This window comes from Neofelis nebulosa, chromosome 17, assembly GCF_028018385.1.
Source record: "Neofelis nebulosa isolate mNeoNeb1 chromosome 17, mNeoNeb1.pri, whole genome shotgun sequence".
NCBI classification, from domain to species: domain Eukaryota; kingdom Metazoa; phylum Chordata; class Mammalia; order Carnivora; family Felidae; genus Neofelis; species Neofelis nebulosa.
Window position 1 is genome coordinate 7,477,423 of NC_080798.1, and position 67,192 is coordinate 7,544,614.

Below are 67,192 nucleotides of genomic sequence, written 5' to 3' on the forward strand. Positions count from 1 at the left end.
TGTTTTTCATGATACCATCACTGTGTGGTTGCAATCTGCATTTGGCTGATATTAGATTTTGACCATCTTTTCATGCATTTAGTGGTCATTTGTATACTTTGTGAAAAAAATCTATTCAAATCCTTTGTCAATTTGTAAACAGGGTTGTTTCATTTCTCTCTATTTTTTACACAGTTAGGTTTCGTTTGTTTACTCATTGTTTGGTTTTGAGGGTCCTTGGTATATACTGCATACAACTCATTCATCAGATATATGTTTATAGGTATTTTCTCTCTGTCACTTCTCTTTTAGCTCTGTTAAGAGTGGTTTTTACAGAACAGCAGGTGCCTGGTCCCCAAGATGTGTGCCATGCCTGTGGTGACCCACTAGTGTATCAGGTCATGGAGGAACAAAGTAAAGGAAGTCGGGGGACCAATGGAGGCATTTAGGGGTGCAAAAATCACTTGATCAGTGCTGTGGACTGAACAATGTCCCCAAAGTAACCTCTGTCTTAATCCCTGAAACCTGTAGATGTTACCTTACAAGGAAACAGGGTCTTTGCAGATGTGATGAAGTTAGAGATATGGACTTGGAGATCGTCCTAGATTATCTGGGTTGGGCCCTAAACCTATCACAGTGTCCTTCTAAAGGGAAAGCAGAGGGTGACCTGCTACACACAGAGTAGCATGAGGCGACATGACCAGAGAAACCCTGAGTGGAACAGTGACACTACAGATTAAGGAAGCCAGCAGCCACCATCACCCAGAAGAAGAAGGAGGAGTCTCTCCTTGAGCCTCAGGAGGGTGTGGAGCCCAACCAGTCCTGATTTCTGTTCAGCAAAACTGAATTGGGATTCTGGGGTTCAGAATACAGTACCCCAAGTTGTGTCCCTTGGGCATAATGACCCTTTCAGACTGAAAGAATTTTAAAAATGGCAGTTGAGGAAGGACTTTGTGACCTTCCCCTGCAGTGGGTCTCACTGAGAGGTGCCCTCCCTCTACCCGGAGGAAAGGAGCATCACATCTCTGAAGACAGATGGACAAAAGCCAGACGAAAAGATGGCCTTGCCAAGCCCTCTGTTACTACCCACAGCTCAAACTCTGTTCTTCTGGGTGTGGCCCTGAGTTTCCACTCTTCATCAGATCTATCTTTTAAAAACCACTGAGATTTAACCATTTATTTGGGTCTTCATTTCCTTATGAGGGCTCCTGTGCCACATAAATCTCATATTAAATACACTTTCATGCTTTTCTGTTCTTCACCTGTCCTGTGTTACAGGTCCCAGGGGAGAACTTAGCAGGGCAGAGGGAAGAAATGTGCTTCATTCCTCACACAGCTTTCTGGCCTCCTTGTGAGGGATTGATTACATTTCCTTTGTTTTAAGACACTGAGAGTGTGTCCTTTGTGACAACGGCCCTCAGAAGCTGATACAGGAGGGAAGTCGGAGATGCCCTCTCCAGGAGCAATGCAGAGAAACACAGAGAGCAACCCTCCCTCTCCAGACCCTTCTTGGCTCTCTCTTTTTCCCCCACACACCACACCCATTATCTCGGAGAAAAATCCTGTTTGTTTTATCCTCATAATGTGTCCAAAATAAATGCCCACTCTCTTTGGTTCGAGCGAACATCACTTCCTGTCTGCAGTAGGCATCATTTCCCTTCCCCATCTCTGCTGTGCTGTCATGGACCCATTCAGGCCAGTCCTGAGCAGAGCAGCCACAGGGATCCTATTAAAAGGAAAGTTCTATCATATCTCTGCTCTCCTCAAAGGCTTCAGATTGTTGCATTTTCAGCAAGGCTCACATGGTCTGCACCCCCACTGGGTGTCCACCCCCTCTGGGTCTCTTCCCCTATGAGGTCTGCACACCCACGGGGTCTGCACCATCCACCCAGCATCCCCACCTGACGCTCCTGTGCTCTCAATCTTGGCCACTTGTTTCCAGTGAAACACCAAGCCAGCTCCCACGTCAGAGCTCTTACACTCACTGTGCCTTCTTTTCCATTTTCTTGGAGTAATTTTCTCTTAAGCAAACACAGAACCTGCCTTGTCACTGCCTCAAGTCTTTGCTCAAATGTCACCTCCTCCTACTCTTGGTTGTAGAACATGCTCCCCAATATGTCACGTGCCTCTCAGTCTACATGGTTTCTCTCCAAAAACATTTTCTACCCAGTGTGCTCTGTATTATTTCCTCTTTGTTTCTTTTGATTTCTATCCTTCTTGTCTACAGAATGACATCTTCTTGATTATAATGATTTTTTTTTTGCTATGTTCACGGATGCACCCTGACACCTACAAGGTGGTGTGTCAATAGTACTTGTTGAAGGAGTCTGTAAATAGCTGAATATTACTTCACTCAAAACCATATGAGACTCTCACTCTCAGACACACACTTGTGCATACACACAGCTGGGTGGCATTTACTACTGAGCCTGAAGGTGACCAGGACTTGGAGATGCAGGAATGGGGAAAGTCTCATGCAAAGTCTTATAGTCAAAAGATCTCTAACATGGCTGGGTGTGGAGAAGTTGCAAGATGCAGGGAGAGCTAGGGATCTGGGTGGGGAGCCCAGAAGGGAACAGACCATGCCAGGTCTTCGAATCTAGCCTGTTCGCACCTCGGTCTTGGCCATGGAGAGGAATTGTAGCTCTTCATACTGTGGAGGAAGTGGACAATAATGGCGTCCTGAGGGGCGCCTGGGTGGCTCAGTCGGTTAAGCGGCCGACTTCGGCTCAGGTCATGATCTCGCGGTCTGTGAGTTCGAGCCCCGCGTCGGGCTCTGTGCTGACAGCTCAGAGCCTGGAGCCTGTTTCAGATTCTGTGTCTCCCTCTCTCTGACCCTCCCCTGTTCATGCTCTGTCTCTCTCTGTCTCAATAAATAAACATTAAAAATAATAATAATAATGGCGTCCTGAGACTCCTTCTGGAGGCCTGTGTTGAGGAGGCAGGTGGGTTAGAAGCCTAGAGAAGAGACCACAGGAACAAGCAGGGTCAGGATGGGGAGGAGACGAGCATGAGGATGAGCAGGAGGAAGGATGGACAAGACTGAGTGATGTGTTGGATCAGGCAGAAGGGAGGGAGGTCACGGTGGAGAACCACACCCCAGTTCTGGCCTTAAAGATGAGGCCATGCCAGCCATGTGAGGGAATTCCAGTGAAGATGAATGTTCAAGAGGAATGTGGCAGCTCAACCTCGGCCATGCTAAGTGAAGCAATCCTGGGGCCATCCTGGAGGAGGTGATGGTGGGATGTTGGGTGGTGGGCTGCCCACATCACTCACCTGAGGGATTAACTGGGGGTGGTGTTGGCCTCCTCCATGCCCCCTGCAGGCCTGGCTGTCTCCTTCCTGAGGAATCTCAGTCTAAGAGAAGACACCAGGGCCTTTAGGTCTGGTCCTGGGAATGCAGGGCCAACTGATTCACTCCGGTTCCCAGTTAAGGGGCTGGAGGGCAGACTAGGTGGGAGAGTGCAGGTCTGGCCCCATAGACGGCCGTGAGCACAGCAGGCGCAGCCCGTCCTGTTCTGGACACTGTGGAATCCTCGCACCTGGTTGCCCTCCCCCCTGCCCTGCCCTCTGACCTGTTCAGTCCCTCCTGCACTGGGTCCGAGACCCAGCCACATGTCCCCACCCTCCCCATGCTTCCCCTCCCCCTGGGGCAGTGCTTACATGAGGATGATGAAGCAGAGGAGGAAGAGCAGGGTCTTGACAGTCACTTCCCCAGTGGCTACTAGAGCCACCATGTCAGGGACCCTGACTGTCCTGCAGGAACATGGGATGAGGACAAATTCATGTGCTTGATTGCAACCCTGAGTCCTCTGCTCCCTGCAGTATTCTTGACATTGGTTCTCAAGTCCTTCCTGCACCATTGGATGGGGGACCACCTGTGCCTGGGCCTCACCCAACCCTGTGCCCTGGCTTTCCAGCAGTAGGATGGGAAAAATATGCATAAGTGGGACTTCATCGAAATGAATCCTTTTATTCATCTATTAGCTCTATTGAGAAAGTAAAAAGCCAACCTATTGAGTAGGAGAAAAAAATTACCAATGATAGATCTGATAAGGGAGTGGTATCCAGCACATAAAAAGAACACTTACAACTCAACAACAAAAAGACAAACAACCGAATTTAAAACCGGACGTTTGCAACAACGTGGGTGGAAATAGAGTGTATTATGCCAAGCAAAATAATCAGAGAAAGAGAGATATCATATTATTTCACTCATATGTGGAATTTAAGAAACACAACAGATGAACGTAGGGGAAGGAAAGGAAAAAGAAAACAAAAACAGAGAGGGAGGAAAACCATAAGACACTCTTAAAAACAGAGAATATACTGAGGGTGCTGGAGGGGAGGTGGTTGGGGGACGGACTAGATGGGTGATGGGCATTAAGAAGGGCACTTGTTAGGATGAGCACTGGTTGTTATATGCAAGTGATGAACCTCAAAATATACTCCTGACACCATTATTACACCATATGTTAACTAACTTGGATTTAAATTTAAATAATAAATAAATAAATAAATAAATAAATAAATAAATAAATAAATAAATATCTGGAATGGGGTCCAGCAACCTACATTTTACAGATTTGCCAGGAGATTTTCCTCCACAACAGTGTTGGATAATCACTCTCTTAAATAACATGTAACATTTTACAGTAGCAAACTCAAAAATACACTGAAAAATAATAACATAAAATAAAAATAGGAACAGGACTTAAATAAGTTATGCAGAGAATATATACATATGACAAATATGTCCAAAAACAAAACAAAAAAAAGAACGACATCATTAGTCATTACGTAAATGCAAATCAGACTGCACTGACGTACTCCTTCACACCCACTGGTAGGCTATCATTATTTTTTAAAGGAAAATAACAATACTGGTGAAAATATTTAGAAACTGGAAGCCTCACACACTGCTGGTGGGAATGTAAAATGGTGTTGTCACTGTGGCAAACAGTCTGGTATTATCCTCAGAAAGTTAAGACATAGAAACCACCTTTTGACCTAGCATTTACACTCCTGAACATATGCATTTGACCTAGCATTTACACTCCTGAAATGGAAAACAGTGTTCAACAACAACATGTCCTCTGATGTTCACAGTAGCATTCTAACAGCCCCAAGAAGAAGCCACCCAAATGTCCATCTGCTCATAAATGGAAGAACAGAATGTAATACATCCATACAATAGAACGACAAAAGAGAATTAGTACTCATACATGTTCTACGTGTGATCCTTGGAAAGGTTTTGTAAAATGAAAGAAACCAGACACCGAAGGCCACACTTTGGGGGATTTCATTTAGTTGACATATTCCACAGTAGGCAAATCACCAGAGACAGAAGTCAGATTAGTGGTTTCCCAGGGTCAGGAGGAGGGGGAATGCGGGGGTCATTGCCTAACAGGTATGGGTGTCCCTTTGGGGTGATGACAATGCAGGGTGGATGGAATCAGGCAGTGGTGATAGTCGCACAACATTGGGACATCCTAAAAGCCATCTATTGTGCACTTAAAAATGGCTGCAATGGAGACTTACCTTTTAGGTGAATTTTTCCTCAAAAAAAAAAAATAATGCATATCCATAAAAATACCATGTGGAGAGATTGGTTCCCACCTGGTTCTGGCAAAGATCAAAAAGTTTCACCCCATTCAGAGTTGGTGGAAACACATACTTTTCACCCCGGCTGTTGGGAATATAACCTTGTCCACCCTCTGTGGAGAAAACTTGGCCATGTCTCTCAAAAGTAGAAAGAATGTAAGGGGCACCTGGGTGGCTCGGTCAGTTGGGCATCCGACTTCAGCTCAGGTCATGATCTTGCAGTCCGTGAGCTCAAGCCCCACGTTGGGCTCTGTGCTGACAGCTCAGAGCCTGGAGCCTGCTTCGGATTCTGTGTCTCCTTCTCTCTCTGCCCCTCCCCTGCTCGCACTTTGTCTCTCTCTCTCTCTCTCTCTCAAAAAAAAAAAAAAGAAAAAAAAAGAACGTAAGATCCTGCTCTTCTGGTTCTAGGAATTTATCCCATAGACCTAGACACACACACATGGAATGAGATACAAGATTATCAACTGCAGTTCTTCTTTTGGTGGAATAAAATGGACACCGTGATTTTCCATTAGTAGAAAATGCATGCAGCAGAACCCATCCATGTGAAGGAATACTGCACAGTCATGGATAAGAAGGAGGACAGTCTGTGCCACTGATAGCAAAGGGCCCCTATATCCTTAGTGCAAACACTGCAATGCTCAGAGCAGCCCACGGACCCTGGTCATTTGCCAGGAGGGGACTGGGTATCTGAGGACAGATTCTGCTGTGCATTCTGAATACTTGTCCATGTGAACATATTACCTGTACAGAAGTATTAAATAAGTACTTGTTAGGGAAAATAAAAGAGCAGGAAGAGTCATCAGGAGACGCATGATAAGGTGCCTGGAGAGGCAGATGGCCAGGTGGCCCTGTTCTACTGGTTCTCCTGGTAACAGGGGGGAGAGCAGAAATGGGGGACGGAGGGGCCATTGGGGACAGCTGCTCACAGGGCATGGGAGCTGGAGAGGAGGAGGGACCACTGGGTTCACCCACAGGGGTTCCTGGTCCCCAGAGTCCGTCAAAATGAGGCAGGGACCCAGCTTTTTCCTGAGCTTGGAAGAGGCCCAAGTCCCTACAGCCTGGGAGAAGGCTGCTTCCTACCTGTGCTGTGTCCCAGGCAGACCCTGAATGATGGGTTCTGTGTGGCACCTAGGATGGAAGGACGGGATTTCCCTCTTCAATGGGGTGGGGTGATGTGAGATACATGTAGACATCCCCCCACCGCCAGAAGCCGCAGAAACACGGGAGAGACAGGGCTTGAATCCTTCTAGGTCCCCTACTCAGCCAGAGCTCCAGGACTAAAGCATCAGCATCAGCACCCAGACCTGGACCTCCTGCCCCTCATCCCCTCAGGCACCCAGGTGGTCCTGGCCCCACACTCACAGGTGACATTGAGCTGGACGGTCCTTTCCACCACACCAATTGTAGGGAACTTCACCTGACAGGTGACGTTGGTGCTGTGGTCCTGGAGCCGTGGGGGTGAGAGTGAGCACTGAGGAGAGGTGAGTCCTGGAGTCCAGGCAGGTGAGGGAGGCTGACGTCCAAGAGAAGATGGGGGGTGTGCCCCGCTCACAGGCTCAGGGCACAGAGCGGGTCAGGTTACTGGGGGGTGTCCAGACTCCAGGGTCTTAGGGATGAGGATGTCAGGTGTGTGGGTCAGGGCTGGGGGGAAATGGGGAGACACGGGGATCAGAAGGTGGGTCCACAGTGTGGCCCTGAGAGAAGCCTCAGGATTTGGTCCAGCTCCTGACTCTGAGGCCTGACATATGTTACCCCCCAACCCGTCCCAGGTTGTCCTGGGACCTCACCCATCACTTGCACAGAGCGCTGGGTCTGTGTATAACTATATCTCAAATAAGGCCCTCTTTCCACCCTAAAGACATATGTCCCCAAGTCACTTCTCCGTGCATCTCTGATATCCAGGAAGCAATTGTAGTCCTGGGGGTTTCCAAGGAGGTGGAATCGGCCCTGGGTCTTCCGCTGCAATTGTTGACGACGGGGGTTGTTTGTGGCCACTGGAGCATCCCGGTGTATACTGACCCCTTCCCGAAACCAGTATCCGTGAGCTGGGGCACTGTCACTGTATTGGACCAGGGGGTAAGAGAAACTGGAGTGCACAAAACACACACAGGCCCTTCTGCACCGTCACGGACTCTCGCACTCGCAGCTGGAAGCTGGGATCCTGAGCCCGGGACCCTGCAGGGAATCGAGGGTCAGTAGCGGCCCCCGCCCGCCTGGCCCTCTCCCCTCCGCCCACTCACCTGCCCACAACAGGGGCAGCAGCAGAGGCAACAACATCTTAGAGACAGATGTCTGGGCTTCCTGTGGGTGAAGAAGGGAAGGCAGAGGGAGGCTGAGGGGGGCCCACGGGAAGCTGGGGAGGAGCACCAGGCCTCACGATTTCGCAAAAGGGGAACTGCCGCTGCGGAGCTCACGCCCTCTCTGCGCAGAGCCTGTGACACCCTGAAAGAGCAGACCCAGGCCGGCCGACTAGTGACTATGTCCCCGACATGGCCGCAGAAAGAAGTTCCCGCTCTAACCTCAGACCACGCATCCTCCCCTTGAGTAAATTATGTTTTCTAAGATGAAACATAGGGGTTTCATCAGGCTACTGATTGACGCATTCTTCCGAAGTCTGAGGTGGGAGGAAGGGGAGTGTGAGAGGCATGGAAAGTGTGAGTTGAAGAGGGAGGGCTTCTCTCAGGGGCCAGAGGCAGGAGCCCTCAACCTTGTCCAGGCTTAGAATGACCTGGGAGCATTTTAATAACTGACCCCTCCCCAAACTAGTTAAATCAGAGTCTCTGGGGATGGTATTTGGTGCTAGGTATTTATATAGCACAGCAAGGCTGACAGCCAATGGTTAATAGGTGACCAATGAGAAACGTTCTGTATACACTGAGGCCAAACATGTTAAACAACCTCAGACACAGTGGTTCTTAAACTTCAGGTGCATCAGAATCTCCTGGAAGACTTGTTCAAACACAGATTGCTGAGCCCCACCCCCAGAGTTTCTGATTCAGTAGGTCTGTGACCACCAGGCCCAACATTTGCATTTTTAACAAGTTCCAGGTGACTCTGATAATTGCTGATCTGAGACCACACTTTGGCAGCCAATCGGCTGAGGCCACGACCCTTCCCCAGCCAATCGGCTAAGGCCATGATCCCTATAAAACCTTTGTGCTTTTGAAACTCTCCCTCTCTCCCCCTCTCTCTCCCCCTCTCTCTCCCTCCCCCTCCCTCCTCCTCTCTCTCCCTCCCTCTCTCCCTCCCTCTCTCCCTCTCTCCCTCCGGTATCTCACCACTGCCTCAGGTGCAGGTAGGGGGTTTAGCTCGAGCTAGCTAGACTAAAGGCTCTTTGCTTTTGCATCAGACTTGCCTCCCTGGTGGTCTTTGGGGATCACGAATTCTGGGCATGACAACCCCTCGGCCTGAGACCCGGGAGACCCACCCAGGGAGGACAGACCAGGAGCAGACCTCCAGGCACTTCCCTCTGTCACCGGAGCCTGGTTCACAGGGATGTGGGTCCTGCCTGTGGGGGCGGCCTCGACTTTGCTGGAGGCTTATCCTGATGGGGAAAAGTGCAGCAGTGATGTCTGAGATCTCCTCAGCACAAGTGCTGGAGAGTGGGTGTCCTAAGTCTTGCTGCTCAGGCTGTGGGCCCATTTGCTCTGCGGAAGCAGTCACTTCTTGGCCTGGCTCGATTTATAGCCTCTATGGTGTCTACACCTGTTATTCTTTTTTTGTTTTCTTTCCAAAATAGGAAAGGCTTTTTTCTCTTTCTTTCTTTCTTTCTTTCTTTCTTTCTTTCTTTCTTTCTTTCTTTCTTTCTTTCTAATTTAATTTACATCCAAGTTAGTTAGCATACAGTGCAACAATGACCTCAGGAGTAGATTCCTTAGTGCCCCTTACCCATTTAGCCCATCCCTCCTCCCACAAGCCCTCCAGTAACCCTCAGTTTGTTCTCCATATTTATGAGTCTCTTCTGTTTTGTCCCCCTCCCTGTTTTTACATTATTTTTGTTTCCCTTCCCTTATGTTCATCTGTTTTGTCTCTTAAAGTCCTCCTATGAGTGAAGTCTTATGATATTTGTCTTTCTCTAATTTCGCTTAGCATGATACCCTCCAGTTCCATCCACGTAGTTGCAAATGGCAAGATTTCATTCTTTTTGATTGCCAAGTAATACTCCATTGTGTGTGTGTGTGTGTGTGTGTGTGTGTGTGTGTGTGTATATATATATATATATATATATATATATATATATACCACATCTTTATCCATTCATCCATCGATGGACATTTGGGGTCTTTCCATACTTTGGCTATTGTTGATAGTGCTGCTATAAGCATTGGGGTGCATGTTTCCCAGGAAGGCTGTATTTTTAAGACTAAACAAATAGCACAAACGTAGACCTGTCATTCTTAAGCAGGGGCATTGCCTGCACCCCACCCCACCCCCCAGCCAGGGGACCATTAACAGTGTCTTGACACATTTGATTTTCATAGCTTAGGACGAGGGTGTGTCTGGCAATTAGTGGGTTGAGACTAGGGATCCATTTAAATATATCCTCTGATGTGCAGGATGGCTCCCACTGCAAAAAATCCTTCGGCTCCAAGGTTCAGTAGTCCTGAGGTTCAGAAAGCCTGGTCTAGAGGCGCCTGGGTGGCTCTGTCAGTTAAGCATCCGACTTCAGCTCAGGTCATGATCTCACGGTTCGTGAGTTTGAGACCTGAGTTTGGCTCTGTTGCTGACAGCTGGGAGCCTGGAGCTTGGTTCAGATTCTGTTTTCTTCTCTCTGCCCTTCCCCTGCCAGCACTCTATCTCTTAAAACATTTCTAAAATGTAAAAAAAAAAATTCCTGGTCTAGACTTGAGAGACCTCTTCCAGGAGTGGGGTCTTGGAGGTTCTGCATGAGTCTCCAGCCTATGAAAGATGAGTAAGGGTCTTGGGTGAAGTGAAGAAGACAGCTGCTCATTCACTCACTCAACAGGTCCAGGGTGAACATCTGCTCTGTGTTAGGGCTGGAGGCAACGGGGAGGCACAGCAAACCCAGTTCCTGCCCTTGAGATGCGCCCCATTGGGGGCAGAGACACACGGTCCACAGGCACCTGCCTGGTAGAGGCCATGAGGGCCACGGGGCTGGAGACTCTGTCGGCAGGTGCTTCGGGGGCACGAATGACCAGAGTGGACATGGCCTGGACTCTCAAGGGACAGGAAGGAAGGTTCCCTGCTATAGGAGCCTGCTGTGGACCCGAGGTCGATGCAGAGGCAAAATTGGGCCGAGCAGGGCAAGAGCTGTTTGCACCTCACGCTGTGGTCTCCCTCCTCACATGGCCCTCCAGGGCCTCCAGGTCTCATGTGGGCCTTGTTTCCCACCCCCTTGCTCCTGCCCTGCCACATAGTCATCCTGCCAGCCCAGCTGGAGGCCAGGCCTGCACCCACCGAAGGTGTTAGCTTCAGGCAGTGCAGGTGTCTAAGTGCCTTCCAGACGCTGCTGGCTCCTTGCCATCAGCTCTCTGACCTCCTCTGTGGGCAGACTGGCTTGTCCATTCCACCCCATTCATTGGACATCTGTGAGTCCAATGTCGTGCTCGCCGCATCGGTGAGGGAGGGCTTCCTACCCGAGGGTGATGGGGACACTGAACGTGTGACACCCACTGTTGGACAAATGACATCAATAGCAGTTTATCAGTCACATGTATCCATTGCCTTGGGGACGAGGACGCACACAACGCCAACCCCATGGGGGCTGCACCCAGGAACACAGTGGACAACCAGGGCACGTGGGAGGCTGGCTCTGTAGCGACAAGAGTAAGTGGTGACTCATGGTTCCTGCTGGCGGATTCGAAGGGCTTGTTTGAATAATTCCACGGGCTGAAAAGGAACTCATCTTAGTCCGCTCAGGCTTCCGTAATAAAACACCATAGGGGCGCCAGGGTGGCTCGGTTGGTTAAGCGTCCGATTTCGGCTCAGGTCATATCTCATGGTTTGTGGGTTCCAGCCCCACGTCAGTCTCCACACTGTCAGCACAGAGCCTGCTTGGGATTCTCCCTCTCTCTGCCTCCCCTCCACTCTCTCTCTCTCTCTCTCTCTCTCTCTCTGCCCCTCCTCCTCTCTCCCTCTCCCTCTCTCTCTTTCTATCTCAAAGTAAATAAATAAACATTCTAAAATAAAATAGAACAAAATAAATACCATAGACTGGAGGTGCTTGAACAACAGAAATTTATTCCTCACAGCTCTGGACGGTGGGAAGTCTGAGATTACAGAGTCAGCAGATTGGGTTCCTGGTGAGTACATACTTTCTGGCCTATAGGCAGCCACCTTCTCACAGTGTCCTCACATGACCTTTCCTCTTTACAAGGATGTGGTGACAGGAAAGAAAGGGGGGAGGGAGGGAGGAAGAGGGATCACTCTCTCTTCCTCTTTTTACAAGGTCACCAATCTTAGGACTCCCCTCCTACGATCTCATTTAATCTTAATTATCTCTGAAAATACAATCACATTGGAGGTTGGGGCTCCATCGTATGAAATGGGGGGGGGGCACAATTCAGTCTATGTCATTCAGGTTCCATGGGGACCCCACATTCCATCCTTGTACTCTCTGTAGGCAGTTTCATATCTGTCACATGCAAGGAAAGCAAGCCATATAAGTAATTATATTCTGCATTTCCTCTTTTCACTCGAAAGACTTCTGTCGCATCCTCCATCATCCTGTGGTCCATGATGCTCAAGGCACAGTTATATTTCCTAGGGTCTCCAAGGAGGCAGAAGCATCCTGGAATCACGACCTGTCATAGGTGGTCCAAGTGGGTCGTGGCCACTGGAGCATCCTGACCGGGCTTGTCCCTGCTCTGGACCCAGAAGCCATCCTGAGGGTAGGAGATGTTTCAAGACGTGGGGGCGCATGGCTTTCTTGTATCATCACAAACTTGCTGGTCCACTTCCAGCTTGAAATCCTGATGCTCAGCCTGCGGCCCCGGTGGGGTGGGGAGGAGTGAGGGTCTCTGCCTCAGCCCCCCTGCCATACCTGCTCACCCCTGGATGGCAGGGACAGCTGCAGCTCTGGGAAGCGATGGGCCAAACGCTTTGCTGGGATTTTCTCTCTCAAGGAATCATGAGCCGTAGGACCAAGAGGAAGTTCTGACAGGAAGGTGAAGTGACATTGATGTATGTGTGCAGAAACGGAGCCTCAAACCCGTTCTCTATCAGAGCTAGACTGTCTTAGGAGATTGTGCTCTCTCCCCATTTTTCAGAGGGGGCTGCTGAAATTCAGAGAGGACAACAGACATGCCCTAAGGCACCTGGTAAGGCAAGACTGGCTCCCCGTCTCCAGGCTGCCTGCCCATGTCCTGACCTTTGGTACCTGCTCTAATGGGCAGGTATCAGTGAGTCATGTGATTTTTGCTGAGGATTAGTTCTGGAGTGGCCCAAGGTGGAGTTAAAGGCAGAAGGCTAGGAAGAACCCCGAGTGAGCTGACGGGAGATTTCCATGCATTCATTTATTTAACAAACAGAGTGAACACATTCACTGTGTCAGGGACTGCAGCTAAGACCGGGCCTCACTTCTCCCTGCTTAGTGGGGTGGTCCCTAGGCGATTCTGGAATCTCATGACCTGAGCAAGAACCAGGAAGACCGGGTGAGGTGGGGCTTTCCTTCCAGGTTTTCGCCTGGTTCACCAGGCACTGGATCCCAACATCTGTGTTTTGAGAAGACAGGACCCGCCCGTCTCCTTGGTCAGGTTGCTGGCCGTGCTCCATGACCGCATAAGGGCAGGGCTCACAGGCCTCAGTGAGCGAATCCTTGAATGAATGAATGAATGAATGAATGAAGGCTGTTCCAAACGCTCCTCCCGATGCACAGCGCCAGACTGCTCCTGATCCAGCTTCCCAAGGCAGTCTTTTCCTTACGGATGTTTTCGCTTCAGACAGTACCTCCTCTTGTCACGGTTCACACGTGGGGCTGTTTGTCTTGTTTTTCGCACACTTTGAGCAGCCTGTATGCGTCTGAGCCCCAGAGCTGCCTGACATCACCCAGCTATGTGTATTCTGTGGTTGGAAGAACAATTTGTGTCCTAGAAAATGGACTTGTACCAGTGTGCAATGGGGTTTTGTTACAAAATATCCTATGCAGCCCAGGATAAAAAGCCATCCTCTCTCTTTGGGGAGGTGCCTAGAAAGTTACTTTTAAACAACCTCCCCTGTAATGCTGAGCAAGTCAAAACAGAGGGTGAAACCTCAGCACAGCCAACAGAGGACAAATGAGTGTGTCTTTGACTGTTGAGACCTTCTTCCTGAGGGAATCTGCAGAGGCAGAAACACAAGTTGTGGCCACCAGAGGATAGTCGTGATCCCTCAAATTCTTGAGGTAGTAATGATCCCTCTCCATTTTAACAGCAATGATGAGGTTCACAGCTGTCATATTCTTTTTTTTTAATTTTTTAAATGTTTATTTATTTTTGACACAGAGAGAGACAGAGCATGAGTGGTGGAGGGGAAGAGAGAGAGGGAGACACAGAATTTGAGGCAGATTCCAGGCTCTGAGCTGTCAGCACAGGGCCTGACACGGGGCTCAAACTCACGGACCGTGAGATCATGACCTGAGCCAAAGTCGGACGCTCAACCGACCGAGCCACCCAGATGCCCCAAGAGCCACAGTTTTAGGTTGCAAAAATAAACATAAAACAAGAAGAAATCGTGGATGACTATGAACTTAAAGACTATTGTAGAAATTACAACTTCTTTTTTTTAAAAATGTTTTAATGTTTATTTATTTTTGAGACAGAGCATGAACGGGGGAGGGGCAGAGAGAGAGGGAGACCCAGAATCCGAAGCTGGCTCCAGGCTCCAAGCCGTCAGCACAGAGACCGATGCGGGGCTCAAACCTACGAGGTATGAGATCATGACCCAAGCTGAAGTCAGACCCAAGCTGAAGTCAGACTCTTAACCTACTGAGCCACCCTGGTGCCCCTCTTTTTTTTTTTTTTTTTTTAAAGACAGTACGTAGTATACCTATTGAGGTACGATTGCTATATGAAAAAATGGCACATATTTAACGTGCTATTTGAACTTCTGCATACACCCGTAAAATCATGACCATGATCCTGACGATCCTGGTTACAAACATGCCTACCACCTCTCAAATTTCCCCTGTGCCTGTATGCTTTTTTTTTTTTTTGGTTTTGGTTTTGTCTGGTTGTTGTTGTTGTTGTTGTAAAAAAACAAAAACAACAACAACAGAATAAAACTTAACATGAGCATCTGACTCTTGATTTTGGCCCAGGTCATGATTAGTTTGTGAGTTCAAGCCTCTCATTGGGCTCCATGCTGACAACGTGGAACCTGCTCGGGATTCTCTCTCTCTCCCTCTTTCCCTGCTCCTCTCTTGTTCACTCTGTCTTTCAAAAATAAATAAAACTTTAAAAAGTATTTTAAAAAAAGAATAACTATGACTAAAACAATTTGTTAATGGATACTTAATACGAAAGGATGTAAATTGTGACATCAAAAATATAAAGTGTTGGGCCACCTGGGTAGCTCAGTTGGTTGTCCGACTTGGGCTCAGGTCATGATCTCATGGTTCGTGAGTTCCAATCCCGAGTTGGGCTCTGTGCTGACAGCTCAGAGCCTGGGACCTGCTTCCGAGTCTGTGTCTCCCTAGCTCTCTGCCCCTCCCCCACTCATACCTGGTGTCTCTCTCTCAAAATTGAAACATCAAACAAATTTTTAAAAAATATAGTGTTGGAGGGGTTGACGTGTAGTTTTGTATGTGATTAAGTTAAGTTGCTATCAGGTTACAACAGACTGTTACAACACTGAGATATTTCGTGATCTCCTTTTCTGGAGAGCAGATTGAGCTCCTGCTGGAGCCAGGATTTGAACCCCATCTTCCTGTCTCTGGAGCATCTGTTTTGTTTTGTTTTTTTTTTAATGTTTATTTATTTTTGAGAGAGTGAGCTCGCTCCTCCCAGTGGGGGAGGGGTAGAGAGAGACACAGAATCCAAAGCAGGCCCCAGGCTCTGAGTTGTCAGCACAGAGTCTGACGTGGGGCTCGAACTCACCAACTGTGAGATCATGACCTGAGCCGAAGTCAGAGGCTTAACTGATTGAGCCACCCAGTCGCCCCAAGGAGCATCTGTTTTTAACTGTACTCTCCAAATCCCCAAACTCCAGAAGTTTAGAAAATATATAGTAAGGGACACAATGTGGTTATTTAATGGGGAGTAATTATTGACTTGGCCACCAGGTCTGGGGCACCTATCTTTATATGTCTCTGCCTTTGAGTCCCCTTTGGAATTCAGGACATAATTTGACCTGGCTGTAGATGAGGAGGGTTCCAGGGTTCATATGATGGGGGCCCTATTACCCTCCTTGCTTTGGTTTGTTGTTGTTGCTGTTGTTTGGTGGTGTTGCTTGATTTTACTCCGCCTGGCTTTTGTTCTCAAATCCGTAAAGGTAGTAGCTGTAATGTCCACGCTGCAGTTTCCTGCAGAAACGGGGGTCTGTGCACTTCCCCCGCAGCCTCACGGCGCCCCCTGGCGGCGGCGCATCTCATCCAACGTTCCCTGCCCAGTTAGGGCGCCCTCTGCTGCTCACCCAGAGAGTTACCCGGATCGCTCACCAGCCACCTCCTCCTTCCATCCCTCTCTTTCAAGCCGTCTGCTTTCCCACCAGCTCCTCCCTGGCACCTGGCTCCCACCCTGCCACTCAGAGACCAATCTCTCTGACAGTCTCGCTACACAGGAATGATAAAAGGGAAATAATTATTACTGTGATCAATGTTGTTATTATCCGTGTTACTGTTATTTTCCCATTCCTCTTCCTTCTCTGGGAGCTGATTGGGGACTTCTGCCTCCCAACCTCTCTAACCCTAACCCCATGAGGATGTAGACCAAGATCAAGGTTGCTGTGATTCACAACTCTGTGGCTCCCCCTGGTTGTCTGATGCACTTGGGGTAATGAGTTTGCCCAGACAGGGCCACGGGGACAGGGCTGGGGATGTCAGGGCTCCACATGGTTTGCAGTTCCACAAAGATCCACGGTAGCATTCCTTGTGACCTCCAGGCCTGGTGAGCAGGGAGGGGTGGATGTTTCCTAGTGTCCAGTCTGGCTGTACCAGGCAGAACCTTGCCCTGGGAGGGGCAGTCATGTTTTGCCATCTTGATAAGAAGGTAACAAAGATGGGCTCCAGAAAGAGATTAAGGGCTCCTTGGGACTGCTTCCCAGGCTGCCACCTGCCCCCAGGTGAGCACTGGAGCTCACTAAGGGGAGCTACACCCGGTATTGGTACGCCTTTCTGGAGGGAGTCAATGCCCCAACATCTGTCAGACTTCACACTTTAGGAATGTTCAGGGGCTGACAATGTCAGAAGCCCCCAATTCCTGAATAAAGAGACAGGGTTTCAGATGAGATACTTAAAGTTGTAGGGGATCCAGGGTGGAGTGAGCAAGGTCCAAGTCTGGGGTCACCTTGAGGGAATGAGAGTGAGTCTCTGAAGCCTGAGGTGTAGCCAAGCCTACAGTCTCCTCTTGAAGGTAGGGGCCACCTGAGGGTCTCACTGCATTAAATGCTTGGAATCTCACTGTGGGCTCTGAAGGAAAGCAGTTCTGCCATATTGGTCCCAATTGACTGGACCAAGCATCACTTGCTACGTATAGTCTGGATACAAGGAAGGGACATTCTCCTGCAATGACTTCGCACAAATCTCTGTTGGATAAGGACGCTTCGTGCGGAGTGATATCAAATAGATACAATCAGAAGGTCTCTGTGGGCAGAGATTGCTGGTCTCGTACTATTAACCATCCCCCCCTTTTCCTTCATAAGGACAAAGGAGGTAATAAGGGCACAAGCCCTTAAGTAATGGGTAATTTAAGTACCTGTGAAGATTTTTGTTGTTAGGCCATACAGTTGAAGTGTTTTTTAAAAATCTGGGGTGCCTGCATGGCACCAGCTTCAGCTCAGGTCATGATCTCGTGGTTTGTGAGTTCGAGCCCTGCGTTGGGCTCTGTGCTGACAGCTCAGAGCCTGGAGCCTGCTTTGGATTCTGTGTCTCCCTCTCTCTCTCTGCCCCTCCTCTGCTCATGCTCTCTCTCTCTCTCTCTCTCAAAAATAAATAAACATTAAAAATTTTTTTTAATCTATAAATGCAGTTAAAATTTTTTTCCCCAAAAAGTTGTAAAACATAAAAAGGCTTACGTATGCTCATAGGGATTAACATTTCCTGAAACTGTGTGGGAGGCATTGGTCGCAGACATTTTCACATATTACCTCGTTTAAAGCTCAAAACAGCCCTATGGAGAGGAAACATTGCATATCCCCGCTTTACAAGTGGAGATAGTGAGGCTTAGTGAAGAAAGTCACATTCCTGAGATGACGTGGCAGGAGTACTAGACTTGGATTTGAGCCCGGGCAGTGTAGTCTGGGTCTCTCTCTCTCTCTCTCTCTCTCTCTCTTTTTAATTGTTTTTTTTTTATTATTTATTTTGAGAGAGACAGAGAGAGCATGAGCGAGAGAGGGGCAGAGAGGGAGGGAGAGTGAGAATCCCAAGCAGGCTCTACAAGGTCAGCACAGAGCCCAATGTGGGGCTCGAACCTATGAAACCATGAGATCATGACCTGATCCGAAATCAGGAGTCGGATGCTTAGCCGACTGAGCCACCCAGGAGCCTCTGGGATTCTCTCTTTTAACCACAGGGTCTCTGTCCCAGAGGGCATCCATATGACCCCCTTCACTTGTGACACCATTGCAAGTTCAGGGTAACCAAGAGAAACCTCAGTTTCTATCACTCACTGGAAGGACTCACATAACACCCTGAAAGCTGTTACCCTTGTGGTTAGGGATCATTACAGCATGAGGATACAGATTGGTGTCACTGAAGGGGGGAAGGGCATGGGTCGGGGTCCAGGGGAATCCCAAGTGTGGGGTTTCCACTTGTCTCCAGTGGAGGCATGGACAGCATTAGCTCCTCTCACCATGACTTTGTGACAGTGTGCTGATTAGGGAAGATTGCCTAAGCCTTGACGTCGGAGTTTTTATTAGGGCTCTGTCACGTAGATATGTTCCACTGCTCACATAGCTGAACTTAGTCTCCAGCCCCTCCAAGGGCAGAGTTGATGCCATGTGACTCAAAGCCTTCATCATAATTTCCACTGTAGACTATCCAGTGTGTCCCAAAGCCCCCAGGTAAATAGACACTCTTATCAGGCAGGACATTCTGAAGACTTAGAGATGCCTTCTAGGAGTTGAGGACAAAACCAGATTTGTCTTTGACTAAGGCTAAATTCATTATTACAGAAGTCTGTTTCTGGAACTCATCTAGCTCCACAAATGGGACTGGCCAAAAGTTGTTATACTGCTGTTTGTATAGAGAGAAAATATTTGGGTTGCTGGGGTGGCTCAGTCAGCTAAGCATCTGACTTCAGCTCAGGTCATGATCTCAAGGTTTGTGGGTTCGAGCCCTGCGCTGACAGCTCAGAACCTGGAGTCAGCTTCGGATTCTGTGTCTCCCTCTTTCTCTGCCCCTCGCCTGCTTGTGTGCTCTCTCTCTCTCTCTCAAAAATAATAAATAAACATAAAAATAAAGTATTACTTCTCTGAGGGAGAATATAATGTACATAATATAAACACCTACTATATATATATATATATATATATATATATATATATATATACAGAGAGAGAGAGAGAGAAAATGTTGAAAGAAGCGAAATACTCACAAATGGGGTATGGGTTGAACAAACCAATTCATGGCCAATTCAGTGGAATAGTACATGGTCATGAACAATGAACAATGAAGATACAGAAGGAAGGGTTTCATGAGCTAAGGGCAGAAAAACAACTTCATGTGTTTTCTGGGGGCATCACTTACAATCAAATACCAAGAGGGACCAATTGAAGAATTTCAATGGTAAGTAATATATTATTTTCATATTAAAACAAACCCAGATGTGTTTTGCAGTAGGCTGCAAATATTCATATGGGTTTTTAGAAAACAGTAGGAGACTTCAGAGATATTGAATGGACCACTAGATACCCTAAGGTGTATATTCACCTGTCTCTGACTAAAGTTGGGTTTAACATTGGAGAAGCCCAAACAAAGGATATTTAATGGTGTGATACCACCTAGGTAAAAATATACATGTGTGCATGAGTATGTATGACATATCATATAACATGTAACATATCAAAACTGAAAAGTTTCAGACAAAAAACGCTGGATATCTCTCCAGGTGGTCAAACCATTACAGGTGATCTTTTTTTCAATATATGAAATTTATTGTCAAATTGGTTTCCATACAACACCCAGTGCTCATCCCAAAAGGTGCCCTCCTCAATACCCATCCCCCACCCTCCCCTCCCTCCCACCCCCCATCAACCCTCAGTTTGTTCTCAGTTTTTAAGAGTCTCTTATGCTTTGGCTCTCTCCCACTCTAACCTCTTTTTTTTTTTTTTCCTTCCCCTCCTCCATGGGTTTCTGTTAAGTTTCTCAGGATCCACATAAGAGTGAAAACATATGGTATCTGTCTTTCCCTGTATGGCTTATTTCACTTAGCATCACACTCTCCAGTTCCATCCACGTTGCTACAAAAGGCCATATTTCGTTCTTTCTCATTGCCATGTAGTACTCCATTGTGCATATAAACCACAATTTCTTTATCCATTCATCGGTTGATGGACATTTAGGCTCTTTCCATCATTTGGGCATTGTTGAGAGTGCTGCTATAAACATTGGGGCACAAGTGCCCCTATGCATCAGTACTCCTGTATCCCTTGGGTAAATTCCTAGCAGTGCTACTGCTGGGTCATAGGGTAGGTCTATTTTTAATTTTCTGAGGAACCTCCACACTGTTTTCCAGAGCGGCTGCACCAGTTTGCATTCCCACCAACAGTGCAAGAGGGTTCCCATCTCTCCACATCCTCGCCAGCATCTGTAGTCTCCTGATTTGTTCATTTTGGCCACTCTGACTGGTGTGAGGTGATATCTGAGTGTGGTTTACAGGTGATTTTTTAATAGTATTAATCCAATTAGGCTAAATAGTTATGTATTTTATTTATAAAGATTTTTTATTTACTTATATTTTTCTTTATATTTATTTACAAATGTAAACATGTATGCTTGCATAAATATTTATATGTATATTTAGATAAATAATTATCTGTTTATTTATCATAAATATGAATATATTTACAAAGGTATATTTAGAGGGGCTCCTGGGTAGCTCAGTCAGTTAAGCATCTGACTTCGGCTCAGGTCATGATCTCGCGGTTTTGGAGTTCAAGCCCCGCCCCCCCCACCCCGCCCCGTCAGGCTCTGTGCTGACAGATCAGAGCCAGGAGTCTGCTTCAGATTCTGTGTCTCCCTCTCTGTCTGCACCTCCCCCAGTCATGCTCTGTGTCTCACTGTCTCTCAAAAGTGAATAAACATTGAAAAAAAATTACAAAAGAAAGTCTGATGTCTTCTATTTATTGTGCTTTTTGGTATTTTCCAGTTTTCCTAAAAGTAGCATAAGGTGTTTTTGTTGTTGTTGTTGTTGTAACCAGGGTAGAATAGTATTAAAAAATTTTTTTAAACTAAGGTGGATAAATAATAAGCTACAGCCACCATAAAGTCATTCAGATAACATCCAACTCCCCAGCCCCGCCTGTGCTGTGGTTCAGAGTCCATCCTGGGACGCAGAGGGGGATGGGGACCAGCAGCCCAGGGCTGGAGAAACAGGTCCGTGAAGGGGCAGAGGAGGCTGCCCGATCCCTGGAGAGACACCTAGCCCAGGAGAACCTGAGCAACCCATGGACCTTTCCAGACCCCGATGCAGACATTGGAGGGAGCTGGTTCTCCTAGGTAAGAAAGCTGAACCCACAGGACAGGGGAGGGGTAGAGGAGAGGTGGGCAGGAGTGACACCAGGACTTTCATGAGCTCACACACCTGGGCATATCGCGCCCATAGACACTCTCTCTGTCTCTCTTTCTCTCTCACACACACACAGTGTTCATCCCCATCTGTACCCAGGAGTGATGAACTTGGACCCCCACACGCACTTGCTAGAAATGACCTCCTCTGTGTGTCAACCTGTCCCGACCCCTTTCCCCACCTCTCCAGCTGGACCTCTTCCCAACCACTCTTTCCCCCCAGGACCCTCTGAGCCCCCCTGACAGGGACAACTATCATGCCTCACTGGCCACCCTGGGTCCTGTCCTCAAACACCATCAGTGTCCTCACCTGGAGGCCTGAAGCTGGGGGTCTCAGGTGTCTTTGCCCCCTCCATGGATTCAAGGTTTAGGGTACACAGAGAGTGGATCTCCGTGTCTTAGGTGATGACAGATCCCCACCCACATGAATGCACTCCACTGAACTTAGATGCTAAGTCAAAGACGTGTGTAGACAGTCTTGGGGAACTTAATGTACCCAGATATCACCCGAGCTCATACACTGGGTTCTGCCTCATGATAAGGGATGCTGCGATGTGGCGGTGGCTGAGACAGCCCCCCTGGAGCCCAGAGTCCAGTGTGAGATGTAGATCTATCTCCAGATTCTGATGACCCAGAGTGATGGGGACAGGGATGAGGGGATCCAGGAGGCTGGGGGAGCCCCAAGGGGCTGCCTGACCCAGACCGACAAGGAGGGGACATCAAAGCTGAGAACAGAGGGATGAGTAGAAGTGAGTAGAGAGACAAGGGGGGGGGCGGACATGAAGAGGAGGGAGCAGGGATCAGTGTGCCAGAAATGGGGAACAGCAGGTGTGAAAGCCTGAAGTCAGGAAAGAAGGTGGTGTATCAAGAAAGCTCTCTATGTCTGGGGCACACAGTGTAGATACTGCGTCCTTCTGATAAATGAATGCACGAATGCATGCATGAAGGAATGACTGACTGAATAAGGGGGTTCATGGGGGAAGTGGGGTAGGGTGGGTGTGATCCGAAAAGAAGCTAGATGAATCATACAGACCAGGTCTCTCAAAGGGTGTCTCATAAACCATGCTGAGTGTGAAATTTATCTATAGAGTGCTGGGGAGTCATGGAAGGTACCTGAGCATGGAGAGAGCAGGGTCACATCTGAGACTTTATAAAGATCCACGTAACTGTCATTTGAGGATGGGTTGGAGACTGAGTATCCAAGGAGGAAGCCAGGCTGGAAGAGGGTGAGGAAGAAAGGGGCTGAGGGGATGGGAAAGAGGAGACAGGCTGGGGAGTTAGAAACCCTTGGTGTGCTCACCAGCGTCCCTGGTGATCATTGCCTGGACAGTGTAAATCAATCTTCTCTCTCTCTTTCTCTCTCTCTCTCTCTCTCTCTCTCTCTCTCTCATTCTCTCTCTCTCATTCTCTCTCTCTCCTCTCCCTGTCTTTCTCTCTCTCTCTTCTTTCTCTCTCTCTCTTTCTCTCTCTTTTGCTCTCTCTTTCTCTCTCTTTCTTTCTCTTTTGCTCTCTCTTTCTCTCTTCTCTCTCTCTCTTCTCTCTCTCCTCTCTCTCTCTTTCTCTCATTCTCTCTCTCATTCTCTCTCTCTCTCCTCTCCCTGTCTTTCTCTCTCTTTCTCTTCTTTCTCTCTCTCTCTTCTCTCTCTCCTCTCTCTTCTCTCTCTCTCTCATTCTCTCTCTCTCATTCTCTCTCTCTCCTCTCCCTGTCTTTCTCTCTCTCTCTCTTCTTTCTCTCTCTCTCTCTCTCTTTCTCTCTCTTTTGCTCTCTCTTTCTCTCTCTTCTCTCTCTATTTCTCTCTTTCTCTCTCTTTCCCTCTCTCTCTCTCCTCTCTCTCTCTTTCTCTCTCTTCTCTCTCTTTTGCTCTCTCTTTCTCTCTCTTTCTTTCTCTTTTGCTCTCTCTTTCTCTCTTCTCTCTCTCTCTCCTCTCTCTCCTCTCTCTCTCTTTCTCTCATTCTCTCTCTCATTCTCTCTCTCTCTCCTCTCCCTGTCTTTCTCTCTCTTTCTCTTCTTTCTCTCTCTCTCTCCTCTCTCTCTCCTCTCTCTCTCCTCTCTCTCTTCTCTTTCTCTCTTTCTCTCTCTCTCATGTATGTGTGTTTTGTTTGTCTTCTTCAGCCAGTCTACTGGCCTGTGGGACCCGCCAAGCCTACAGCCAAATCTCCATAGACCCAGAATCACTCTTAGGAATCAAGGGATTTCGGACCATCCTGGTCCTCCAGAATGTCACCCAGGATGTTCAAGAATACAGCTGGCACCGAGGCGCAAATGACACTGCGGAAAATATGATTGTCAGCTACAAACCTCCCTCCGAAACCTGGCAGTCTGGGCCCATGTTCAGTGGACGGGAGAATGTGACCAGGACAGGTAGCCTGGTGATCAGGAGGTCTGCATTAAATGACACAGGGAATTATACCGCGAGGGTGGACTTTGGCAACAGGACCGAGAAAGCAACAGGCTGCCTCAGTATTCAAGGTGAGTTGGCAGGTGGTGAGGTTCCTTGAAGATCATAGTGTCCAAGTGTCTCCACCCCTGGGTGACACTGGAAGGCCTGGCAGATGGTAGCCTAGCTTCTCCTGCAGAAATGGGTCACTCATTCCCATCAAGGGTCCTGTTTCACGGTCAGGGTGTCAGTTATCTACTGCTGTGTAATAAACAGCAGCTTCAAACAGCATCCATTCATTATCATGCTCTCCTGTGGGTCAGAAGTCCAGGCGAGCGCTGTGCTCTGAGACACACAAGGTGTTGACCCGGGGCTGTGTTCTCATGTATGGCTCTGTCCACTGGCATTTCGCATCATGGCTGTTTGCTTCTTCAGGGTCAGCCGAATTCTCTCCCCATGGTCTGCTAAGCAGGAGTCTTAAGTAACAAAAGGTAATGTTCAGACTGACAGCCCATCACTTTTGCTTTATTACCTAGGTTAGAAGAAAGTCACGGGTTTCACCCAAATCTGAAGAAAGGGGATTATACAGGCTGGAGATCATGGGGCCATCTTGGAATTCTGTCTACCACAGACAGTTCCTGGGGGCACCACAGGGCTGGAGGGGAGAGTGTGGATTTGAAGACAGGAAGTCCTGTGTTTATCTCTGACTGTGTATATGTTGCATGGCCCTGAGCCTTTGTCTTCCCTCTGTGGTGTCCTCAGTTTCCTCATCTGTAGAATGGGGCTAGTATCTACCATTGTCTGTTGTAAAATTAAATGGAATATTTGTCAAGTGAATGGGACTCAGATAATGGGAAAAGTTATTATGGAGAGTCCAAATGCTAGCTGTCACTCTGAATTCTACCCATGGCTCCTCAGATGGGGGTGTTCTGGTTTTAGGGTCAGAGTTCAGAAACAACCATTAGGTCACATGCCCATGCCAAGAACTCACCATTATTGCAATGGATGCCACAGGGATGGCTCAGTGCATAGGACAGTGGGCTCAGGCTAGTGCCCACACATCAACCACTCATGCCTACACCTTACTTCTCTGTCCCTCTCAGTTCCAGGGCTGCTCTCCTGCCAAGACCCCAGTTCCCACCTTACAACTTATGGCTTCTCCCCAAACCTAAAATTCCCCTTAGAGAGAAGCAGAGCTTGGAGAGGCAGACCCCACCCTTAATGTCTCCTTTCTGCTTCCCCCAGAGTTGGAAAATAAGCCAGACATCTGGGCTAACGCCAGCTCTGTGGTAGAATATATGGATCCTGTAGCCGCCATTTGCTATACCAATGCCACCAATGTCAACTGGTATGTGGAGTACACACAGGTATCCAGCAATGACCGGATGACAATCTCCCCGGACCTCAAGACCCTCATCATCCACAGGGTCAGCCGCTATGACAAAACACTTCAGTGTGAAACAGAAAGCATTCCAGAGTTTCCTTGGAGAAGTAAACCTCTCTCTCTCTCCGTGGACTGTGAGTGGTCTGGGGTCACAGGAGTGATGCCAGGGGTAGGCCCAGGGCCTCCCAGAGATGTAGCAATGAAACAGAACTGAAAAGTGGGAGCACCATAAGCCAGCCTGTAGCCAGCTGGATCTGGGTTTGAATCTCAGCTTTTTGGACTCAGAATCACCCTCACTGCACAGAAGGACCTGCTATTCAAGATGGGAACCCAATCCCCACTCCCCAGATTAGAAATAGTATGACTTTGTTCAGATCTGGCTTTTGTAAAGAGGGGCCTGATTACAACTAATAGTTTCTTTTTCGTTTTATTTATTTTTGAGACAGAGAGACAGAGCACGAGTGAGGAGGGGCAGTGAGAGAGGGAGACACAGAATCCAAAGCAGGCTCCAGGCTCTAAGCTGTCAGCACAGAGCCCAATGCAGGGCTCAAACTCACAAGCTGTGAGATCATGACCTGAGCCGAAGTCGGATGCCCAACAGGCTGAGCCACCCAGGTGCCCCACAACTAATAGTTTCTTGAAAATGACATTCAATGGGGTGCCTGGGTGGTTCAGTTAGTTGAGTATCTGACTTTGGCTCGGTCGTCATCTCGCAGTTCATGAGTTCAAGCCCAGCATCGGGCTCTGTGCTGACAGCTCAGAGCCTGGACCCTGCTTCTGATTCTGTGTCTCCCTCTCTCTCTGTCCCTCCCCTGCTCATGCTGTCTTTCTCTGTCTCTCAAAAATAAATAAATGTTAAAAACATTCAATTTATTAAATTTTCAGATCCCAGGTTCCCTTGAGCCTTTTACATCCAATGATCTTTTTATTCCGGTTTTCTAAATTTAGCAAAATTGCCTTCACTTTTCCTTTTACTCACATTGAACTGCTCTCTCAAACAGTTTGATTTTAAAACTCAATGACACATTTCATACATTCTCTTTTCTGCATGACCCTCTTTGGTCGTCCACCAGGGCAAGTACGCAGCCCAGCCAGACCTCCCCAAAATCTCAAACAGGTCTGGTAAAACCTAGGACATTGACTTATAAATACAATGAGCCTTGGGTCTTACAATGAGCCTGGGACCTTTCACCTTGACCAAACTGTTTCACATCTCTCAACTGCGAAAAAGCACAAATCTTGAACAGTTTTCACATCTAACTCCGGAACCATGTGGAGTCTGTCAGATTTCCTAACAAGCATGCTGTGGCAATCATGTGAAGAAAGTGGTCACAGAACAGATAGCTTCTGACCTCTGTACATGGCTTACTGGTCAGAGGCTTGCAACCAAGAGCCAGGACCCTTGGCCTGTAGCTGCTCGGGGAGATTCCTCCCGGGCCATAGGGGGAATTGGCTTTGTCCCTTCGTGGGTCAGTAGGGGACTACGGAATCCCTAGTCCTCTCTTTTCATCTGTAAAATTGATCACAAGGGTTGTTATGGGAATGAAGCCAATGTGTCAGCCTGTAAAAGAGTCTGGCTTGCAGGGGGCCTGTTGTACGGTTTCTACTCTATCCCTGTTTTACTCTGATGTGAAGGGCAATCACAGGGCTGGCTCATAGTAGGTGCAGGTAACGGAAAACATTATAATTATAGTTGTTTTTGGCACAGGCGCCTTGCATGTGTTGGCTCTAGGGGATGTTTGGGGTGCAGAGTGGGGGCACCTGCTGGTCGGCGGGGGAGGGGGGGCTGCATGCGGGTTGAGGGAAAGAGACAGGATCCCGAGGGGTCAGAAATACGGTTCTGAGACTTTTGCCTTGTCTCTGCAGATGGGCCAGACAACGTGCAGCTGAGAACCAGTCACAGCATCTTAAATGGCATCTTGTCTGCTGAGATCGGCTCCCAAGTACACATGGAGTGTAACGCCATTTCCCGACCCAGTCCCAAGTACCACTGGACCCACAACGGCTCCCTCCTGAGCCTCTCAGGGGCAAAAATCATCCTCCCAAGTCTGGCCTGGGAGCAGATGGGCAGATACAGATGCATCGTGGAGAACCCCATGACTCAGCTGGCCATGTACAGGGAATTTCAGATCCAGGTGCATAGATCGGGTGAGTACAGCAGCCCCCCTCTGGGGCTCATGCCCCACAAATAACTCCCACTTCCATGCTTTTGCCTCCGTAGTGCCCGTCATCAGAAATGCCGTCTCCACCTTACAATGCCATGCCCACGACGGTTGGGTAAAACCCCCATCCTCTGAGTTCTAAGTCTGAAGCTACCCCCTGTCTGAAGCCCTCAGGGACCTCAGATCAGAGCAAGGGTGAGCTCCAGGGAGATATGGCCAGCCAACATTTACTGAGCACCCTACTAGCTATGTGACCCTCACAGTCTCCCTTCAGAGCAAGTGACTGTTTTTAACACCACCTCCATTGTACAGGTGAGAAAACTGAGCTATGGGAAGTTTAAGTGCTTTATTCAAGGTTCCAGCTCCAATCAGCAGAGGAGGCAGAGTTCAACTTCTGGCAGTCTGACCTTAGAGCCTGTGCCCTGTTTTGTTGGACTGCCTTGAAATGAGGCGGGGTGGGGGAGCGGTGGTGGTGTAAGGGAAACAGAGATCTGTTGTGGGCGTGGTGTCTGGAACTTGGCTTGGGAATCAATCTGTAAATGGGAAGAGCACCTCTCTGAGCCTCAGCGTCCCCATCTGTAGTGTCAAGATAATAAAGGTCCCTGTATGACAGGGCTTCTGGCAGAATTCTGGCAGAATTAAATCAGACAGTGCACGAGAAGCAATCAGTCTGGCTCATCCCACAAGCACAACTCAATGTGAGCTGGAGATATTTATTCTGGTCTCTCCACGCTATTTACTAATCACCTGCTATGCACCAGACATGACTGACAAACGTGCACAATTATGCACTGATTCATAGCTTTCTACTCCGCTGGACCGTGAGCTTTAGGAGGACAGAGCCTGGGAGAACTCTTTGCTCACCATTTGCCTCCATTGCTTAACATGGTGCCTGGCACGTAGTTGGTGTTCAGTGACTATCTGTGCAATGAGTTAATGACCCTGTGTAACCAGCACCTCTGACCCTGTCACTCTCTACCACCTTGAGCGGGTTTATTCTTTTCCACAGCACTTCCTGCCACCTGCGATGATATTAGACATCTCTTTGCTTAATTGTCAACTGTCCACTTGCCAGCTGGAATGTTAGCCCCATGAGGGCAGGAAGGGTTTTTGTTGTTGTTGTTGTGCACTGCTGAATCCCTAGCACCTAGAACAGTGCCTTGTACACAACAAATGTTGATAAATTTCTGAAGAATGAATGTGTGAGTGAGCAAGGTGTTGAGTGATGGTGTTCCTAACCCCCATGTATCCTCTTCTCCAGACCACAGTCATGTTGTGAACAGAGGCTTCTACATCTCAGGAGCCAAAGTGGTGTGGCTCATCGTGATAACAGTCCTTAGCAGCGTCTATCTCTGCGGAATCCTGATCTATATGTTGATCAGCCATCTCTCCACCAGGTGCCTGTTGCCCTGGGTCAAGGGTGGGGTGCTGGCTGGGGACTGGGTCTCAAGAGCACTGCCCTAAGAGTGAGAGGCAGAGCCAGAAGGGAGAAGGGGCAGGCCAGGAACTGGTTGTCAGGAATCATCTGGGGCAGACAGAGAGGTCGAGGACCAGAAGCCACTAGCAAAGAGGGAGAGCGTAGAGGTGGTCATGCCTCCAAAGACCAATGGGGTTTCACCCAATGACTTCAGCCCATTTCCTTTGTGTTTACGATGTCGATATGGAGGCCCATCTAGAGGGGCAGCTGTGAGAACGAGCGGGGTGGGTGCCGAGCATCCAGCATGAGCCTGGTACATGGTAGTCACTAGTTAGCAAGTGAAGCTGGGGAAACAGTCAACTATGCAGAGGAGGAGACTGGGCAGAGGGAAGGTTCTGATCTGGGTTCAAATCCCAGCTCTGCCTCTAGCCTGCTGGGTGGCCATGAGTAGATCACATTCCCCTCAGGTCCTCTTAGCCCACCTGGAGCATGTGAAGGGGAACGTCTGCCCTGAAGGTAATGCGGGGGCTAGAACTTACCTGGGAGGATGAAGCAGTCAGCAGCATTCTCAGTATAGAGTAGACCAGAATTTGTCGACCTCAGCACTATCAATATTTGGAGCCAGAAAATTATTTCAGGTGGGGATGGGGTATATGGCTATCCTGCACACTGCACCATGTTGAGCAACATCGCTGGCCTCTACCCACTTGGTATCTGTAGCAATTACCTCCACCACTCTAAGCGTAGACAACCAAAAATGACTCTAGGCATGAGAAAGGTCCCAAGGAGGTGCCTGGGTGGCTCAGTAGGCTAAGCATCCGACTTTGGCTCAGGTCATGATCTTGCGGTCCGTGGGTTTGAGCCCCACGTCGGGCTCTGTGCTGACAGCTTGCAGCCTGGAGCCCTGCTTCGGGTTCTGTGTCTCCCCCTCTCTCTCTCTGCCCCTCCCCTGCTCGTGCTCTGTCTCTCTCTGTCTCTCTCAAAAAAAAAAAAAAAAAAAAAGAGGGGCGCCTGGGTGGCTCAGTCGGTTGGGTGACCGACTTCGGCTCAGGTCGTGATCTCGCGGTCCGTGAGTTCGAGCCCCGCATCGGGCTCTGTGCTGACAGCTCAGAGCCTGGAGCCTGTTTCGGATTCTGTGTCTCCCTCTCTCTCTGCCCCTCCCCCATTCATGCTCTGTCTCTCTCTGTCTCTGAAATGAATAAACATTAAAAAAATTTTTTTAAATAAAAAAAAAAGAGAGAAAAGAAAAACCTTTAAAAAAGAAAAGAAAAGGTCTCAAGGAGAGCAAAATTATCTTGATTGAGAACCACTGAGGCATGATGGAGATGATGGTGATGTTAATGCCGTGGTGACAATGGGTTTGATGGTAATGATGGTGGCAGTGGTGGCCGTGACCACAGTGAAGATGATTGTGGTGGTATCGACCGAGGTGATGATGACGATTTTAGAAGACACATTCTTTTTTCAAATCATTTACTTTTTCGATATGGAACCTCTCTGTGATCATTACGTGGTCTCTGTATCACGAAGCTTGCAGTTATCGACCATCAGTGTGACAACCCATTTGTGCTTTAGTTTGCCGTGTGTAAAATGGGTGTAATACTGACATTGACCTCATAGGGATATCTGTGCTCAGGCTTTTTTTTTTTTTAATTTTTTTTTTAACGTTTATTTATTTTTGAGACAGAGAGAGACAGAGAGCATCAACGGGGGAGGGTCAGAGAGAGGGAGACACAGAATCCGAAACAGGCTCCAGGCTCTGAGCTGTCAGCACAGAGCCCGACGCGGGGCTCGAACTCACGGACCGAGAGATCATGACCTGAGCCGAAGTCGGCCGCTTAACCGACTGAGCCACCCAGGCACCCCTGTGCTCAGGCTTTTTGATTTTAGCCATTCTAGCCGATGTGATAGGGCATCTCATTGTGATGAATTTTCGTCTCCCTGATGTGCAGTAGGGTTGACCAGCTTTCCTGTACTTGCTGGCCATTTGGATCTCTTGTGAAATATATGGCTGCGTCTTTTCCCCCATTTTAACAGTTAGGTTATTGTGTTATTAACTGGTAATAATTCTTTATATATGCTAGGTTCAAGCCCCTTTTCAGAGATATATATTTTTCTTTCTCCCAGTTTATGGCTTGTCTTTTCATTTTCTTAATCATGCCTTTTGATGAACAGAAGTGTTTAATAATATATATATTATATTTCTGTCGGACAGCATTGCTCCAGGAGAAAATCTAGGAGAATATTTATGCATATGCATAGATTTCTTATAGGACATTCAAAATAGTAAGCATTATGTATATATTTACATATATATATGCTTACTATTATGTATATATATTACTTACTTACTATTACTACTTACTATTACTTACTATTATGTATATATATTACTTACTTACTATTACTATTAGCATATATAATGCTTACTATTTTATATATATATATATATATATATGTATATATATATATATATACACACACACACACACACATAATGCTTACTATTATGTATATATATTACTTACTATTACTTACTACTTACTATTACTATATATATATTACTTACTTACTATTAGCATATATATAATGCTTACTATTATATACACACACACACACACACACACACACATAATGCTTACTATTTTGGATGCCCTATAAAAAATCTATGCACATGCATAAATATACTCCTAAATTTTCTTCTGGAGCAGTGCTGTCCAATAGAAATATAATGCAAAGCAAACACGTAATTTCAAAATTCTAGTAGCTATAATAAAAAAAACTAAAAAGAAACTGCCATGAAAAAATGCTCAACTCGGGGCACCTGGGTGGCTCAGTCGGTTAAGCGTCCGACTTCAGCCAGGTCACGATCTCGCGGTCCGTGAGTTCGAGCCCCGCGTCGGGCTCTGGGCTGATGGCTCGGAGCCTGGAGCCTGCTTCCGCTTCTGTGTCTCCCTCTCTCTCTGCCCCTCCCCCGTTCATGCTCTGTCTCTCTCTGTCCCAAAAATAAAAATAAAAAACGTTGAAAAAAAAATTTAAAAAAAAAAAAAAAAAAAAGAAAAAATGCTCAACATCACTCATCATCAGAGAAATACAAATGAAATTACTTTTAATAATAGTCTAAAAGAACCAGTATATCCAAAGTATTATCATTCCAACAGGTAACCAATATGAAAAATTGTTAATGGGATCTTTTATCTTTTTTTTTTTTTTTTTTGCATACTAAGTGTAGCACCTCTCCAGGGCCATGTGCGGCTAGTGGTTACCATATTGGGCAGCACAATAATAAAATATTTATAGTTTTCACTTTTACTTTTAGGTTTACGATTCATTTCAGACTAATTTTTTGCATGTGATGTGAAAAAGGGGTCAAGTTTCATTGTTTCTAAACCTTGACCTACTTGTTCTCCCACTACTTGTTGAAAAGTCCCTCCTCTCCCAACTGAATTGACTTGGTGCTGTTCAACTGACCATATACACACACTCTGTTTACGGACTTGATTCCGTTCTACACCACAGTGTCTTGATTACTCTAGCTTTATAGTAAAGTCTGATTTCTCCAACCGTGTTCTTCCTTCACTAGATTGTTTTGCTATTCTAGGTCCCTTGCATTTCTATATAAATTTCTCACCATGAGCTTACAGGTAGGCTTCTCATCCCTATTTCACAGAGTAGGAAACTGAGGCACAGAAAGGCAGGGATTGGTCTGTCGCTTACTTGGTAAAGGCACAACATATGACTTTGCACTTGAAATACTCTGTTTACAAAGCTTGTGTTCTTTCTGTCGTACTCACAGCTCATCACCTGGAAGGCTTCTAAGTCTACAGGAATTGGCCCCTGACTTTTTCTTTGCCCTTCAGGGGCCAAGATCTCTCAAGCCAGGGCGGGGTCTCAGCAGTCTCTCATTTGTGAATCCTGATCTCTGAGTACTCAATACTAGGGGCCACCTGTTCCTGTGGGCAGCAAGTCTCTGTCTGGTGAAAGTTGAGTGTTGCGTAATGGAGCTCTTCTTCCTCCCGTAAGGAGGGGGTGGCGGCATCTGGGGGAAGGCTGCCTGCCCAGGCTTCAATCAGGAGACCCTGCGTGAAGGAAGAGAAAAGGGAGTCAGAACCAAACAGTGGGGGATAGAGTGAGGCAGAGAATACCCAGGAGAGAAGTCCATAAATTCCTTCATCCATTCATCTCACATACATTTTTGTGGAATTCCCTCCATTCATACTTTCCTCAAATATTTAATACATAGCACTTTATTTGATGCTTGTGAATCTCATTAATTTGCCACAACAACCCCATAAGGAAGATATTATTATTGTCTTCATTTTATCGATACGAAAACTGAGGGTGAACCAAGAAAACAGCGTGCTCAAAGTCCCCGGTGAAACCAGGATCCAGCCCAAGTCCTTTCTGATCCCAAAGCCTGGTGTCCTACTGAGGCCCCCTGTGTAAGAGGCCCTAAGCTGGGTGCTGCATATACTGTAATGAGTACAAGAGATGTAGGCACTGACCTCTTGCAGCTGACTCTTTAATCGAGGGAGGAGGCAAGAAGCAAGTTAAACAAGTAAGTATCTAATGGTGAATTATGATATAATGGACAGGAACTGGGTAAGAGAGAGAGAGAATTACAAAGCCTCAATTTGAGCGCAGCACCTGTCCTTAGGGAGTTCACAGTTTCGTGGACAGACAATCAGTCAAAGAAATTATGTCCCTACGACATAGGCAGAAAAATAGCCCCCCAAAGATGCCCACACCCTAATCCCCTAGGACCTATGAATGTGTTACCTTACATGGAAAAAGGGATTTTAAGGATGAAGTTAGATCAGGGATATTGAGATGGGAAGTTTGCCCTGGATTATTGGGGTGTGACCAATGTAATCACAGGAGTCTTTATCTTTACAATTAAAAGGAGGCAGAGAGGGACTTGAAGATGTTATACTCATGGCCTTGAAGACAGAGACCTGGGTCACGAACGAAGGGATACAGATGCTTCTGGAAAAAGCAAGAAAATGCCTTTCTCCCCTGGAGCCTCCAGAAGGAACTCGGTCCTGCCTGCCAACGCCTTGGTTTTAACCCAGTGAAAACTTGTGGACTTGGATTTGTGACCTCTGGAACTGTAAGATGATAAATGTATGCTGTTGGAAGCCACTAAATGTGTGCTGGTTCATGACAGCAGCATGCTGTCCCCGCCCTTGATGCTCTGCTGCTCCTCGCCCTTGATGAGAGAACACTTCAACGGAACGATTCCTGTTTTTGTTGATTGTTCAGAGTAAGAGTTACACACACACACACACACACACACACACACACACACAACCACTTCCTGACACCATTGTTACCAAGGCCTCTGCTTTGTGAAAGCCACATGGGCCCCTTTCAGTCCCCGCCTTCCTGGACTTTGCAACAACAGAAAGGTCATCCAACTGCTTGTCTTCCCTAAACAAAAGCGCTTCTTTTCTGGACTGCAAGGTGTGCATCAGCAGTCTCTTTGCTGCTTGCTTTGCATTTCCCTGACCCCTAAGTATTAGAGGGGCCCCGGATACCTCCAGCCCATTCTCTCCCTTGAACTGTAGACTTTGATCCAGTGGTGTACTTGAAATCCCCGTTCCCTCGTCCAAAACTCACACAGAACATATTCAAACGGAACTTCTCCTTTACTCCCCCAAATCTCTTCCTCCTACAACCTTCTCAAGCACGATGATTGGTGCCTCTGTTCTTCTGGCTGCCCACAGAAAACATCTAGGAGTCATCCTGGACCCCCTTCTGTCACTCATATCCCACCCTCAATCCATTAGCAAACTCCATTTAGCCTTAACCTCAGACTTCATCTGGAATGCAATCAAGCCCCACCCTCATGACATCTTGGTTCCAGCCACCATCATTTCCAGCCGGGAATGTTCCTCTAGCCTCCTTTTTAACTTCCCTGCCACACACAGTCTTTTTTGCACTTAGTGGCCAGAGGGATCTGTGAAAATGAAAGCTGGATTGTGTCCTTCTTCTGCTTCAACGCCTCCAGACATCCACAGTGGACTATGTGTGCAGACATGATTTACAAACACCCTGACTTCTTCAAACTCATGTCCCATTTCTTGGCACTTGCCTCTCTCTGTCTAATTACACAGACTTCCTGCTGGTCCTCCATTCACTGGTCTGCCTCCCATTTCTGAGCATTTGCACCTGCTGTTTCTTCTGCCCAGCATGCTCTTTGATCACAATAGATTGCAAACTCTTGAACCTCCTTCATGTCTTTGCTTAATCATCGCTAACACAAACCACAGGCCAAACCTATGGAATGGGAGAGAATATTTGCAAATCATATATGTGAAAATACCCAGGATATTATCCAGGATAATATCCATGATATATAAAGAACTCCTACAATTCAATAACAAAAAACCCCAAATAATTCAGTTTTTTAAATGGGTAAAAAAAAAAAAAACCCCACCTTGAATTAGACATTTCTCCAAAGAAGATATACAATGGCTAACAAGCCTATGCAAAGACACTCACCACTGCTAATCATTAGAGAGATGCAAATCAAAAGTACAGTGAGCTATCATCTCACATCCATGAGGAGTGAGATGATGCCCACTATAACAAGCAAAAAAAAAATGAAAAATAAAAAATAGCAAGTGTTGGCAAGGATATGGAAAAAATGAGCCCTTGTGCACTGTTGGTGGGAAAGTAAAATGATGCAGCCACTGTGGAAGACAGTATGGCAGTTTCTCAAAATTTAAAATGGAAACTCCCATGACCCAGCAATTCCACTTGTGAGTGTTTATCCCCCCAAATTGAAAGCAGGATCTCAAAAAGATATTTGCATGCCCATGTACATTGCAGCATTATTCACAAACTTAGCATCCATCTGCAGAAGAATGGATAAAGAAAATGTGCTATATACATTATTATATACAACAGGATATTATTCAGTCCTTGGAAAGAAGGACATCCTGTTACAGGCTACAACATGGATAAACCTTGAGCACATTATGCTAAGTGAAATAAGCCAGTCACAAAAATACAAAAACTGTGTGATTCCACTTCTGTGATGTATCTACGAAAGCCATCAAACCTACAGAAGCAGAAAGCAGAATGGTGGGTTTCAAGGGGCAGGAGTGTCAGGGGAAGTGGGTACTTGCTGTCCGATGGACACATACAGAGTTTGTTTTGCAAAACGAAAATGTTCTAGAAATCTGTTGCACAACTATTCACTTAAAAATGGCTAAGATGGTAAAGTTACCACAAAAAAATAAAGAACAGAAAAAACACAAGCCATCTCCCCAGCACCCCTGGTCTCTGTGCCCTTCACTTTCCCCCAAGTACACATCTGCCTTTCACATTGTAGTCACTTATTTGTTGTTTGATTGGTTGTTTATTTGGTTTGGTTGTATCCCTCTGTCTAGACTAATACTTCACGGAGCCCCAGATGAACAATTTTTTTTTTCAGAGATGAATCCCCAGCACCTGCAACCCCTCCCCTGTCACTTGGGAGGGGCTCAATAGCATTTCCCAAATGAATTAGTAAATAAAAGATACATGGTACTCTGCTCAAAACCCTCCAAAGACTTCCAGTCTGAATACAAATGAATGAAAAGCATGACATTTACATCAGAGCATGAAGGCTGAACAGGAATGAAGAAGTGGAAATGGGAAGGAAGAGCATTTGAGGAGAGAATAACAGTCCATGTAAACACCAGAGGCACAAATACCCTTGTTCAGAGGAGTCCAGTGTGGATGGAGTGGAAAGTAAGAGTGACTTTCTGAGCCAACTAGAGCCTAAGGCAGAAGAAAATACATATATATATATATATATATATATATATATATATATATATATATGTTTTTGTGTTTCTAAGTTTTTCACCCACATTAAAATAATTAAAATATTATTGCAAACTTGAAGAATCCATGTACTAAAACATTACTTTCAGTTTAAATATTTTATTTATACCCGAACCAGAATTTATGATAATTTTGCTTTCCTGGTTTTACTGGAAGCAAACGCAGAGAGGACATTTTCAAAATCAACCTCTCTGCTCCTTTCATTTTCAATTGAGAATACTGCCATGTTTGAGAATTTCTCTGGGTTCAGTTATGATCTTAGATAATTTTTTAATTTTTCTTTTGGAGAGAGAGAGAGTGCATGAGCAGGGGAGAGGGGCAGAGGGAGAAAGAGAGAATCCCAAGCAGGCTCCATGCCATCAGTGCAGAGTCCAACACGGGGCTCAATCTCACGAACTGTGAGATCACGACCTGAGGCACAATCGAGAGTCAGATGCTCAACCGACTGAGCCACCTAGGTGCCCCTTAAATAATTTTGAACTAACTTCAGTCTAGTGATCCTGTCATTGTTTAGATTTTTTAATATTTTACTCACCATGGATGTTTTGCCTTAATTTTGTTTTTTTAAAAATAGTACATGAAGGGGCGCCTGGGTGGCGCAGTCGGTTAAGCGTCCGACTTCAGCCAGGTCACGATCTCGCGGTCCGTGAGTTCGAGCCCCGCGTCAGGCTCTGGGCCGATGGCTCGGAGCCTGGAGCCTGTTTCCGATTCTGTGTCTCCCTCTCTCTCTGCCCCTCCCCCGTTCATGCTCTGTCTCTCTCTGTCCCAAAAAAATAAATAAAAAAACGTTGAAAAAAAAAAATTAAAAAAAAAAATAGTACATGAAAACATTATTTATCTGGATTATGGAGATTTTGGAGCACCTCCTTAAGTTTTGCATCTGGGGCAAGGGCCTTCTTCACTTCACCCTAACCCTAGTCCTTCTGGAGAGGTAGGTGCTCGAGAGGCCAGAATATGCAGGGCTGCAGGAGTTTGGACTCCTGAGGAGTTTGGACTTTATTCTCTAGGTCAGGGGTCCGCAAACTATGGCCCATGAATCACATATGGCCCACTGCCTGTGTTCGTAAATAAAGTTTTATTGGAACGCAGCTGTGCTCATTCATTTGCATATGGTTTATGGCTGTTTTCACTCTACAACAGCAGAGATGAGTGGTTACAACAGACTGTAAAGTGTGCAAAGCCAAAAGTATCTATCTGGCCCTTGATAGAAAAAGTTGCCAGCCTCTGCTTTAGACAATGGGGGCAAACAGGTGTTTAAATGCAGAGTAACTGGATAATGGTGGCTTTTATTTTTTTTTAATTTTTTTTAACGTTTATTTATTTTTGAGACAGAGAGAGAGCATGAACGGGGGAGGGTCACAGAGAGAGGGAGACACAGAATCTGAAACAGGCTCCAGGCTCTGAGCGGTCAGCACAGAGCCCGACGCGGGGCTCGAACTCACGGACTGTGAGATCATGACCTGAGCCGAAGTCGGACACTCAACCGACTGAGCCACCCAGGCGCCCCGATAATGGTGGCTTTTAGATGACTGCTTGGTGTAGGACAAGGAAGGTGAGAGGCAAGGAGATGAGGAGGTCCAGGAAAAAGATTCTGAATCCTTGGCAATGATGGGGGTCAAGATAGAGAGGGGGGGCGAAGCTAGCTGTCCTTAAGAGGAGAAATGGACAAGATGTGGTGAATTTGGGGCTGTAGGAAATACAAGGAGGAGAGACAGAAGGTGACTCCTGCATGCCTGACAGGAAAGAAAGAGGAGGGAGTGGTTGTGCTGTCCCAAAGATGGGGAATCCCCAAGGAGGAGGAGGAGGAGATAAGGAGAGGAACTTTGGCCATGCTCAGTAGAGCAATTCTAAATGCCATCCTGGGATAGGTATCCAGGCAGGATGCTTGATGGCAAGACGCCCAGGTCACTCACCTGAGACACTGACCTCGTGACAACGTTTGCACTCTCCATGCCTGTATTCTCGGTGCCCACTGAAGGCTTTGTCACTTTCTTCCTGTGGGATCTCACTCTGAAAGGAGAGACCAGAAAGCCTTTCAGTCTGGCCAGCTCAGCATGCTGTGGGCAGACTGACCCCCTCCTCCATTCTCTCTTAAGGGGCTGGAAGGGTGATGGAGGTGGGAGAGTGGTGATCCCATTCTAGAGACCTTAGTGTTGAGAATGCAGGCCTTCCTATCCTGGACAATGGGGACAGAGCTCTTTTTTTTTTTTAATTTTTTTCTTAATCTTTATTTATTTTTGAGAGAGAGACAGAGTGTGAGCAGGGGAGGAGCAGAGAGAGAGGGAGACACAGAATCTGAAGCAGGCTCCAGGCTCCCAGCTGTCAGCACAGAGCCCAACACGGGGCTCAAACCCACGGACCACGAGATCGTGACCTGAGCTGAAGTCGGATGCTTAACCAGCTGAGCCACCCAGGTGCCCCAAGAGTTCCATGACAGACTCACCCAGGTGCCATCGACCTCCTTCCTGCCCTTGCTTCAGATTCTTCACCCACCCAGGTCCCTCCATCCTGTGCTCGCCTGCCCTTCCCACCCAGGGCTATCCCTCCCTCCCCAGGGTCAATGCTCACAGGATGATGATGATGCAGAGAACCAGGAAGATCAGAGCCGTTGCACCTGCTCCCCCGACTGCCCCCAGCAGCCTTTCTGATAAAGGCCACGCTTTTCCTGCACACAGATTGAATTATTGGTGATTCCTCTCCAAGGACTTGGTATCTTCTCCCACTCCCTGTGGGACCCTAGATTTTTCCAGCCCCCCTGCCAGCCTCAAAACACAGGAACTTGGGGCTGGGGGAGGGGATTAGGGCCAGGTGAGTGAGGCCTACAGGGGCTGGATTGCAGCCTGTCTTTATTTAAAATGCAGTTACTTTGTTCATTGAGATATTTATTTTATGTTCATGTATATTTTTTTTAAAAAGACTGCGTTGCAGTCTTACTTCTATTACTGAGGTTTTTTGGCTTCTCCTTAAATTAAAAAAATTAATGTTTATTTTTGAGTGGGGGAGGGGCAAAGAGAGAGGGAGACGCAGAGTTCGAAGTGGGCTCCAGGCTCTGAGCTGTCAGCACAGAGTCTGACACAGGGCTCAAACCCAGGGACCATGAGATTATGACCTGAGCCCAAGTCAGACACTTAACTGACTGAGCCACGCAGGCACCCTGGCTTCTTCTTAAAGTTTGGGCACATGGTGGCCTCCTCCCTGTCCCACAAATCAAGGATCTTGTGTTCTCACCTGTGCAGGCCCCAGCCCCTCTCCTCCAAGACCCACCCCTTTCCCCTGGCTTCCCCTCTCAGCCTTCACCCCACCCTACAGCTGGGGTGTGGCTGGAAGAGGACAGTGATACTGGAGGTAGCAGGGAAAATCCAGGGGAGCACAGACCAGAGCTGACATCCCCTTTAAGGGTCAGGGGGCGCGGCTGGGGAGCCCCGGGGGTGGGGGGGGCAGGTGCTGTTGTTCTCCTCCAGCCACCCCCACAGATGCACTCACTCTGCAGCAAGAGGCTCAGGGAGACGTGCTGGGAGCCCACCGCGTTCTGAGCTCGGCACGTATATTCCCCTTCATCTCTCTCCTGTACCCGAGGCAGCTCCAGCACCCCCGGGTTCGGGCTGCACAGGGTCAGGTGCCCCTGGGCCCAGCTTAGCCTGGCAGGGGGGTTGCTGTTGACGACACAGACCAGGCGCAAGGACTGGTTCTCCAGGACTGAAAGAAATGAGCCATTCTCCAGGGCTGTGGGTGCTGGAGAAAAAGAGACTGAGGGTCAGAGAGACAAAAAGAGAGAAAGCAGAAGGATATGAAAAGAGACCGGATGAGGGGACGGGGAACAGAGGTCAATTGAAGTGCAGGAAAAGGCACACTTTCTCCCCTTGATGGTGGGAATGTGCACTTGTCCACCCTCCATGCAGGACAACTTGGCCGCATTTCTCAACTTGGAAAGAACATAAAAGCTACATTTTGCTTTTAGGAACTTACCCCACAGACATACATACACTTTGCTGTGAAAGGTGACACAAGATTACTTACTCATCATAGCATTTCGGTTAATACAGTAAAATGAACGCCATGATTTTCCATTAGTGGAAGACGCACACAGAAGCAGAACCCATCCACGTGAAGGAATACTGCGCAGTCACAGAGCAGAAGGAGGACCGTCTGTGCTACTGACGGCAAAGGGCCCCTTAGATCCTTAGCAAACACACTGAGGCTCAGAGCAGCCTCTGGACACGAGACACTTTCCGGGAGGGAACTGGACATCCGAGGCCGACTTTGCTGTGCGTTATGAATACGTGTCCGTGTGAGTAGATTAGCTGTTCAAAAGTACTCAGATAAACGGTTGGTAGGAAAATAAAAGGTGAGGGCGTCCGGAGGTGCATGATAAGGGGCAGTTCTGCCGGGCGAGTGTCGCCCTGTTCTTGCTCTCCTGATAACAGGGGGGAGGGCAGAAGTGGGGGAGGGAGGGGCCGAAGGGGACAGCTGCTCACAGGGCCATGGGGGCCGGGGAGGGGGAGGGCCTCTGGGGGACCCACAAGAGGGACCCGGCCCTGCCCTTGCTCCCTGCACCCTAGGAGGAGCCCCTATCCTACCTGTGCCGTTTTCTTGGAAGACAGCGACGGTCAAGTTCCACGGAGAATCTGGGACAGAAAGACATGGCAGGTTGGCGTCAACGGAGAGGGCTGGTGGACATTGGCCCTCAGTCCCCACGGGAGCTGCATAAATGGGAAGAGGGTGGAGATCCTCCTGACCCCCTCCCAGCCCACATGCCAGGACCCGACACCCAATGTCCCAGGCCCTGACCCCCCAGCCAACTGCCCTCAGGACCCCATCAGGGATCCGGGTGACCCTGGCCCGGTTCTCACAGGACACGTTGAGGTGAATGGTCCTCATTGTGGTCACTCCGGTCCCAGGCAAGGTCACCTGACAGGTGAGGTTGGTGCCGTGATCCTGCAGCCGTGGGGTGAGGGTGAGCACAGAGGAGAGGTGGGTCTTGGGGCCCAGGGAAGCGAGGACCGCTGACGTCCAGGAGAAGATGGGGGGTGTGCCCCACTCACAGGCCCAGGGCACAGAGCAGGTCAGGTTACTGGGGCGTCCAGACTCCAGGGTCCCCGAGATAAGGATGTCAGGTGTCTGGGTCAGGGCTGGGGGGAGATGGGGAGACACGGGGATCAGGAGGAGGGTCCGAGGTGCAGCCTTGAGAGAAGCCTCAAGCTTTGGTCCAGCCCCTGCCTCTGAGCCCCAACATGCATTACCCCCAGCCCCTCCCGGGTTGTCCTGGGACCCCCAACCTTCCCCTGTGGCTTCTCCCACAATCTGCTCTTTACCTGTCACACGCACGGAGACCTGGTCACGTGTGTAAGTATATCTCACAGAAGGCCCTCTCTCCACCCTGAAGACGTATGTCCCCGAGTCCCCTCTCCGTACATCTCTGATGTCCAGGGAGCAGTCGTAGTCCTGGGGGTTTCCGAGGAGGCGGAATCGGCCCTGGGACTCCTGCCGCACTTTTCCATCTGGGTTGTTTGTGGCCACTAGAACATCCTGTTGTACACCGGCCCCTTTCCGGAACCAGTAGCCGAGAGCTGGGGTAGACTCAGACCAGCCTTCCCGGGGATAGAAGCATCTGCAGGACACTCGCACACACAGGCCCTCCTGCCCCTTTGCGTCCTGCACTTGCAGCCAGTAATCCCCCTGTGGCCCCCTCCCGGCCCCCCTCTGGCCCTCGGCCCCCTCCCTCCCCCAGAGCAGGGCCAACAGCAGCAGAAGCATGTCTGGGCTTGGAGGTGCCGGGTCCCCGGGGAGCCTGTTTCTCCAGGTCTGTCTCTCAGAAGCTAAGAGCTGCAAGACTGAGAGGAGGCCCCGACAGGAAGGTGACAGTGATGTCAGAACAGCGGCCCTCGTCAGAGAAGGAACCTCGCACGCAGACGCTGTCAGGGCCGGGACAGCCCTTGGGAATCAGCCATCCACCACCGCATCTCCACTGCTGGGGATCCTGGGCCTAGAGGCCAGAGAGAGTGAGAGCCTCGCCCAAATTCACACCCTGTGCAGGGCTCGAGCCCCATCTCCCGCCTTCCTGCCAATGCCCCTCCCTTCTGGGGTCATTTTTTTGCAAAGTGAAAAAGGGTTCTTTTGGGCCAGACCACCTGAATCACAGGCTGTACATGTCTGTGGAACTCATGTGGGGACATAGGGACCTGAGAGATGGGGGAGGCCAGGGGTGGAGGTGTGAGGAGGTCAACTGTCCTCCCTCACTTGGAATCCACATGGTAGGCCTCCCCTCCCTGCTCATGAGACCACACACTAGCCCCAGGCACTGCCCTTGGAGTCACTGTCCAGCAAGGAAACAGTAGGTGTTGGTACCCAGAGCTCCCTGTGACAGGGGACACACAGGCAGAGGGAGGTGCTGTTCATAGGAAGGTTGGAGGTTGGAGGTTGTGTCCTAGGAAGACTGGGCACAGGGGACACTCAAGCAGGGGAGACAAAGATTCCAAGGACATTGAGGGGAGACTGACACAAAGGACACATGGGAAACTGAAGCTGTGGCTGTACACAGGGTGGTATGGGGGGAAGGGCAGAGGAAAAGGGACCAATTTTGAAAGGGGTAGAAACTTCCCCCTTTGTTGTGGCTGTCTGGGTGCCAGGACGATTTCTTCACCGCTGGTATCTCACCCTTTTTTCTATTGCTCCAGAGGGTGGCGGAGTCTGCCAACCTCTGGGGCTTTGCCCGTGAGGGCTCTGGTCCCAGGACTCAGGTGTGTAGGAGACACAGAGTGAGGAATGCCAGCTGGGTGTCATCCACTCTCCAGGTGGGGATGATTTGGTGAGAGAAGAGACGTGCACCTGAATTCACAGAAGGTTATGTTTAACTGTGTGGCTGGGGGCTGGGAGGAGGTTCTAGGAGGTTCTGGTGCCTCCTTCGACCTATGTTGGTTCTCTTGACACATTTGGGTGGGGGGAATATAAGATACAAAGAAGAGGCTCCAACAAGAACAACTCAGTGATTCATCACAAAATAGAAACAGAGCATTGCAGGCACCCTGGACCATCCCTTCGATCCCCATCCCTATTGCACACCCCACTCCTCCCAAAGGAGTCCTTGGACTCACTTTAATGCAGATTGTTCCCTTGCTTTTTTCTTCATGGTTTCATCACCCGAGCATGCTGCTTGTACTATGTAGTACTATGCTCATGTTTTTCTTAAGACTGTGTATGCACAGAGAACATTAGTCTGTTTTCTTCCATGCAACTTCATGAATCTTCCCCTCCCACGTTACCCCTGCCCTGAATCCTTACCCATAACCAGGGGCACAGTCAGCACTGGGGTCACTGAGAAGGGAAGGGGCAGGATTTTGGCATGCATAGGCACTCCTGCACCATCATAATTCCTGCAATGCTGCCACGTGTCACCCTGCAGCCCCATCCCCCTGTGCTGGACTACACACAGCAGGGTCAATTGCAGCCTCTCTATAGTCAGAAGGGTTGGGCCATGTCCAATATGTTTCCCATGGTCCCCAGTTTGCAAAGAAAAGCAGAAGAATGAGGGGCACCTGGGTGGCTCAGTCGGTTAAGTGTCCAACTTCGGCTCAGGTCATGATCTCGCGTTTTGTGAGTTCGAGCCCCGCGTCGGACTCTGTGCTGACAGCTCAGAGCCTGAAGCCTGCTTTGGATTCTGTGTCTCCCTCTTTCTCTGCCCCTCCCTGCTCATGCTCTGTCTCTTTCTGTCAAAAATAAATAAACATTTAAAAAAATTTTTAAAAAGAAGAAAAGCAGAAGAATGAGAAGGAGAGATACGGGGAAATCACAGAGAATCTAGCTGCGTGCAAAAGAGGAACTTATAACCCACAGGCCATCAGAGCTAGGAGGCCTTCTAGCCCCACTTCTTTGATTTTCAGAAGAAGACACTGAGGTCCAGAGTGGGCAAATGAATTGCCCAAATCATATGTGGGTGCCCTGTCTCATGCACCACTGTCTACACAGGGAGCTACTTAATCAATCTTTGTCAGACCAGAATTCATTGAGCTGGGAGATGAGTAGCTTATGTTAATCTGAGAGGGAAGAATTATCAACTTTTCCCATGAGATGGAGAGAAAATTTCATTCATTCATTCACTCATTCATTCAACAACCATTTACCTTATGCTTTCAGGTTTCCAGTAAAGGGGTGAATATGAGAGATGTAGCTCTTGTCTTTGAGGGGAGTAGCATCTCGCTGGGAGACAGATTCCTGACAATTCCAGTGTCACAGGTTAGGTAGCTGGGATGGGGGAGGTGAAGGCTAGGGATGGCTGAGGGGGATGGGTGGGGGGGGGACAGCGGGAGCTCTTGCCCTTTTGAACTGCAAAGTGGGTCCTCAGAGACAAGTTGACATGGTAGGGACTCTCAGGCAATCTCAAGGGATGTGAATTCCACAGGTGATCTTGGTACCCTGAGAATTCCTGTACTCTCAGGTATTATGTTCTCTATCACACTCAGTCTCCTAATGTGCTGGAAATCCTCCTCCAGCTACCAAGTTTTGTGCTCTGTGACCAACATCACCTCTGCCCCAGCAGAGGAGGGGCCACCACCCACAGGGGGCGCTGTCTCCAAACAGGACTTACCTGGCTGGGGGTGGGAGGTGGTCCCTGGGAAAGGGTGATGGTGCTGTCCGTGGTTCTGAATCAGAGGGGAGTGCTGGCTTTGGGCATGTCCACAGCTCTGTGGAGGGGCCTGATCACACAGAACAGGGATCCTAGGTCTGGAGTCAGTATAGTCAGCATGTCAGATGTGCTGGAGAGGGCTTAGGTCTACCTGGAAGGGAAACTCCAGGGTAAGGGAACTCCCTCAGGGGAAGGGAAGGTCTCAGTCTCTCCTCCTTATCCTTCTATCCACCCTCAGAAATGTCCTATGGACAATGCCAGGCTATTGCCACTAGTTCAAGAGCAGGGAAAGTGAAGGTTCTGTGTTGCCCTTTTACATATCCGGTTCCATTTCATTTTCTGAACATCTCTGACAGAGAGGGGTAATCCCCTCATCACATAGAGCAGGCAGCCAAAACTCAAGACAGATGGGCAGCTGTAGGAACTAGCTTCCAAAGACCACCCCAAACAACCCTGGCCTTCCTTACACAAACATGGAGCTCCCCTCATTATGAGATAAAATTGTTATTATTATCTCCTCCTCTTGAATCAAGGTCGGGTCCATGACTACTTTGATTAATAGAATGTGGAGGACAAGATGTTCTAAGACTCATACAGCTCAGATATTAAGAAGGCTTGGTAGCTTCCGCTCCTGCCTCGCAGAGTCCTGGGCATCTGTGTAAGCAACCCAGGGGACTCTGATGGAGAGAGAGGCTACATAGAGGAACCCTGAGCCTCAGACATCCAGCCCCAGCCCCGGCCACCATCACAACATAACTGCCCAGAAGAGCCCAGAGCAAGACAAGGAGTGAAACTGTCCAGCTGGGCTCTGACCAATTTACAGCACTGTGAGACAAAATACAATGATTGTTCAGGCTACTGAGTTGTAGGGTGGCTTGATGTGCAGCAACAGGTAACTGAAACACTAGCTTGCACAAATCATAGCTAATAGGTAAAAGGTAACGTTCTGGAGGTTTACAGGCCTGATGAATTTTTCTACATACTGTATTTCTTTAAAATTTTTTTTAAAATGTTTATTTACTTATTTTGAGAGAGCAAGAGAGAGCAAGAGGAGGAGGAGGGGGGGTGGTGGTGGAGAGAATCCCAAGCAGGGTCTGTGCTGTCAGAGCAGAGCCCAATACAGGGCTCAAACCCATGGACTGTGAGATCATGGCCTGAGCCGACATCATGAGTCAGAGACTTAACCAACTGAGCCACCCAGGCACCCCTTGTACGTACTGTATTTAAAGGATGGCTCTTGGGGCGCCTGGGTGGCGCAGTCGGTTAAGCGTCCGACTTCAGCCAGGTCACGATCTCGCGGTCCGTGAGTTCGAGCCCCGCGTCAGGCTCTGGGCTGATGGCTTGGAGCCTGGAGCCCATTTCCGATTCTGTGTCTCCCTCTCTCTCTGCCCCTCCCCCGTTCATGCTCTGTCTCTCTCTGTCCCAAAAATAAAAAAAATAAAAAATAAAAAATAAAAAAATAAAATAAAAAATAAAAGGATGGCTCTTAAATGGGGATCTAAAGCCTTCAGTGAAGATGCCTGTGGAGCTTTGCCAGGCTGGGACTACATTTCCCAGAATCCCCTTCCACGTTTGCATCCAGGTTAAAGCTGGCTACAAGAGAAGGGAGAAGTTGAAGCAGCAGCCATGGGGATTCGAGGGTCAGTGGAAGAGCAGGAACTATTGCAGCTTTCACACCCTGTGGCTGCTCTGGTGGCTCACCTTTGTTGGCTTGACATTCCAGCTGCTCAATTGCTGGGAGTGAAGAAGGTGTTGGGGGAAAGTGGCTGAATTTCCGGGAGCAAGAGCCATTGAGCCCTGGTACATTGATTGGTCCACCAATCCAGGGGGACACAGGTGCCCAGAGAGAAGTTCACAGTGCCATGCAAAGGATCCAGGAAAACAGTGTGCCTGTTTCTCTCCTTCTAAGACATTGTCCCAGGATCTCTTTAACCTGACAACTAGGGCCATTTGCCTATTCACAGGAGCCCCATCTTCCCTGAGCAAAGGACAGGAAATGGCCAACGGTGTCAGTAGTCAGAATAACCAATGCCCAGTTTTGTGTGTGTGTGTGTGTGTGTGTGTGTGTGTGTGTGTGTGTCTGTCTGTCTGTCTATGCTGATTAAATGCCCAGATTAAACATTATTTCCGGGTGTGACTGTGGGAGTGTTTCCAAATGAGATTAGCATTTGAATCGGTTGACTTGGTTGACTCAGTAAAGTAGATAACCCCTTCTAGCTGCCAGTGGGCATCATCCAAGGTCTGAAAAGAACAAAAGGCAGAGGAAGAGTACTCCTTCCCTTTCTGAGCTGCGACATTGGTGTTTTCCTGCCCATGCACTGGGATCTGCAGCATCAGTTCCCCCTGGTTCTCAGGCTTTGGGACTCAGACTGGAATTACACCTCTGGCTTTCCTGGGTCCCCAGCTTTCAGGTGGCAGATTGTGGGTCCCCTCAGCCTCCATTATTGAACCAGTTCTTCATAGTAAATCTCTGTTTGGTTCTGTTCCTCTGGGGAGCCCTGTCTAATACAGTCAAAAGGGGGACAAACAGATGAAAGCAAGACCTCATGGGCCATATTTCCTACTTTCTCATTATTTCCATGAGAAATAGAAGCCACTGAAAGTGGAAAGCTAGAGAATCAGAGAATGAAATGTCCAGATTTGTGTTTTCAGGTGTTCTCTCCAGCTGCCCTGGAGGAGGGGGCGGGTTGGAGGGGCATCTGGAGTGGAGTCAACAGTCTGGGGCCGCTGACCATCCAGTATTTCTGTTGACAAAGACTCCTGTCACTAAATGCAGCGTGGCCCTCTTGCACAGTTGTGACCCCTAAGAATGCTGGGCTTTACTCTGCCCGTAGTGTGTGATAAGTAAACGCTTGTGGAATGCAGACCATTAAAAGTACAAATTTAGGGGGGAAAGGTGACAAATGTGGTATACAATAGGAACCAAATTTTGAGTTAAAAACTGTATAGTGTTAACAAGATGACAAAGGCTAGTCCCTGCATCAGAGGGCTGAGACTGGGTGGGACAGGAGGGAACAGGGAAGGGAGAGGAGGTGCATAGATGGGGGTAGGGGCAGGTAGAACACAAATGAGCAGTCACAGGCTGTGTGGGCCAGGTGTTTCCAGGAAGAAGCTGACCATGATGTCCCCATATCTGTCCCTCTGGACTCCAGATCCACACCTTAGTCCCCTCTCAAGAAGGGCGGAGACTCGGTCAGGCCTCTCAGCTCTGCTCCCTGGGGGCCCCCACACCTGCAGGGACAACATGGCTCTCAGATCAGAGAGTCACCCCTTTAATTCTAACTACAGGTGGGGTGGGACAGCTCAGCCCCACCTGGAACTCAGGGACTTCCTGGAGACTTCCCTGGAGAGGGATAGGCCCGCTCACCTTGTGTAGTAGATCCAGGTGAGGCCATAGGTGAAGAGGAAGCCAGACCCCATGAGGGCCCCTCTGAGCAGGGTGAGGACCAGGGGCATGAGCCCTCTTACTCCTCAGTCACACAGTTGCCGGAAGAGGGGCTTTCTGGGGAAGTGGGGTGGGGCGGGTGGGGTGGGCAGGGGATGAAGTTCTGGCCCTAGGCCCTTCCACATCCTAAACACCCGGCCAGGTTGTCCACCCCCAGAATCTGTGTTGCAACTCACTTTGCACACAGAGGCTGAAGGAAATGTGTTGGGAGCCCAGCGGGTGCTGAGCCTGGCAGGTGAATTCCCCTTCATCTCCAGCCCCTATGTGGGGCAGCTCCAGGACATCAGGTGCTTAGGGTTGGGGGAGGGGGGCGGCTTATTAGGGCTTTTCCTTCCTGGTACCAGCTCAGCATGGCAGGGGGTTGCTATTGGACCAGGATCCGGTGGGGGATGGTGGAGCTGAGAGGTGTGCCTCTCCCACTTCCCAAACAGACACAGAGGGTGCACGACTATTTGACCCAAGCCCATGTATAGACTCCAGGAGTCTAGAGTGGCTGAAAGATCCTGGAGGGAGAGAGGCTTAGCTGAGACTAGAAGGAGGAGAGGAACTGGTCATATTAACATATGGAGGAAAGCACCTCAGGTAGAGGAGTGACAAGCAAAGGCACTGAGCCTTTTATCCCCTGGAAAAAGATGTTTCCTACTGAATCAGTTCCTTTATGGACACATGGCTATGAGCCTGGTAGATGAAAGGAAATGCAAATATCTCTGGGACCTGCTAGAGAAGACAGGGAAGTTTCTGCACCTGATAAGCTGAGGAAGTCACCCTGGGGTGCAGGGGAGCCACCAGAGGGCTCTGAGCGGGGAAGGGGCAGGGTAGGCTATGGGGGTAAGGAAACCTTTCTGGGCCTGTTCTATGTGGGACACAAACTTGACGGGAGACACCAGAGACCAGGAGGCTGGGCAGGAGGAAGGAGCAATGGTCAAGGCCATATGGGTGAAGGGGAGGAGGCAGGACAAAGAGGGGATGAGGAAGGGAGCAATTTGGGACATTTTCTGGAGATAAAGCTTACAGGACCCATTGATTCATGGGGGTGGGAGAAAAAAGGAGGCATGTGGAGTTAGTCAGGAGTCCTGACCCAAGTAGCTGGGGGGATGGAGACCCGTGCCCCCAATTTCTGCACTTCAAAGTCATATTTGGACCCTGCACCAAAGCTGTTAGAGAGACCCAGACTCCACCCTCATTTCCCACCCTAGACTCTTCTGGCTCCTGGCCCACTCACCTTCCTACAGCATGGATTATAGCAGCACCACCAGCAGCAGAAACATCTCTTGAACCATAAATGCCAGGCACTGTCTTGGGACAGTCTGGTCACCACAGTCTCAGTATGGGAAAAGTGGTTAAAAAACACACACACACACACATACAAGAGGAAGCCAGTGGATAGGAAAAGGATAGTAATTGTATGCATTAGTGCAACTTCAGAGCCCAGTCGCCAGAGATGAAGAGGTTCCTGGTCCTACTCTGCAGGACTCAATGAAGTCTGGAGAAGGCAAAAGACCCCCAAAAGTCATACTGGCTGATGTATCTTTCATACTTGGAAAGCTTCATAGAAATCGGTATGATTTCTGCCATTCAGAACTTGCCAGTGAATTTTTATCCCCTGGAAAAAGATGTTTCCTACTGAATCAATTCCTTTATGGACACACGGCTATTTGGGGGTTTTGTTTCTTCTTGAGACCGTTTCGGTAAATGAAATTTTTCTTATAATTTTTACACATCATCTGAATTTTAAAATGAAATAGCATATATTTGAGTGAAACATCCCCTTATATTGTTCTTAAAGCAAAAGACATTGAAGCAAAACATACACGGAGAAAACAGTTCAGTTTATAAAGATAAGCTTGATCGATTTTCATACGATGATGACATTCCTGGAATAACCACCTAGATCAAGAAACCCCACCAGCACTCATTCTCAGTTACTCCCCTCTAAAAAAGTAACCACTATAAGTAACTTCTATCATCATTGATTAGTTTTCTGTTTTTGACTTCGATGTAGTTGGGATCTTAGTGTCTGGCTTCTTGTGCTTAATATTTTATTGTGAGAGTTACCCACACAACAGCTATCCATTCATTCTCACTTTTGAAAGAGTTTCACTGTGTGCATATGCCATACGCTATACAATAGGATATTTGGGTTGTTTCTAGTCTGGAACAATTAGGAAGAGTGCTCATACAAACATGGCTTTGATGTGAATATGCACTTTTGTTTGGTGTATTTCTTAGAGTGGTATTTCTCAGTAATAATCGAGAGGGTCTGGGTCTCCAGGCCCCTGGGTTACTGGACCTCTGAGGCTCCAGGACCCCGAGCCTAAAGACTACTGAGTCTCAGGGGTCTGGGCCTTTGGATCCCTCAGTCTCAGAAGTCGGGGTCTGGAGGGGTCAAGCCCTCTCTCACCGGCTTGCCATCCCGGAGCTCCACCTCCTGGTGAAGGGAAGTGTGTACTACCCGGTTCGCTGGCCGGGACCTCAATCTCAGCCACTACCCAGAGCCAGGCACACGTCCAGAAACCACCCCCCACCCCCCCACCCCCCAACCACTAACAGCTAGGCACGCGCAGAGACCTCAGCTCACACATACTGCTACCTCTCCCTATCCGACACGCTCATGCGCACAAATACCACCCGCACGTGCACGCATAGATCCACTCAGAGCCCCGACCCTCGGACTTCCTGCCCTGAGCATGCGTCACCTCCACCTTTCGCACTCTTGAGGCGCCGCAGCACTCCCATCCTCAATTCCCAGCTGCAACGCCACCCTCAAAGGGTAGAAATCAATGCTCTACAGTGTCTTTAAAAGCCTGTAATAATCCCACGAAAACAGATAATCCGAATACAGCTACTTCGCCTTTTAAGTGTCCGGCACGGTGACGGTGACAACGCACTGCGACAGAAATTCTTTCTGTCTCACCGTCATAGAATCTCTCTTTCTCAGCTCTGCCGCGTCCTAAGCCCAGGCGCAGGCGCATAAAGGAAATCGGGCAGTGCACTTTAGCAATCGGTAGAAAGGGCCGCAAGGGTTGCTGGGAGTTGTAGGACTGGGAGGCCTAGTAGGGGCAGGAACTTTGGAGTTGCCGCATGGGGTTCTAGGAGCAGTAGGCAAGACAGCCCCAAAGCCTTGTGGGAGTTGTAGTCTCCGGAGCCACTTCCGTGCCAGACTTCCGCGTGTGGGGCTGTTGGGACGTCCTAGTACCGCGTTCTGTCCAGGTGAGTAGTTGCTCCTGGAGCGTGTGGGCCCACGGGCCCCCGCTCGTTATTGCGGTGCCATGTGAGGTCGAGAGCCTCGGGGAGTGGTGACACTAGCGCCTGTGTCCCAGAGGCCTTCTGGCCAGGATCCCCACTCTGGGCATTGTGGTCCATCCTGTCTCTTGCCCGTCCACCCCTTCCACCAGGTGGGGATTCCACGATCTCCCTCCCCAACCCCCATGCCATTAGGCACATCAAAGAGGCCCCTAGTGTGTCCTCGAGCTTCTGTTCTGATAGAGGGTTCACACACTATCATCCTGACAAGGCGGTAATCCGGAGGCATCCCTGGGGTCCGCGTCTCTTCTGGGGGCATCTATTATTACCTCATTCTACAGTTCTTTAACCTAGCGCCGACACTGTTCCAAGCCCAATGTGAGGCTGGTGGACGAGGCAGACCCAGTCCCTGACATTAGTACCCCGAAGGAGACAGGTCGGCCACCATGACGGGTAGAGCCATGGTCAGGCTGGGATGGAGGCGTCTTGGCGGCTCTGTGAACCTAGAGGGGGCGCCTGACCCAGGCTGGATTCATAGTCTTCAAGGGGAAGACACTTAACAGGCATTTCAAACCTGATGTGTCCAAATGGAATTCCTGGGGACCCTCCTGACAAAATGGCCCCATCTTCCTCCCTGGTGCTCTGGCCAAAACCTCCAAGTCACTTTGCATTCACCTTTTCTCATCAGCCCCGCCTCCACCACAATCCAAGTCTTGTGCAAGTCCTATGGACTCTGCCTTCGGAACGGATCTAGAATCCCGCCCTTCCCACCTCCACTGCCCACCACCCCCACCCAGGCCACTTGCATCTGTCACTGGCTATTGCCATAGCCTCCTCACTGGCCTCCCTGCCTTTGCTCTTGCCCCCTAAAGGATGTTCCTCACACAGCAGTCAATGGAATGGGATCGTTTTAAAATATAAATCAGGGGCACCTGGCTGGTTCAGTCAGTTAAACATCTGACTCTTGATTTCGATTTCCGCTCCGGTCCTGATCTCAGGGTTGATTAGTAATGTCGAGCCCTGTGTTGGGCTCCATGCTGGGCATGGTGCCTGCTTGGGATTCTCTCTCCCTCTCCGTTTGTCCCTCCCCTTCTCTCTCTCTCTCTCAAAAACAAAACCCTTGTCAGTTCATATCCCTTTCCTGCTCAGAATCCTCCTGTGGCTCATATCTCCCTATGAATAAAATTCAAACTCCGTATCATGGCCTATGAGCCTCTGACAATCTGCACAGACTCAACACCTGCCAGGGTCTTCCTCCTTCAGGAGGCAGACCTCAAAACTGGGTGACTGTAGATTTAGGGCAAGAGGAGGGATGAGTCCAAGGTGACTTTATGTCCTGTCCTGCGAAGGGGCTAGGTGGAAGGTGGTGATGCTCTCAGGAGACAGGAAACAGCTGGGCTGGAGCAGGTTTCTGCCTCGTGGAATGGAGCCTGGCCAGTGTGGGCACTTGGGACCTGGGAGAAGGCCTAGCCAGAATCCTCAGTGGGGCATTTGGAGGACCAGCTGGATGGACATCACAATTCAGACTCACCTACAAGAGAATGGGCTGGGTGGGACCCGAGGGCCATGATGAGGACTCTCCAAAAGAGACTGGGATTCAGCAGAAGATAAACCAGGGCAGCAGAGAGAGGATCAAGTCAAAAGTCAAAGGAGAAAAAAGTTTCAAAGGGCTGTTGCTCAGCGCTGACAGATGCACCTGATGGTCACCATTGATGGCTCCTAAGCGTTACTTGCTGGCCCCGTGACAGGGAGGAGTTCTCTGAGCAGAGGAAAGAGCTGGTGCAAACACCTTCCAGTAGGTGCATCATGGAGTGTTTGAGAGTAGAGACCAGCATGACTGAGGACAGTGGGACATGAGGTCAGAGAAAAAGGGAGCCAGGTCACAGAGAGCCTCGGAGCCACTGGCTTTTCCTAAAGTGAGAAGGGTTGCATGGGACGATGTATAGAACATACCGGGCAGGGTCCGCTGGCTGTCCTGTGGAGAGGAGAGGAGGGTGGGCAGAGTGGAGGCAGGGACTCTGGTGAGGAGCCTCCTGCAGTACTGCTCACATGAGGGTGGCAGCCGTGGAGATGGGGAGACGCATCGCCTTCTGGGTTAAAGCTGCCGTCAAACAGGATTTGCTGTATGCCATTTGGGCATTTGGGGTTTGAGGTCTGAGGATGTGGAGAAACGGTCAGGACTTGACATTGTAATTTGGAGTCACCGGCGGGGAGAGGAAGAAGAGTGGCGAGAGCAGGTCAGCGTCCCGGAGCCCAAGGCATCTTGCCTGGGCAGCTGAAAGGATGGAAGTGCTCTTTACTGCAGGAGAAGCAGGCGTGGGGAGAAGAATCGGGAATCTGGGTTTTGAGGTGCCTGTTAGACATCTTGAGTGGCACTGGTCCCTTGCCCCAGAAAGTCACAGACAGTAAACAATAGGTCACATGAGGTCATTCCACATATGGTGGCAAATCCTAGAAGCAGATAACCTGCTGGGAGGCTCCTGCACTAGGCCAGCCTGGAGGCGATGGTAGCCTGGGGAGGGGATACTGGGTTTACCAGGCATGTGGGACCAAGGAGGGTGTAGCTAGGGGATTGGTTTTGGCTGGGGATGGAGGAGGTTGGAGGAGGGGGATGGAAAGGGGTCAGGGATGGGCTTATCCATGTTTTGATACATCCGTAGAAGCTTGTGGGAGATTCTGACACCAGAGCAGAGTTGAGCCCAGCCCTGGAGGCCCAAACACCCCCACCTCGAAAACAAAAGCAACCCCAGATGGTCTCCTTGGAGATGTGATCCAGCAGCCTCCCCGGAGGCATCGACCCCGCCATCCGGAATCCGCACGTAACCTGCCTCCCCTCTCTCCCTGTCCAGGGGCAGCCAACTCCCCCCCGCCCGCCCGGAACCCGCGATGCCCGCCCCGCAGTGCGCCTCCTGCCACGCGGCGCGCGCCGCCCTCCGCCGCCCGCGCTCCGGCCAAGCGCTGTGCGGCGCCTGCTTCTGCGCCGCCTTCGAGGCCGAGGTGCTGCACACGGTGCTGGCGGGCCGCCTGCTGCCGCCCGGCGCCGTGGTGGCCGTGGGCGCCTCCGGCGGCAAGGACTCCACGGTGCTGGCGCACGTGCTGCGCGAGCTGGCGCCGCGCCTGGGCGTCTCGCTGCGCCTGGTGGCCGTGGACGAGGGCATCGGCGGCTACCGGGACGCGGCGCTGGCGGCCGTGCGGCGCCAGGCGGCGCGCTGGGACCTCCCGCTCACCGTCGTGGCCTACGCGGACCTCTTCGGGGGCTGGACGATGGACGCCGTGGCCCGCAGCACGGCCGGCTCCGGCCGCAGCCGCGCCTGCTGCACCTTCTGCGGGGTCCTGCGGCGCCGCGCGCTGGAGGAAGGGGCGCGCCTCGTGGGAGCCACGCACATCGTGACGGGTGAGCGCGGGCGCCGCAGCCGAGGGGCGCGGGGCGGGCGCTGCAAGGGGGCTGGGCGCGTGCCCAGCAAGGGGTGAAGGAGACGCCGGGGGTGCCCGAAGTGGGGGATCTCCACGAGAAGGGGGTGCGCACGCCCGCTGAAGGTGCGTGGGCAGAGTGTGTGCGCGCCGGGGCTGGGCGCGGCAAGCTTTGAGTCACTGCCTTCGCTTTGGCCATGGAGGGGTGCAGGGGTGCTCTCCGGGGGCTGGGGCTGTGTTCCCTGCAGTTTCCAAAATGACATTCTCTGTGTCCCTTCACAAAAGGAGGCGAGTGAAGTGACACCACCCATCAGAAGCCATCTGTAGTCTGAAACGCAACTCTTTAGACCCCCCTTCTCTGTCGGCCTCTTCTCTCTGAGAACTTGAGAACTTCCTCTCTCCCAACCGTTGCTTCAACACGTGATTGTTGACCATCTCCTCTGTACCAGACGCTCTGTAGCCTCGAGCAATACCTAACCTCGGTTACCTCATCTGTAAAACGGGGTTATTAATAATATCGAGGTCCCAGGGTCGTTGGGAATAAAGTGAGTTCTGTGTGAGGCACTTAGACCAGAGACTGGCAAACAGCAGACCTTACAGAGATGTTTGCCTCCTGATGCTGCCCAAGACAGCCTCTGCCCCTGCCCTCCCGACATGTCCATAATTATAACCCGGTAAGTGCTGCTAAGGAAAAATCACACAGACTTTGCCAGTTTATAACAGGAGGACCCAGTGAAGGGGGAAGCCTGGAGTTAGGAAGTGGTTCCTGAGTGAGCCTGATCTGAAGGCCGCCTGAGTAACCAGTGAAGGGCTGACCCAGTTGTTGGGGTCCGAGCAGAGGAGGAGGCTGGTGCAAAGGCCCTGAGGAGGGGAAGTGTGGCCAACTGGAGAAGCCCCAAGAGGACCGGTGTCTGTCGGACCAGACAGACTCAAGTATAAGACGACAAGATGCAGAATAGGTAGACGTTTAGGTGACGTCTATGGTGACTGTTGAGGAAATACCGAAGCTCTCGCTGGCCTTCCTGCACGCGGTGACCCGCATTCCCCGCACTGGGACAGCAACACCTCCACTGACCGTTAGAGGCCTCTTTGACTTCTCCGGTGCCGGTGCCGTGTGACGTACACCTTCAACTGAGACTGACCCTCCTGAAAAAGCAACGGGCACAGGGCCTGCTTGGCGATAAATGGGTGGCAAATGAGGGCGCCCCGGGTTGCCTCCTGGAGGCCTGTGTGTCCCCTCTCGTTTCTCACTGTGCCCACCGCCCACCTCCACCGGGCTGTCGCGCGGTGCCCAGGGGTCTCCATGGCCCTGTCCGGCCCTCCCTGCTGTCCCCCCCCCCCCCCCCGCCCATCTCTCTCCTGGTCCTGGCGTCCTGCAGTGTCTGGGGGTGGGGTGGGGGTCTCCAGCCCGGGTCGCCCACTCTGGGCCGCTCTCCAGGGCCCCTCCCCGTCCGTCTGGGTCCCTGCTGCCCCACGGCGGCGCCCCCATCTCACCGGCTCCCCGTCTCTCTCCCCCAGGCCACAACGCCGACGACATGGCGGAGACCGTGCTCATGAACTTCCTGCGGGGCGACGCGGGGCGGCTGGCCCGGGGCGGGGGCCTGGGCTCGCGGGGCGAGGGGGGCGCGCTGCCGCGCTGCCGCCCCCTGCAGCTGGCCTCGCAGAAGGAGGTGGTGCTGTACGCGCACTTCCGCCGCCTCGACTACTTCTCGGAGGAGTGCGTCTACGCGCCCGAGGCCTTCCGCGGCCACGCGCGCCACCTGCTCAAGCTCCTGGAGGCGGCGCGGCCGTCGGCGGCGCTGGACCTGGTGCACTCGGCCGAGCGCCTGGCCTTGGCCCCGGCCGCGCGGCCCCCGCCCCCCGGCGCCTGCTCCCGCTGCGGGGCGCTGGCCAGCCGCGCGCTCTGCCAGGCCTGCGCCCTCCTGGACGGGCTGCAGCGCGGCCGGCCCCGCCTGGCCATCGGCAAGGGCCGCGGGGGGCGCGACGAGGAGGGGTCGTCGGGGCCGCCACCCCCGCCTCCCAGCGACCCCGACTCTGCGCCGGGCCCCGCCGCCGGGGGGTGCGGGGCTGCCTGTAAAGAGCGCTGCGAATAAACCCAAGGGACCTCCGCCCGGGCTTCGCTGCGAGGCTGGGAGGGGGACGGACGGGACCGGTCGCCGCCGACCCCGCAGAAGCTGGGGGCCGGGACTCCTGGGTCTGAGGGAGGAGGGGCTGGGGGCCGGGACTTCCGGGTCTGAGGGAGGAGGGGCTGGGGGCCTGAACTGGGTCTGAGGGAGGAGGGGCTGGGGGCCGGGACTTCCGGGTCTGAGGGAAGAGGGGCTGGGGGCCTGAACTGGGTCTGAGGGAGGAGGGGCTGGGGATCAGGACTCCTGGGTCTGAGGGAGGAGGGCCTGTGGGTTCAGACTCCTGGGTCTGAGGGAGGAAGGACAGGGACCAGGACTCCAGGGTCTGAGGGAGGAGGGGCTGGGGGTCAGGACTCCAGAGTCTGAGGGAGGAGGGGGCTGGGGGCCTGGACTCCTGGGTCTGAGGGAGGAGGGCCTGTGGGGTCAGACTCCTGGGTCTGAGGGAGAAAGGACAGGGGCCAGGACTCCAGGGTCTGAGGGAGGAGGGGCTGGGGGTTAGGACTCTCGGGTCTGAGGGAGGAGGGGCTGGGGGCCTGGAGAAGGGGCTGGAGGGGTCAGTACTCCTGTGTCTCAGAGCCGGTAGGAATTAAGGGGCTGCTTGCCTCACACTCTGCCAGGTTCTGGGCATGCTCAGGAGAGTCCTAATGCTTTTATAGGACCTACTACGTGTCATGTCTGACTGTCGCACGATAAGTAAAACCGCTTCACTTGAGGGACTCTCATTTACAGTAACCATGTTTACCTTTGAGCGCGGCGCACAGTGCGGATGCTGCACCATCCGGTTTCATCCACAGCGCGATCTCATTGGCTGTGCGGTCACCTAGGGGGAGTTTGTCCCTCTGAACCCGGGTGGGGGGAGGATGGCCAGAGTTGGCCTGTGGTTCAGCACCATCCTATAGAAATATAGTGTGAGTCAAATGTGTAATTGTCAGTTTTCTAACAGCTTATTTTTTAAAGGAGGGGGAACAGGTGAACTTTTAGTAATATATTTTACTTGACCCAAATAAATATATTTGATCTAAATATCCAAAATATTACCATTTTAACACGTAGTCGCTATTTTTAAAACTATGAGATATTTTACAGGCGCTTTTTTTTTTTTGTACTAAGCTTTTGAAATATAGTGTGTCTGTTATAGCCCATCTGCCTTCAGATTCAACCACTGTTCAGACGTCCCATTTGACCCGAGGGCCCCCAACAAGGGAACTGGGAAGATGCTGTCCTAGGCCTTGGCCACAAGAGGTCACTGTGCCCACGCCTGTGCATCAGGTGGCCATTGCTGGCAAAATCAGGTCTCCGCTGCCCACTTGGGAGCTCTGCTCTCTGCCCCCCCACCGCCACCCCCACCCGGGACCCCCTGGTCTGAACCAGCCGCCAAGGGCGAGAGGCACAGTCTGGCAGAAATATTAAGGCCCCATAGGAAACCTTCCTTGACCTCAAGACCTGTGTGTACATGCACTCATTCATTCTGCAAATATTTATTGAGCACTTCATTTGTGACAGCCGTGAACACATAAATACCTTCCCTAATGGGAGAGGCCAAAAAGAGAAAGGAGAAGAATAAGTTGAATATATAGTATGTCAGATGGTAATAAATCAGGGGATGGAAACATGCCCACATTGAAGCAGGTGTACTGTAAGCCCTGACAGTTGGGTTTTCTTTTTTTTTTTTTTTTTGTAACTTTTAAATGTTTATTTATTCTTGAGAGAGGGGGAGAGTCAGAGAGAGGGGGAGACCCAGAGTCTGAAGCAGGCTCCAGGCTCTGAGCTGTCAGCATTCAAACTGCAAGATCACAACCTGAGCCACCCAGGCGCCCCTGGTTTTCTCTTTTTTGTAATCCAAGTGCCTGACTTAAGCTTTGCTCACCAAGGCTTCCTCTTCAAAGATGGCTATCTCAGTAAACAGATTTCCAGTCAGACAACTAGATAAAAAAAAAGCCTGGCTCCCTCCCCCCACCCCCTCCAGGCACCTTTGTTTTAGAGATCTTAGCTGATTTCCATAAATCACCAGCAGCCTGTTTTTCCTCTTCCCAAGCTTTAAATTCCCCACTCTTCTGTGGGTTGTTTTTTTTTTTATGTTTATGTTTATGTTTATTTTTGAGCACGAGTTGGAGAGGGACAGAGAGAGGAGGGAACAGAGGATAGGAAGCAGGCTCTAGACTGACAGCAGAGAGCCTGATGTGGGGCTTGGGAACTCATGAACCAGAAGATCATGACCTAAGCCAAAGTCTGGCTTAACTGACTGAGCCACCCAGGCGCTGCCCCCGCCCCCCCCCCCAACTCTTATGTTTTAAATACATGAATAGTGAACCCTTGAAATCCTAGGCACCCCCCTTGATCCCAATAAAAGCAGAACCCCAGACACCCATGCACCCACCCTCCACCGTGACTTTGCTGTATGGCCCATGGTATGCCATGTGATTTCCAGATCCTGTAAGTAATAAACCTTTTTTTTTTTTTTTTTAAGTTTCCTGGTGGTTACTCTTGAGGGCAATCTTGCAATCATGAGAACCCGGGTTATCGATGGGCTGAGACCCGCACAAAACAGTGAGGTGGACAGAAAGGCCTCAAGGAGAAGGTGGCATCTGAGCCAAGACCTATCCAACGTGAGGCAGTGAGTTCTCCAGATGGCAGGGAAGAGCCTTGTTGGTGGCAGCACAGCAGTCACAGACCGAGGCAGGGTAATGGGGGAAGAGAGGGCTGAGAGGGAACAGAGCGTATAGGCTCAGCTTTGGTTTTGAGACAGAAGCCACAGAGAGTTTTGAGCAGAGGAGTGAAAAAGGTCGTCCCTTTATTCACGCAGCAAACATTTGCTGATATCTCCCAGGGGCACTGAGGCAGCCCCAGTCCCGGCCCTCAGTGGTTTCCTCAGGTCTCCCCACCTGTCTGGTGGGGAAGGCAGACAAGGAGGGACGCGTGCTACGGTCAGGGGAGCTAGCCAGGGCACCAGGGAGTCCAGAGGTGAGGTGCCCAGCTCAGCATAGGGTGTCACAAAATGCCTTCTGAAGGAGGCAGTGTTAAAACACTGAGGGTAAGAATTAGCACGAGAATGGGGTGGGAGGGAGATGGGGCTGAAAGAATGGCAGATAGAAGCGTGCAGGCAAGGAAGGACCTTGAACCTGTTTGGAAGGGCTGCCAGCAGGCCAAGATGCTGGGGGAGGAGCTAGCCCAGGGGGACGGCCAGGGGAAGCCAAACAGAACAGAGGCAAAGGGGTGGGATGGTGGGAATGGATGGGAGGGCTATTTAGTGAGCACTCACCATGGGTTGGAAAGCCTACTAAACCCTAGGGTGTGTTTGTAAGCATAAGAGCTCCTGCATGAACCCCAATACAAGAGGAGTCCTTCCCAAACAGACTGAACAGAAATAAAGATGTTTGCCAACGTAGGCAGAAGGCCATAGTAAACACGGGGCAGTCTTTTGCTGAGGGAGGAAACCATAGTAAGCATGGAGGGCAGAGCAGGGATGTTGCTGAGGCAGGAAGCCCCAGTCATCATGGAGGGAGGTTTTGCTATGGTTTTGGCCTTGGTAAATGCAGCCCCTACGTAAGCACAAGGGATCCTTCATTCTCGTTGAGGGTGGCAGTGGATCTGTGAAAGGATTGAGGCTGATAGGGCGGAAACCGCATCCTCCAGAGTCACTTGGAATCTTTCTTCCCTGGAGGGATTTAAAGCCCAGTCTCAGAAAGATGGGCTTTCCCTGTCTTCTCCTATGTTTTGCTCTCCCAAGGCTGGATAATTGGAGATTCGTGCCAGGTCTGAAGAGGTAGAAGCATTGGGTACAGAGATTCTGGAGGGAAACAGATTTCTGGAGAGAAGCAGAGATTCTAGAGAGAAGACGACTGAGATAAACTTACTCCTTCAGCCTGTTTACACAGAGCCCCACTTCATGCCAGGTACCAGACTAGGCTCAGGGGTTTCAGCAATGAATCTGCTAGATGAGGTCTCAGCCCTCATGAAGACTCAGTTCAAGTGAGAGAGATTTTACTTCATTCTACAAATGTTTACTGTGTGCCTACTATGCACCAGGGCACAGAACCAGATAAGGAAGGCAAAAACCCCTGCCCTGTCAGAGATGACACTCAAGTTACGGGAGACAGAATCCATAAGAATGAAAGTAAATAAAACGTGAGGGACATCTGATGGTGATAAATGCCATAGAGGGGGGAAAAAAAGAGAGACAATAAACAAGGAAGCAAAAACATAAAGCAATTTTAGATTGAAAGAAGGCATAGGAAGGAAACTAACAAGAAGAGAATGTCTGCTCCAGACAAGGTGATCACAGTGGCAGGAAGGGTATCCCAGGCAAAGGGATCAGCAAAGACAAAGACCTAAAGTGGGACAAAGACCCTCAACTACCACACTGGGAAAATCAAAGACGTGCAGGGGAGCTGAGGCACAGAGCATGATGGAGTGATGAGGTTGGAGGGATGGATATAAGCCAGACAAAATGCCTTGGAGGCATTTGGGTTTTATTCTATTTGCAGTGGGGAATCATAAATGGGTTTGAAGCAGTTTTTAACATGATACTGTTTAAAATTTTAAGAACGCATTGGCTGCCGAGTGGGGAATGGACGTGGCATTGGTAGGGGGGTAAGAATAGGGGTCAAACGTGGAAGCAGTGAGACTAGTTAGGATGCTATTGCACCTGTCCAGGTGAGAAATAAACATGGCTTGGTGAGAGAAGAGGGCAGTGGGTGGATTCCATGGCTATTTTGGTGCCGAGATGACAGGAATTGCCAAAGTGGGAGGTGGGTGTGAGGGAGGGAGCAAGGACCACTCCCAGCTTTTGACCCAAGCAACAGGGAAAAGGATGGTGTCGGTGTCGTTTACTAACAAGGAGAAGACTCAGGGGGAGGGTGGGAGTGGACCCACCTTCTCCCACTTTTTAAACTGCAATAAATGAGAGATAATAAAGACGGAAGGAGGTGGGGCAGAAATGTTCTCTGGCTGTTGACCTGGCATCAGGGGCGCCCAGGTGTGCAAACAGAGGCTGCCTGGCACGTAGCAGATACAGGTGCTGACTCAGAGCCATCTGAGAGATTACCCAGAAAGTTTGGGTAATCAAAGAGACACGTGAGATCAGCATCAGAGGGGCATCAAGTCGGACGGGCTGAGGTTTGAATCCCACCTACACCACTTGCTCACCATGCAATGTTGGGCAACTAACCTAATTTCTCTGGGTTTTCCCCATCTGTAGAATGGGAGCGATTGTGTGTGGGCCAGCGGGGGGATTAAGGGAGATGTGGCACATGGAGGTACTGGAAAAATTGCCAGCCAGGAGCTGGTCAGGGCCCAACAAGGCAGAGTGAGGGTCCATTTCCTCATCCCACAAGCATCCATCGCGTGCCGGACTGTGCCAGGGGGATGGGGATCCAGCAGAAGATTCCCTGCCCTCAATGGCATGCAAACAGATTTGAAGACAGAATGGCATGGGGTTTAACAGCTGGATGCCTCAGGTTCCAATCCTGGCTCTGCCCCTTGCACAAGCGACTTTTGTCTGAGACCCCGTTTCCTCACCTGTAACACGGTGCTAATAAGAGTCTCTCAACCTCATGAAGCTGCTGGGAGGATTAAACATGATCATGTTTATGAGGTCCTTGGCAACCTGCCTGATGTTCATTATAGGTGCAGACAGAGACAGGCATTCCCTGACATAGGGACTCAGGAGCCTTGAAGCGAGAGGACACCCTGGTTTTGCAGTCCCCCAGCCTCCACAGGGTCTGAGACCACCTCCCCCATCGCCCATTCCCACGGTAGCACCCTGGCCCCTATCTCCATCCAGAAGGGCTCCACCTCAGAAGCCACAAAACCCACATGCTACTCCCTGACCACAGCCTCCCAGGCTTCCAGAGCTGTGGGTGTCTCTGCCATACCTGTTCTTCCACCTCAGGGCACCCCTGACCCCCTCATGCAGCCTCCCGCCAAAGCCCCTTCCGTCTGCCTTTCCTATACCCCACAGTCCTTTCCACCTCTAGTGTCCTCAGCACCCCTCCCACCATCACCCAGCCCTGCATGTTCCTGCTCTTTGCTGGAGAAAAACAAAACAAAATCGTCCAACTGCTCAAAAGATGCCTCTTTAAATTGCTGAGTGCCAACTTTACCTGGGTGCCTTCTCCCTCACCTCCTCAACCCCACCCACCCAGGTGCCCCTTGAGATGAGCTGGCCTCCGTCTTCCTGGAGGAAGCAGAAGCCACCCCAAGGGCCCTCCCTCCTCTTCCTGCCACAGGACCCACACCCCACCCGAAACCTCACCCGCCCTTTCCTTCTTCCTTCCTGGAACAATGGAAGAGGCGTCTTTCCTCCCATCTGGAGCTAATCCCACCACTCAGGCAGTTGCACCATTTGCCCCTTTGTTCTCGGGCATCTCACTCCCTGTGGTTGTTCAGAGCTGTCCGCCTGGGTTCGAATCATGGCGACACCACTCAGCGTTGTGTAAACTTGGGCGGACGACTTCCCTTCCTCATCTGTACCTTGAAGATAATAAGAGTGTCTTTCTCACGACACCATGGAAGGCTTTGGTGAGCTAATTTATGAAAAATGCACTCAAACACTGTTGGACCCACAAATCAGTGCACAAATGGAACAGACCTTCAGATCGCCTTGGAAAAGACAATGGAAGAGTCAGGTAATGGAGCAGAGATCCCGATAGTCCTGGAGTTTGAATGTTTCCTCTTGCACTGACCAGCTGGGTGACCTTGGACAAGACACTTCTCCCCTCTCAGCCTCAGTTTTTCTGTAAAGAGGGACAAGATAGTACCTATCCCATAGAGTCCATACTTTCCATGGCCTGACTGCCCTCATTTCTTTCTATTGTTTCCCCCTTACTCACTCTGCTCCAGCCACATTGGCCTCCTCACTGCTCCCCAGACATACCTCAGGGCCTTTGCACTTGCCACTCTTTCTGTCTAGAACAGTCTTTCCCCAGAGATCCCCAACCCACTTAGGTCTTTACCCAAAGATCACCTCACTTGCAGCTTTCTTGACCCTATTCCCCTCCCTACTTTCTTATGATTTTTCATACATTCATAAGTTGTAATATCATATGTTGTACTTATTTAACTTTCTTTCTCTTGATTGCCTTCCCCCCCCCCCCCAAATATAAGCTTCAGCAGGGCAGGGATTTCTGTCTGTTTTGTTCATGGCTATATCCTCAGTGCTTAGAACAGTGGCTCATGCTCAGTGAGTGCTCTGTGTTGTTGAACGGAGGGAGAGAGAATGAAGGAAGGTGTGAGGGAGAGAGAGAGGCAGAGAAGAAGAGAGGGAGGGAGGCAGGGAGAAAAGAAGCTAGCCCACATGAAGAACTTCCTTGGTCAAACAAAATATGGCACATCCATTAAGTGGCAGATGATTCCACTTAAAAAAATGGATAAAGAAGATGTGGTTTATATATACAATGGAATACTACTTGGCAATGAGAAAGAATGAAGTCATGCCATTTGCAGCAACATGGATAGAACTGGAAGGTATTATGCTGAGTGAAATAAGTCAGAGAAAGACAGATATCATATGTTTTCATTCATATGTGGATCTTGAGAAACTTAACAGAAGACCATGGGGGAAGGGAAGGGGAAATAATAGTTAGAAACAGAGAGGAAGGGAAGCAAACCATAAGAGACTCTTAATACAGAGAACAAACTGAGGGTGGATGGGGGGCAGGGGAGAGGGGAAAATGGGTGATGGGCATTGAGGAGGGCACTTGTTGGGATGAGCACTGGGTGTTGTATGTAAGTGATGAATCACGGGAATCTACCCCCAAAACCAAGAGCACACTGTATACACTGTATGTTAGCCAGTTTGACAATAAATTATATTTTTAAAAAATAAAAAGGAAGGAAACTCTGAAACACACGACAATACGGGTGAAATTTGAGGACATCGTGCTCAATGACATAAGCCAGTCACAAAGTGATTCAGCTTCTACGAGGCACCTAGAGTGGTCACAGTCATAGAGACAGAAAGCAGATAGAGGTTACCAGGGGCTGCAGGCGAGGGTTCAGAGAGATAATGTTGAATAGAGACAGAATTCCTGTTGGGCAAGATGGAAAAGTTTTGGAGATAAATGGCTGCAATGATTATACAATCATGCAAATGTACTTCAGGTCACTGAACTGCCCACCTAAAAATGACTTAAGGGGTGCCTCTGGGTCGTTCAGTTGGTTAAGTGTCAGACTCTTGGTTTCCACTCCGGTCATGATCTCATGGTTCGTGCGTTCCAGGCCCGCATTGGGCTCCACGCTGACCGTGCAGTGTCTGCTTGGGATTCTCTCTCTCCCTCTCTCTCTCCCTCTCTGCCTCTTTCCTTCTCAAAATAAGTAAACATTTAAAAAAAATTTTTTTTAATGATTTAAATGGCGAATTTTGGGAACACAACACTGTGCCCAGCCTGCAATAAATTGGAGCTGTTTTCATCCTTCCTTCTCTCCTTGCCAACCCTAGCTGGCCACACACCTCCCCCTCTTCCAGTCCCTCCAGCCACCAAAACCTTACAGTCTCCCCTCTGTCCTTTTCCCCAGTGGCCACCCAGCTGTGTCCCACTTCCTCCCTAAAAAAGTTATCTTAGCTTCCCCAACAGCACCCTTTCCTGGCCTTCCTCCCAGCTCTTCCCTTGCTCCTTCTCAGCCCTCTGCCCCCTAAACCGGGGGTCTTCCTTGGGGTCCTGGGCAGATGTCCCTGGTCTTTCCACTCCATACAGTCTCTGGGCGTGGGCTCCAGGCACCCTGGCTTCCAGTGCCGCTGGTGCTGATAACACCCCACCTCTCTCTAACCAGACAGCTCTCCTAAGCTCCAGACCGGGGTCTCCAGTAAGGACCCTAAGGGATCTTCTCACTTGCTCAGAATCACCCTTGGGCTTCTGCTTTTCCTGGCCACATTTCCCCTCCAGCCCTCTGAGCTCTGTCCCCATCCTCCGGCCTGAAGGTCTCTACTTAGAGCCCCTCACCTCCTTCCCACCCCACCCCACACACACACTCCCTCCATGCCCCAGGCAAACACCTGCTCATCCACAGCAGGCCCCAGCTTAGACAGCTCGCCCTTCAGGAACCCTTTCTCCACTCTGGGGTTCCATCAGGCCCTTCCACGTTCCCTGTCAGAGGGCACATCACCCCGGACTGAGTTTCCTATTGCTGATTGGCCTTTCCCATCAGACAATAAGTTCCTTGAAGGCAAGGACTCTGGCCATCTGCTCATTCATTCGATCATTCATTCATTCATTCATCAAATATGTTTTGAGTGCTCATGTCATGGCCAACAACACTGCTAAGCAGGTGGGTGGATTGGTGAACAGGTCGTCTGGGTTTTAGATTCTGGAGGGAAGGAGCTGAGTAACCTGGGAGGTCCAGGGCTGGGCTGGGAAGCGATAAGCTGTGAAGGGACCCTATTTGTTCTTGTAGCCCCAGCCGTTTACTTGGGCTCCCTCAGGTTCACTAAAGTCTTCTCCTTAAGCAGAGGGTTCTTTTGAAGCAGAGGTCTCTTTTGAGACCTCCTGTTCACCAAAGTCTTCAGCATAGTGGAGGGTCACCATGAGTCCATCCAATCAAAGGTTTCTGCTCAGGGGAAGGGGGCGGGGCTTGTGTTTACCAGGAAATTCTGTTTGGTGGCTGTTTATTTTTAAAATCCATATAAAAAAAAAAAGGACAAAGACATATTTATGGACTCCAAGAAATTGCTCAAAGAGTAGAGTCCCAGGGGCTCCTTCCCTCGGCTTTTT

At 49.9% G+C, this 67,192-nt stretch overlaps 3 protein-coding genes and 2 long non-coding RNA genes across 8 annotated transcripts; 2 read left to right on the top strand and 3 right to left on the bottom strand.

The window, feature by feature from the left end:
• Positions 1 to 1,141: 1,141 nt before the first annotated feature.
• LOC131499952 (uncharacterized) lies at positions 1,142 to 2,839 on the bottom strand. The gene is made up of 2 exons (XR_009256123.1): positions 2,561 to 2,839; positions 1,142 to 1,705 (listed from the first exon to the last, which is right to left on the bottom strand). It is a non-coding gene; the product is annotated as an uncharacterized LOC131499952 (long non-coding RNA).
• An 18,409-nt stretch (positions 2,840 to 21,248) lies between these two features.
• CEACAM18 (CEA cell adhesion molecule 18) lies at positions 21,249 to 34,214 on the top strand. 2 transcript variants are annotated; one of them, XM_058708434.1, is made up of 6 exons: positions 21,249 to 21,397; positions 23,580 to 23,936; positions 25,090 to 25,362; positions 27,095 to 27,376; positions 28,652 to 28,787; positions 33,711 to 34,214. In XM_058708434.1, the coding sequence occupies exons 1-6, from the start codon at positions 21,346 to 21,348 to the stop codon at positions 33,727 to 33,729; spliced, it is 1,119 nt and encodes a 372-aa protein (XP_058564417.1). In that variant the 5' UTR covers positions 21,249 to 21,345; the 3' UTR covers positions 33,730 to 34,214. The 2 variants fall into 2 exon arrangements, with proteins under 2 accessions (XP_058564417.1, XP_058564418.1); XM_058708435.1 differs by lacking the exon at positions 23,580 to 23,936.
• On the bottom strand, positions 31,902 to 44,317 carry LOC131499878 (sialic acid-binding Ig-like lectin 8). 3 transcript variants are annotated; one of them, XM_058708414.1, is made up of 8 exons: positions 44,176 to 44,308; positions 41,956 to 43,468; positions 41,494 to 41,772; positions 41,221 to 41,343; positions 40,127 to 40,375; positions 39,212 to 39,308; positions 38,557 to 38,653; positions 31,902 to 32,886 (listed from the first exon to the last, which is right to left on the bottom strand). In XM_058708414.1, exons 2-8 carry the CDS (start codon positions 42,395 to 42,397, stop codon positions 32,710 to 32,712), a joined length of 1,464 nt encoding a protein of 487 aa, XP_058564397.1. In that variant the 5' UTR covers positions 42,398 to 43,468; positions 44,176 to 44,308; the 3' UTR covers positions 31,902 to 32,709. The 3 variants fall into 3 exon arrangements, with proteins under 3 accessions (XP_058564397.1, XP_058564398.1, XP_058564399.1); XM_058708415.1 differs by having other exon boundaries at positions 41,221 to 41,268; positions 44,176 to 44,303; XM_058708416.1 differs by having other exon boundaries at positions 32,744 to 32,886; positions 38,570 to 38,653; positions 44,176 to 44,317.
• A 7,482-nt stretch (positions 44,318 to 51,799) lies between these two features.
• CTU1 (cytosolic thiouridylase subunit 1) lies at positions 51,800 to 57,629 on the top strand. The gene is made up of 3 exons (XM_058708438.1): positions 51,800 to 51,918; positions 54,801 to 55,345; positions 56,881 to 57,629. The coding sequence occupies exons 2-3, from the start codon at positions 54,838 to 54,840 to the stop codon at positions 57,453 to 57,455; spliced, it is 1,083 nt and encodes a 360-aa protein (XP_058564421.1). The 5' UTR covers positions 51,800 to 51,918; positions 54,801 to 54,837; the 3' UTR covers positions 57,456 to 57,629.
• On the bottom strand, positions 56,048 to 56,970 carry LOC131499942 (uncharacterized). Its single transcript, XR_009256111.1, has 2 exons — positions 56,857 to 56,970; positions 56,048 to 56,499 (listed from the first exon to the last, which is right to left on the bottom strand). It is a non-coding gene; the product is annotated as an uncharacterized LOC131499942 (long non-coding RNA).
• Positions 57,630 to 67,192: the final 9,563 nt, after the last annotated feature.

Coding starts and splice junctions, on each gene's coding strand:
- CEACAM18 (XM_058708434.1), top strand. CDS start 21,346: ATGGACCTTTCCAGACCCCGATGCAGACATTGGAGGGAGCTGGTTCTC. Junction 25,363..27,094: donor TCTCTCTCTCTCCGTGGACT/GTGAGTGGTCTG, acceptor TTGTCTCTGCAG/ATGGGCCAGACAACGTGCAG. Junction 27,377..28,651: donor GATCCAGGTGCATAGATCGG/GTGAGTACAGCA, acceptor CCTCTTCTCCAG/ACCACAGTCATGTTGTGAAC.
- LOC131499878 (XM_058708414.1), bottom strand. CDS start 42,397: ATGCTTCTGCTGCTGTTGGCCCTGCTCTGGGGGAGGGAGGGGGCCGAG. Junction 41,773..41,955: donor GGTCTCCGTGCGTGTGACAG/GTAAAGAGCAGA, acceptor ATCTCCCCCCAG/CCCTGACCCAGACACCTGAC. Junction 39,309..40,126: donor CCTGAGCCTCTTGCTGCAGA/GTGAGTGCATCT, acceptor ATCTGTGTGCAG/GAAAAGCGTGGCCTTTATCA.
- CTU1 (XM_058708438.1), top strand. CDS start 54,838: ATGCCCGCCCCGCAGTGCGCCTCCTGCCACGCGGCGCGCGCCGCCCTC. Junction 55,346..56,880: donor AGCCACGCACATCGTGACGG/GTGAGCGCGGGC, acceptor TCTCTCCCCCAG/GCCACAACGCCGACGACATG.